The sequence below is a fragment of the Podarcis gaigeae genome (assembly GCF_964106915.1).
Source record: "Podarcis gaigeae genome assembly, chromosome: Z".
Lineage (NCBI taxonomy): Eukaryota > Metazoa > Chordata > Lepidosauria > Squamata > Lacertidae > Podarcis > Podarcis gaigeae.
This window is the reverse complement of record NC_139691.1, coordinates 19,289,344-19,350,252: the sequence shown is the minus strand read 5'-3', so window position 1 is coordinate 19,350,252 and position 60,909 is coordinate 19,289,344. Positions and strand designations below refer to the sequence as shown.

Here is a 60,909-nt window from a genome sequence, read left to right as displayed (position 1 = left end):
TATAAACTCTTCTCCTTTCTGTCGTTCTCTTTCTCACTCACTCTCTCTCACTCTCTCTCTCTTCTTCAAGCTGCAACGAATGCACACATGGCTATGCTTGATCTAGCTCAGGCAGAATCCTGATAGTGGTTATGCTATAAATATAAGTATTTTACCTGCATAGTTTTACTGCTACCTTTGCTGTGAACCAATGCAAGACTGTTAAGTAAGTAAACAATATTTTTAAAGCTTACTGTACTTTACAAGTCGTTGCCTGATTCTTTGTTATGTGGGGAAACCAAGGCGAAGCCAGCTTAATTCCTAAGCTGCAATTGCTCAAAACAGAAGGCTTTGCAAGCTAATTTTCCAAAGCTTCTATTTTTGCTGCCACGGATGGGATTTTAAAACACTGTATAAACCCTCAAACATGGGAGACTGGAGGAATAAATTGTAAATAATATATCCTCTCCTACCTACTAAAGCCCAACTCACGGCTCCTACACCTGAAGGTTAGTCTAAAAAGGCTCCTGCTCTTGCTCACTGAAGGGAATTACTCTTCCTGCCTTCCTGGAACAGTTAGTATAGAACTTTGGCATTGCAGAACATGACTCATGGGGAGACTGTTCCACAGCAATTCCCTCGGCATTAGCTGCAGAATGGCATCCTCTGCAATATTGCTTGGCATGGGGAAGAGATTGCTGCCACCTCCACCACAATTCTTCTCTTTTCCCATGCAGTAGAAGGGCTGTCCTGAGTCCAAAGCAAGCAGTGCTGAGCCTGCCTGTGCAGCAGGGAAGGAGCTGGGTTTTATCATGTGGCTTCTGCTCTAGTGATATTGCCCCAAGCTTTCTGGACTCACAATTCCTTTAACAAATGCAGCTCTGGCCAGGTGGCGCCCATGCCCCTTCTCCTTCCTCCCACTTCTTTCATAGCAGTGACAGCCTCAAGAAGGGAACCACTGGGAAGATTAACAGTATCTGACAAGTGGAAGACTTTGCAGCACAGCTGAGTGGGCCTGCCTTCTGTGTTTGCAAATGGACTCTGATTCCTGACCTGCCTAGTGGTGATAGCTGCCACTTGAGCCTGCCTGCTTCCCCCAGACACATGGATCCCGGCCTGCCCAGAGACTTGTAGAGGCAGGCATCATGTCAAGAACCCTCTGATTCTTCCACAACCTGACACACACTTTGTGGACTTTCTAAGGAAATGGGCTGGAAACTGACAGCCCCTGCCCCCCACAATTCTTTGCAATTGACAGCAGGCTGGAATACAGGAAGGTGGAGTCCTAGGGCACTTTTTACACAGACATGACGGCTGTGGCAATGACGCTCTATTAGTTATGCAAAGCGAAATGGCAGCCAGCCCTTTGGACCTTGTTGTAACCTGCTGGGCGAATGATGCTCCAAACTCCCAGAATTGCAGCATGGAGGGCGCCAGTCAGTTGGAACCTGGGTAGCACAATTGCCAAAGAGAGATGAGAAAAGAAGCAGCATCTTTCGTTTTAACAAAAAGTTTATTTGTTGAAATTTTCAGCAATGGACAAGAAGGGGAGGGGGGAGAACAAATATCTAAAGAATGCATCCTTAGAGGTGTTGAGTCTGGTGCCAGCTGGCAGAAGTAGCCTAAAGTGTGTGTGTGTTAATGCACCTTTGCAAACCTGATTAATGACATATCTGTATGTGGGCTGGTACAAAAACCAGCGAGGCTGCCCCAGATCCAGCAACTGAGATAATCGAGCTTCCACTTGCTGGTTCTTTTGCTGGGTTGGGAGCTGTGCAAGCAAATAACCCCCACTTCAGGCACATCCACAGTGCAGCTCATATCTCTGCCTCAAGTCACTGGCCTTCTTCTTAAGGCAGCCACAGCAGTTCCCCCTGCCTTCTCCTCCAACACTAAAACTCATGGGCATCCAGTGAAGCTAAATGATGGAAGATTCAGGACAGATCAAAGACATCACTTCTTCATGCAGTGCAGAGTGAAAGTATAGAACTCACTCATTTAGAAGGCAGTGATGCCACCAACTTGGCTTTAAAATAAATTACACAAATACATGGAGGAGGAGAGGGCTATCAGCGGCTACTAGCCTTGATGGCTATGCTCTGCTTCCACTGTCAGAAGCAGTATACCTTTGAATACCAGTTTGCTTTCACACTCATGTCCTTAACAGGCTTCCTTGGAGGGCATCTGGTTTGCCACTGTGAGAACAGGATGCTAGATTAGATGGGCCCCTTCGTCTTGTACCAGCAGGTTCTGCTTATGTTCTCATAGTCAGCTGCTCTTAATAGCACATGACATGCAACTGCCTTTAAACAGAAAGCAACAGGCACGTGTGTTATCCTACAAATAAAATTAAATAAATCTGCATTACAGCAATACCTTTATGTGAGCAACCAACCTGTCACAAGACTGTGTGCCAGCTTTCAAGTCCTCAAGACTCCCTTGGTCCATATTAGATTCAGACAGAGACAGCTTAATCAACAGGCATAGAGCTCAATGCAACTGTTGTGCTTCCGCAAGCTGAATCAGCACCTGCCAAATCACCCCCACAAACTCACCTTTCCTTTCTTTGCCATGTCTTTTTCTGACATTTTGGTTGCCTGTATAATGGTGTCACTCTAATGTGAATCTCTGGGCAGTGGCCCATAAATCTCTAAAGCCCTCCTTCCTCAATCCATCTGACCTCATGAAAGGCTCCCACAGATTTGGGAAGGGGGAGCACATAAACCCATGTGCAGTAAGTTGTTCTTCTGCCATCTTCACAGGAGATACCCACCAGTGTCCCTCCCTCCTGCAGCTGTCAAGAGGCTGATGCTGCCACCTTCAGCTCACCAGTTGTCTGCTTCAGCTCTGGAATTCATCCATTACTCACTCAGACATGCAACCAGCAGATTTCTGGCACCCTGTTTTGCCTGCAGCACATCCTTTTCCAGCCCCAGGGTGGGCGAGTTCTGTGTTGTGCTTCCCCAAGCTGAAGCAGCACCAGCCAAATCATTTTGCAGAAAAGGAGGCTGGTGTGGTCCTCCTGCCAGCAGCTGCCATCTCCTCCGCCTTGGCAGGGAAGGTCCCCTACCTGTCCAACGTTTCTACTTGAAACCAGAAGATGAATGGGTCATAGGAACATAGGAAGCTGCCTTATACTGAGTCAGACCATTGCTCTATCTAGCTCAGTATTGTCTACATTGACTGGCAGAAGCTGTTGAGGATTTCTGGCAGGGCGATCTTGTCAAGCCCTACCTAGAGATGCCAGGGATTGGACCCGGGACCTTTTGCTTGCAGGATAGATCCTCTACCTCTAAGCTATGGCCCTTCCCCTTTGTCTTCCCCACTGCACTTCTCCCGCAGAAGAGAATGGTAATGATGATTAATAGTAATAATTAATAGTAGTAGTAATAATAGTGGATGTGCCTGCTTCCAGGCCCTGGGGAAAGGAGAGAAACTGGGGCGTCTCTAATGAAGCCCTTGAGGGACAAGGAGTGTCGTGGGAAGCTCTGGGCTGGAGGGACTGTGAGGCCGACAAAAGGAACAGGGCTTTCAGGAGGAGGGAAGTGACTGGAATAGCAAGTGAGGGACGGGCGTCTTTGAAGGGGACTCTAGTGCTGCCTCCGCGACTGTGTGTCTTTGCTCTGACCTACTTAACGGTGTCATAATCTGATGCAGAAACTTCCTCTAGATGCTAAATATAAGTGGCATTTCCATTGGCTTCCCAACGTTGTTACTCACTTCTAATCCATACTCCCACCCACAAACACACACACCCTCCTACTATGGAACTGCCAACCTGTGGGAAGCAGGGAGAGCCCCCCTTACTCCCCATGGAAAAAACAAGGGATTGGATGCAAGCAGAATGGGGAAGAGGGCAGAGAATTGCTTTTACTAAAAAAAACATGTGCTAAAGAAAGCTCTTTTGGGGGTGCTCCTGCTCCTTGGTGGTGTCCTGCCTTCCCTCCTTTGCTTGCTAAGGGGATGGGGAGGGGGAATGGGCAACCTCATTCATGAAGGAGTGGTTTGCTGTCACTGAAGGATGGGAGCCCTGGAGGTCAGGGAGGGGATGTGCTGGCAGCCCAGCTGATTGGAGCAAGCAAACTGGACCATCAGGTCCCCACTAGTCCAAAGAAGGCAGCCGGGGTGGGGGTGGGGGCTAATTATCCAAGGGAAGGGCTTTTAGTGGTCAAGTCCTGACCCTGGGGCTGTTTCAAAGAACTTGCCATTTCCAGCACAGGAGGAGAAGTATAGATGAGTGAGATTAGTAAATACGTCAAAGCTATGGGGAGCCACCTTGTCTATATAATCTTACATTGTAACAGTTATTGTTCATTGCAGAAACCACTATGTTGTAAGTTCTATTATCTTGATACTTCGTATATGGTATGTACTTCTATAGCTCAATTGTTTATATAATTTTGTCAAAATATGTTGAATTACGACATTATATTCATTTATATTACTTAGAATATGTACAACAAGTGAAGACCAGGAGGGCGAGTCCTATTACTTTGATATACTACATATGAACATGTACCACTGATGAAGCACATGAGAGCAAAACAAGGCATTATTCCGGAAATCCTTGTCAACACTGTGGAACTGTAGTAGGCTCCAATTTGGACTTTATGAACATATGTGGAACAGAAACTAGCAGACATTTGGTCTTTATGAATGAACTGATTTATTTATGAATGAACTGAGACTTCCGTCTATATTATTGCACTTTATTTGTTGTTTATGCAAAAGATAAACATTTGATGTTGTGATAAGAATATATAGAAGAGTATTGTTTATGTGAATGCACAGCCGGTTACGTCTTGTGTGTTTGTCGAATGTATTTCACATAATGCAAGATTTGATGTTGTTTTGCAAGACTCCTTGAGTCTGGCATCCCCACTTTTCACTCCCCTCCAGGCTTTTCACACTCAGCCTCTTTGTGCAACATCCCTCAGCTTATAGGGTGAGAAATGCCAGGCACAAATATGTTGGCTGGCAAGGAAAAAATAGGATATGTATAAAAAGGAGAACTCCCTGGATGGCAAGATCCAGGTTTGGAGCAAGTACTCTTTGGGCAGAGCTCCCACAGATATTTAAAGTCACAAAATATGCAGCAAAGTAAAGCATTGAAATATAGGTTGTTAGACTTTAAAAATATGGCCCTGTGAGTTCCAAAAACTTCCATCTTCCCCTAGCATAGAAAAAGTCCACGTTGGGTAAGTTAAAAATGGTTTACTTACAAACTTTTCAAAGATCAGTTTCATGTGTTTTTCCATACATCAGTCAGAAAACACAGGCAGTACAACTTGCCTTAGGTACAGTGGTGAAGGTTCCTAAATTATTGTTATATGAACACCAGAATGTCTTGGAGCTTGGAGCAGCCAGCTCATACATCTTTCCACACTGAGCTTCTCAGGTTGAATGAAGGAGAACAATAGGCTTGATAATCTTCCTCCCAAGATGAGGGGGAGTGACTTAGCTAAGCCGGCAGGACAGTCTATGGCATTGACCCCTTCATAAATTAATTAGACTTAAGCATGTTGGTTATATGAGGCTGGTTATCCCGCAAAATCCTCACCTGGTCATGAAATCATGGTTGGAGGCAGCAGTTGCTGGAAGCCACTGGAGGGAAGAGTGCTCTCATGCTTTAATCCTACTTGAGGGTTTCCTAGAAGAAGCAACTGGTAGGCCACTGTGAGAACAGGATGAAACTATTGACCTACTCCAGCAGGCTCTTCTTAAGCTCTTAAATGTTCTGGGCCTCCCTCTCTGAGCAAATGGCTTGCTCTCCACCTTGCACATCTCTCCACGTGCCTGTGAGTCTGGAAGGATGCTACTCTCTGCTCCAAGGGGGAAAGGATGTTGTGGGATGCAAGCAGCACATTTATCGGAGCCTCCTGACTTGGCCTGGCCAATACATAGAGCGGCTCATCACTGCCTTGCAATTAGCAAAGTACTGGTGCCACACTGAGGTGATCAATTTGTTCCACTGTTGAGCCAGGCCTCTAGAGTGCTGGTATTTAAGGAGAGAGAAAGGCCTGGCAGGCAATTCCAGTTCTGCCCTGCCCCTGGAATAGGAACAAGCTCGTAAAGTTGGCTGCCATTCAGAAGTTTGTCTCCAACAACCGGGCTTGTGGGATGGAGGGCAGGAGAACAGAGAGATGAGGAACTTCCACATTTTCCAGAATTCCCTCTCATCTTCCCTGCAGCTTCCTAGTCAAAACAACAGCTACAGTGCTGTTGCCCCCCCCTACACCTCCCCTTTCAAGAGGCATCCTCCCCTTGCCCATCCCCTCATCCCTTCCAAATATAACACTGTCTCTGCTTCTGGGCTGACACTCCAGGAGGGTGTCATGCCATCAGTCATCCTTCAACTCCTCAAAGTGGTGTGGGTGGGTGGGTGTCTTAACCACCACCTGGGACACGAGCTCTTTGCAATCTGAAGTCTGAATTCCTGAAAGGAAACTCTCTAACGCCTAAAAGAAGTAGAAGTGACAAATTCAGCCATCTTGTGGGGGGAAACTTCCTCTTCGAGGGCTAAGGTGTGCTGTACTTAACCCCCCCAAAAAAGGTTCTTCGGTTATTTCCCCTTTTGTGTTGAATTGTCATCACTAGAGTTGCACCAAATATTTGCCCATTTTGGTTTTCAGATTTAAAAACCCCCTCATTTCCTTTGCCTATTTTATCACACTACGCATTGTAAACACCACCTCAAGAACTTGGCTTCAGTGTTGGGGTGTAAATATTCAAAATGAATAACAAAGAGAACATGCTGTACCATCTTTAAATTAACATTCAGGAATGAAAAGCGACAAAAAGCTCTTTAGTTAAGTTGCCAGCAAGGGAGTTGTTTTGTTCCGGATGTCAGGGTATTTGAAGCACACTATTGTTTGGGCTGCTGTTCATGTGGGCTGAGGAGTCCACACGGCAAGTGCCCACTTCACTCCATTTGCAGCGCTGTGAAGTGCTTTCTGGATCCCTTGAGCACAAAAATCAGATCCCACTTCCAATCTGTTCCTCCCAATAAAAGGAAGCATTTTCCTCCGCCAGAAACAGCAAAGAGGCCCTTGAAATTCTACTCATTGCGGAAGGGTGAAAGGGTGGCGTCCTTTCAGACATTGACCTGTGCTCTTCCTGTTTCACCTTCCTGCCAAGGAAGTTACCATGGCAACATACCAAGTCAGATCAAACAATGTCTAAATGACATCATCAAGTGGCTTCAGCCTAACCAAAGAACAGGCTTTGTCCCCACAGAGCTGCCATGAATAGAGCAGATGAAAGGGGCAGGTCAGGAAGATGGAGCAAGGCAAAAATCAAGCAAACAAAGAAATACGCTTAACCTCACAATATCAGAAAAGCTGTCAGTAACATTTCCCCTAAAGCTTACATGAAAATGGATTACATGTACACCTCACTTAACAGAAGATCTACACAACACACACAACACAGTGTGTTGTGGCCCGTCGCTTGCCCAATTTCTAGTAACTTCATGCATGAACTGGTTGGGGCTAGTTGGGGCTCATGGCTTCTGGGACCTCCTTGCTAGCGGGAAGAAGTTCCTGGAGTGGGGTGCGAGTGGGTGGTTTAACTGCCTCGCAATGACTGCATTTGCAAAACGTTAGGCACTCTGTTGGGCTTCGATCCCCCAAATCCGGGTCTCACTCACCTGAATTTCACTGCTGAGACTGAATAAGCTGGCTTTGTCTTCCAAAATTTGCATTTTCAGAAAATTTTAAGCTGCATGTGTGTGAATTTAAGTGTTCCATTTCATAGGCACGACTGCCTGGTTAGTTTTCATGCATTGCACCTGCCACTCTCATTAATGAATAACCTCAGGCGCCCACTCTTGCCTTTTGTGAACTGATTCATTTATACTCTTGGCAAGGATGACATCTGAAGGTGATGAGTTCCAAAGTATAAGGTAAAGGACAGGAAGCTGTGTGTGATCTGCAACATAAAAATATGTCTGATGCCTTATAGGAAAAGTCCTTGATTTTTATATCATTTTTAATGATGTTAAAAGTTTTGTGTTAACCTACTTGGTTGGTTATATAAAGCAACACTTGACAAAAGAGTAAATGCCAGGCATTTTGGTGTTGTGTACAACCCAGCCAGCTGCCGGGATAAATGGGACAGCATTGAGCCCATCACCCAAAGGGCAGTTCACAAGAGCAGGAGAGCAGCATCAGCAGCAACTTCAGGGCTGGGGGGAGGCAGCTTGGGTTTGTAGTTTGGTAAAGAAGACCCATGATTTCCCCCCATCTGCTCAGCAGTTCAGCCCATAGCTCCTACCTTGCTATAAAAGCTATTGAAATCCCACTGAGTACAAAGGTGATACAACACTATCTTCTGCATGGATCCACCCGTTTGAACCACTTGCTGATGTGCCAATTTAGTTGTGTCAAAAGTCATGTTCAGGTGGCTAATTGCAGGTTAAATAAACAGAGATACTACCCATTCTCCATAAAAAGAGCTTCCTGGGTCAGGTCAAAGGGTGCCCACCCTGTATTCCCAATGTCCCAATGGGAAACCAGCAACTAGGACCTGAGCACAAGAGCAACACTCTTTCCTCCTTTGGTTTCCAGCAACTGGTATTCAGAAGCATGACTACTGCCAATTGCGGAAGTAGAGCATAGCCCATAGCCATCATGACTAGTGGCCACAGATAGCTTTATCCTCCATGCAGCTCTGCTATCATAGACAGAATAGTGTGTGTGTGTGTGTGTGTGTGTGTGTGTGTGTGTGTGTGTGTGTGGTTTATAAGAGAATTGTCCTTCTGTATGTAGTACATGCTCCCAATTTTATTAAACTGGATACAAAAGAAGGAGCAAGTAATTTCTCCAAAGTGCTGTTCCCCCAAACCCCACATATTTATTTAACTGCTTGGGAAATATAGGAAGCTGACTTGTATTCAGCCAGACCATTGATTCATCAAGTATTGTCTATTTTACAATGAACAGCACCATCTCTCCAGGGACAAGAATCTTCCTCAATTCTACCTGGAGCATAGCTGTCAACGTTTCCCTTTTTTTTAAAGGAAAGTTCCCTTATTCCGAATAGGATTCCTCACAAGAAAAGGGAAAAGTTGACAGCTATGACCTAGCAATGTCAGGGATTGAACCCAAGATCCATTACTTGCAAAGTCATACGATCTACCGCTGAGCTATGGAACTTTCCTAATTATAAGATCTCTTTAAAAGTTTCAATGACATGAATAAGCAAGACGTTGAAGGTGGGGAAATATCTCCCTTAAACCATATATTTCTTTTTATTTCTTATTGCTGTCTAATGAGGTACCTCTGTGTTTTTCCCTTAAGATTGGAGACTATTCTAGGAAAAGCTGCACTTAATGTTCTCAAAAATGGGGATCAGATATGACTTCTGTGCCCCAGAATCTTAGCTGTGACCTGACACCTCCAGCAGCTAGCAGAGACTAATTCAATTTGTCTGCAGTAATCTCCATGGAAAGGAATGGTGCCATGGCTCAGGTGGCAGCACACCTGCTTTACATGCAGAAAGTCAACCCCTAGAATCTCCTGGCAGGGGTGAGAGAAACCCTGCCTGCAACTCTGGAGAGCCACTGCTGGTAATTGTGTTTACCAAACTTGGGTCTCCGGGTGTGTTTTTTGGACTACAGTTCCCATCATCCCTGACCACTGGTCCTATTAGCTAGGGATAATGGGAGTTACAGTCCAAAAACAGCTGGAGACCCAAGTTTGGGAAACACTGGTGTAGACAGTACTGAGCTAGATGGACCTGTGGTCTGACTGAGGCAGCTTCCTCTGTTCCACCTCGAGACTGAGATTCACAGGGGAATTGTCCCTGACGCTGGCTGTCCTTGATGGAGCTCATTCCTCAAGCCAAACAACCAAGGAATGTTGTGGGCAGATAAGAAGCAGGAATGCAAGTAGAGACCTGAACATCAACACATTGATGCAGAAGGAGACACCACTGAGCTGTTCTCATCAAGGAGCAGGGGGTGTTCCCATCCTCCCCACCCCCACCCAGAGTTGCCATTGGGGATTGAGCCTGGCCCTTTATCCTTGCCAAGCAAATGGGCCACCACCCTTCCCCCAAGCAGCCAGAGAGGTAAGCTATGCTCGTTTAAAAATGCTGTTCCCACTTCTCAGTGCCACAATGGCTGGAGAAAAAAACCACAAGGGTTTCAGCTGGCTTTCATTTCTTCGGGGGGCATTAATTTGCAAACATAAATTGTTTGCTACTGCCCGCTGGGAATGGCAATATTTACTTCCTGCTAAGGATTAGGTCCTTCCAGCTCAGGCTGCCTTGTCCAACCCCAATTCCCTACCAGGCGAAATCACTCTTCAATTCAGTACTGTACAGTCCAAGAAAGAAAATAACAGGCTGGTTTCTGTTAAAATATGAATTTTATTTGTTTGCTTCAGTTGGGTTTTGAGTGTGTGTGGAGTGAGTGCCAGAGTGATGTTTTTGGGCAAAGGAGGGGCTGCACGATCATCTGAAGTCACGTGTTCTTTGGGAAGCAGAGGATGAGGAGGAGAAGGCTCCAGTTGGAAAGAACTTCATCCACCTTTTCTGATTCACCTCAAGCATTCCATTGGGTTGTCATCATTAGTAGCAGTAGTATTTCATCCGCTCCTGCATATATTTTTTTTAACATTTTAATTGCTTTAACTTATTGAAAAAGCTAGTAGCTGGTGGGGAGGGGGGATGCAAGACTGCAAATCCTGCCAGTTAAAACCAACTGTACAAGTCAACAGCAAATGCTGAAAAATACAATTCATAAATACAAACAGGCATTTAAATGTGGGCACCAAAAGTGCTCAGAACACCAATCTCAGACAGGAGAGAAAGAAATCACAGTTTTCATGAGTACATCCCTTAAGACGGCAGCTAACAGCCAGTTCAGTAAAGAAAATACAACAAAATTAAGGAAATGTATCTTTTTTTCCCCCCTAGTCACAAATTATTTACAGATGTGGTCTGAGGAGTAGTCAGAGGATTGTCATGCATTCAGCTGCTGCTGGCTCGCTTCTCTCTCTTAGCTGAGGAAAGACAGTCCCATAAGATGAGAGAGGAAACAAGAGGATGCCAGAAGGGAGCAGGTGCAACATAAGGCAGAGTTGGATCGGGACCTCCAGGATGTCCTGGCTGCCATGTTGATATGGATTGCCTTGGTGTTTCCTTGCTGGGCACCTTCAAAACTGCAGCTCATCGCTGGCAAAAGGCTGCACTGTGCATTGCCTCTGATGAGCCTGCAATGGCTGCTCCTCTTTCCCCAATAATTCCTCCTCTGAAGGCTGTGCTAAAGGACTGCCAACACCAGTATACTACACTGGATACAAGGGTGGGGTGGGAGTTGCTTAAGGCCCATGGGTTGCATTCAGCATGCCAAGATCTCAGCGCCATATTTAGGCTGGCGGTGCAGGCAGTTTTCCCTGCACAGGGTGTCGAGCTGAGGAGGTTAATAATAATAATAATAATAATGCCTATATTTATACAGGGACCTACTGAGAAGATCCATAAAAAAGCAACTGCACCAAAAGGAATTATTGTGAAAATAAGTAATGGGGTGTGTGTGTCCTTGCTCAAGGTGCCATATTACTAATGTCCACCCCACAATACCTTTTCGTTCCCTTGGACTCTACCCCCTTTTCTTGAAATATTTTAGTCACACTAAAATATTTTTTAGAAATATTTTAGTCACACTAAAATATATTTTAGTCACAGTGCACCCACAGTGCACTGACTGTGGGTTATATCCAGCATAACTCCTTCTTAGTGAAGGTGTATTCAAATCAATGGACTTTATTTAGCTATTCCCATCTACAGAGTAGTGGGTCTACTCTGAGTAGGAGTTAGTTGGATTCTCACAGTGTACTACCTTTTTTCTTTTATATGGAAGATGGATGGTGTAACCTTGGACGATGCCAGCTTAAAAATAAAATAAATCCCTAAGTGAGCATGGAAGGTTACAAATTCAAAGTGCAGAGTCTGATCTTGTGAAAACCAATTTTTAAAAAGAATATGTTAAGCGTCAGAAACAGATCAGGCCTTGGTGGTTGTGCCCAAGGTTACACCATCCATCTTCCATATAAAAGAAAAAAGGTAGTACACTGTGAGAATCCAACTAACTCCTACTCAGAGTAGACCCACTACTCTGTAGATGGGAATAGCTAAATAAAGTCCATTGATTTGAATACACCTTCACTAAGAAGGAGTTATGCTGGATATAACCCACAGTCAGTGCACTGCAATTTTCTACTACTACTACTACTACTACTACTACTACTACTACTACTAGTGTGAGAAAGAGGTGGAAAGAGTGACAAAGGCAAGGTCCAAAAGCAGATTCTTATTGAGGGAGAATACTGATTTCAAGGTGGCAGGGTACTGAAGATCAAACACTCCCTAGGAAGAATAACAGAGCTTGCTCTATCCAGGGATACATTCCACCATCAGTTTTATGGATTCCATAAATTACTGGCTGGGTCAGAATAATGGGAGCAGAACATGATAAAAGGGAGGAAGCTGGATGTTGCAAGCAGAGCCTTCCAAGGATCCTTAGAATATAAAAACATAAGGTAAGCCTGTTGGATCAGGCTGAAGGCGGCCCATCTAGTCCAGCATCCTGTTCTCACAATGAGCAGCCAATAGGAAATCTGAAATCAGGACATGAGCACAGAGCCAGCCAGCCAGCCCGTGAGGTATGGGTGAAGCAGCCACTTTGGGCAGCAGAAGCTGAATAAATGGTGTCCCTCCCACCAGTGGAGAAGCAGCACTGGTAGCTACACTGGTTTCTGGCAAGATCTCACCAAAATCTTGTGAGATCTTGCAACAACTCTAGGATAGCTGAGACTCTTAATCTCAGGGTTGTGGATTTGAGCCCCATGTTGGGCAAAAGGTTCCTGTATTGCAGGGGGTTGGGCTAGATGACACTTGTGGGTCCTCTACAATATGATTCTAAGAGCACACCAGAAACTTCTGCTGCTGCTAGTACCACATCTCTGACAGTGGTTGGGTGGGAAGTTCTTCTGCTTCCCAGGTAAGGGCAGTGGGGTGGCATGGCCAAACATTATCATTTCACCCCAAGGGGTGAAATACAATGCCCCTGCCTGATTGCAACACAACTCTCCCCTTCTGGAGTTTCCAGCAACTGGTAGTAAGAAGGATTACTGCCTCAGACTGGAAAGGCAGCGCACAGCTAGTAACCACTAATAGCCTCATCCTCCATGAATAATTCTTATCTTCTTTTACAGCCATCCAAGTTGGTGGCCATTCCTGCCTCCTGTGGGAGGGCATTCCATAGCACACAACCAGGGCTGTCTTAAGCATATGCGGCACCGGGGTGCAAAGATCTGCCTGGTCCCGGTCCCCCCCCCGGTTGCCCAGTCCCAGGTGCACAGGAGGGCGGAGCCAGCTGGCTGCCTCAGTGTCTCGCAGGCTAGGTCACCCCTGAACTTGCGGTGCAGAGCCACCCACAGCATAAGAGCCCACTGCAGCACTCCGACCGATGAGCAGGCTCTTCCCTGGACTCAACTCTTGGGCCCTGGACTCTTGGCCTGGCACCCCTGAGAGCCTGCGCCTGGGTGCCTCACACCCCTAGCACCTATGGGTAAGACGGCCCTCCATACAACCAAAGAGGAAGGATATGAACCTCGGCCCATGATGAGAAGAAACTTGACATGGATTTTGGGGCGTGAGAAGCTGATCCTCTGAGAATCCTAGCATGAAACGCTTCTGATCAGAGAAAGAAAGGAACACAGAAACAAGGCTACATTTGAACAAGGTTGTCTAGCCCAGCACACTGCCTCCCCCCATGAGACATGATCTTTATGAACTGCCCCATGAACTCACCACACTTGGACCTGGATCAGAGGGTGCCACAAGTATGGGATGAACACAGGCTGGGGTAAGAATAATTCAGAAATCAAACAGACTGGTTTCCAGAATTTTCTTGTAATGTAGCACTTTATGGGAAGAGTTTGCTAAGTTTGTATACCACCCTTCATCCAACGATCACAGAGTGGTTCACGACATAAAAATACAAGACAAGAACACAAAACACAGAAATGGAATTGAAACCAAAACAAATCAATAACTCTCCTCTGACAAACACATTTAAAAGGCCATAAGTTGTTAATCAGCTGAAGAGCTGGTTATAGAGAAACATTTTTTTATCCTGTGTCTAATGATAGGCAATGAGGATGCCTGGCAAGCCTCCCTGGGGAGAGCATTCCCCAAACAGGGAGCCACTGCAGAAAAGGCCCTCTCTCATCTTGCTGCTCTCCGGATATCTTGTGGAGGGGGCACACAAAGAAGGACCTCAGATGATGGTCACAGGGTTTGTGTTGGTTCATATAGGGCAGGGGTCAGCAAACTTTTTCAGCAGGGGGCTGGTCCACTGTCTCTCAGATCTTGTGGGGGGCCGGACTATATTTTGAAGGGAAAAAATGAATGAATTCCTATGACCCGCAAATAACCTAGAGATGCATTTTAAATAAAAGGACACATTCAACTCATGTAAAAACACACTGATTCCCAGACCTTCCGCAGGCTGGATTAAGAAGGCGATTGGGCTGGATCCGGCCCCTGGGCCTTAGTTTGCCTACCCATGACATAGGGAGAGACGGTCCTGGAGGTATTGTGGTCCTGAGCCATTTAAGGCTTTATAGATCAAAACCAGCACTTTGCATTGAGCCTGGAAACTAATTGGCAGCCAGTGCAGTCGACGGGCCAGGATTGGCGTTATATGCTCAAACTGCCTTGCCCCAGTGAGCAACCTGACTGCTGAATTCTGCACCAGCTGAAGTTTCTGAACCTCCAGCCCAGGTAAGATTTTGAAGGCTTGGGGAATGAGAAACTACCCTTTTTATGGCCAAACAACCACTTCCTACCCTTCTTAGATGTGAAGCGTAGAATACTTAGCCAGCAATTTTCACCTGCTAGGATTTCTGCTGTGCCTTGAGGGTTTTTGAAAGTCACGTTGTGTTCCCAGCTAGGACTACCAGAGAGCAGCATCAGTGGAAAGGGTGACCCTCCCAGGCACCAGATTTTATTGACAGGTGCCAGCTGCTCCACCCAACCCTACCCCACCGTGTCATTGGCCCAGGAAGCAAACCGCTATTGAACCATGACTGCAAATATGGTTCTTTTCTCCTCTGCTTTTCCTGCTGCCAAAAGTAGGGCCCTGTGTTTTCATTGCTCCATTCTAATTTCAGATTTTGTAGATTTACTACACAAACATTCCAAAAAGCCTGACATTTCCCCAGCCACAAAGACAAAGCACTTTCTTTCCCCCTGCCTGCACCACCCCCAAGCCAGCTGGTAGCGTTTGGCTGCCTGAGAAATAACAAGGTCAAACATTAAATATTTATACCTTGCAGTTATCAATATCATACCAAGTCATGGCCTCCTTCCAGAACACCACCTGTCACCATTTAGCTTCACATTCACAGAGTGGGTGTATAAGCTTTCATGAATGTTGCTGCTGCCGTTGCCAGCACCCCAGGCCAGAGGCAAAAATTAAGACATCTTTGTTACCTTAGAGGCAGCAGCCACTAGAAAGGCCACCTCAGCATGGACTCTTAGTCTTTATGCTGAATGGGTATAGGTGGCTTGGTGCTATGACTGATGCTCCCAGCAAAAATTAACTTGCTTTGGAAGGTGGGCTACTCTTTACTGTAGGGTAACCAGCTTCATATAACCAGTCAAATTAGTGCATGAAGGGGTTAAAACCATAGAGGAAGCTGTCCTGCCAGGCTTAACCAATGACATTTCCATACATCCTGGGAAGAAATCGTTAACCAAGTCCTTTGTGCGCTCTCTCTCTTTCTCTCTGGAATTCAGTTCTAGAGGTCATAGAACCATAGAATCACAGAACCTTAGAGTTGGAAGGCATCCCAAGGATCATCTAGTCCAACCCCCTGCAATGCAGGAATCTCAGCTAAAGCATCCATGGCAGGTGGCCATTCAAGCTAAGTATGCTCCCTCCTCCATGTGACAGCCCCTAAGATATTTGAAGATGGCTATCATATCTCCTCTCAGTCTCCTCTTTTCTAGGCTAAACATACCCAGCTCCTTCAAGCACTCCTCATAAGGCTTGGTTTCTGGATCATCTTGGTTGCCCTCCTCTGCACACATTCCAGCTTGTCAACATCCTTCTTAAATTGTAGTGCCCAGAATTGAACACAGTATTCCAAGTGTGGTCTGACTAAGGCAAAATAGAGTGATACTATTATTTTCCTTGATCTGGACACTGTACTTATGATGATGCAGCCTAGAATAGCATTAGGTTTGTTTGTTTTTTGCCGCTACATCACACTGTTGACTCATGTTAAGCTTGTGGTCCATCAAGACCCTGAGATCTTTTTAACATGTACTGCTAGTAAGCCAGGTGTCCCCCATCCTATATTTGTGCATCTTGTTCTTTCTGCCTAAGGGTATAACCTTACCTTTGTCCTTATTGAAATTCATTTTCTTAGCTTGCACCCAGTTCTCCAATCTGTTAAGGTCATTTTGAATTCTGATTCTGTCTTCTATGGTATTAGACACCTCCCAGCTTGGTGTCATTTGTGAATTTGATGAGCATCCCCTCAATTATTTCATCCAATTTGTTTATACAGACATTGAACAACAACGGGCCCAGGACAGAACCCTGCAGCACCCCACTTGTCCCTTTTTTCCAGGATGGCGAGGAACCATGAATAGTACTCTATGGGTTCAGTTAGTCAACAGCTACAAATCCACCTAACCTACCTTGTTCCAGTGGCGTAGCATGGGGGGTGCAGGGGGGGCCGTCCGCACCGGGCGCAACATCTGGGGGTTAGGGTTAGGGGGCGCAAATCCACGGGTTAGGGGGCACAAATCCATGGGTTAGGGGGCACAAATTACTTGCCTTGCCCCGGGTGCTGACAACCCACGCTACGCCACTGCCTTGTTCAACACACATTTTACCTCACAAGGATATCAGACCTGTTCGTGAGGTCTGGTCACAAGTTCCCAGGATCTGCTCTGAGCTACGTTTGACTACTGCTGGTTGCTAACTCCTCCCTCAGCCCGGCTTTCTCTCACCTGTAACTCCTCCCCATCAGATCCTGTGTCCCCACAGAGCAATCAACCACACACACCCTCAGGCTCCAAAAGACACACCCTCACTCTCTTCAGTCTCCCCCAGCAAACCTTGTCCTTGATTGCAAGGTCTGGTCGCAAGCTCCCAGGTCTGAGCTGGTCTTTTACCAGCCTCTTTTGCTTCAGACCAGTCCGCCCATGCAATGTTTTACAGCCCGTGAATCTTTTCCTGACTGCTGTATGGAAAAGCACATAAAACTAACTTTTGAAACTTTTAAAAGGGGACAATTTGTGGGTTCACTGGATTAGCACATTTAATCATATTTCCATGATTTTCTCTGCTGCATGTTTTGCAATGCTAAATCTCTGCTGGAGTTCTCTCACCAAAGAGTACTTGCCTCAAACTTGAGTCTTAGCTGCCAGGATTCCAACATTTACATATTCCTTTCTTTAAGCTTCCTTGTTTTTGTCTTTTTCATTTGATCTACAGTCTATTCCTGGCCCTCTTTCTTGCCCCTTGCCCCTTCCTCACCACTCTGTTGCTTCCTCACCACTCTGTTGCCCTTCTGTTGCTTCCATATCACAATAGAGCCTCACTTCTAATTCTTGCAATCTTATAAATAAGCTGTCCTCCCTCCCTCTCTTTAACTTTGATTTTAGCTGTTTTTATGAAGAAGTGGTTTGGAATTTATGGCACATTCTACACTCAGAGCTCTCTTTCATGGGCCTCTTACATATACACTCCATCTTCATGTGAGTGTGTGTAAACCAGAGTTGCCTTAATGATTTGACATCTTCATAACAGGAATAAGGAATAAGGAATGAGAGGAGAGGTCCTCTTGTGGATCAGGAATTGGTTAAGTAGCAAGAAGCAGAGAACCTCCTCCTTGCTCTGCACACCAACTCATGGCTCCTCCTTAGGGTTGGCTTGCTTTATGTTGGAGTAACCCAAATGTTGTGGTGGTACCCCAGCTTCCTTTTTGTCTTTCTTCACTCTGTGTCCTCCTCATAACCCTCTCTGCTCTTCTAAGTCTTCTTGTTTTTCGGACCATGCCATATCATCAATCATACCCCTCCCTGTCATTCCATTCCATTCACTCTTATGCTTCATGCAAAGATAGGCTGATCCCCTTCATCAGCCCAATAACTGATTGGGCAGCAGGCATAAGGAAGTCAAGTGGGTTACTGAAGTAATCTCTTTGCAAAAATAGAAGTCAGGCTGGAGCATTCCATCTCTTCCCACTTCTCTCTCTTTCATGATAGGCAAAGAAACTGCTCCAAGAAAGCCAGGCCAGGCAGCAGCTGCCTGAGCTGCTGTCTTTGCTGGATCGCTCTCAAAAAGCCAGAACTCCAAAGAGCATTTGCCAACTCTACCCAACTGGCTCATCTGAGCTGCTGCCCCCCCCAAAAAAAAAACCCAAGCACAACCCAGGAACTGCTGTTACAGAAGAAGACATGCAAGGCTTTAGGGGGCACCACAGGCTTAGCATTCTCAGTGACTCCAACCTCTCCATGTGACTCTCAGGAGCTTCCCCAAAAATGTACCCTGGGGTGCTGCATCAAAGAGACAGAAGAGACTGGGGCTTTTCCTTCCCCCTGCCACGCTTTAAGCTCTACACTGGATGCAGAGCAGCTGACTCACTGGGCCTCTGAAGCAAAGCAAAACTCCAACCTGAGGATCACATTTGCCATTTCAGCTTATGCACTGTGATGCCTAATGAGATTTCCTGAATGCCTTTGGTTGTTTATCTCATATGTTTGCACAATAATTTAGAATGGTGATACATTAAGCAGACATCAAAGGAAATGTATGGCAGTCAGATCTGTAGGTGGCAGTTACATGGCTAAGAGAGTGAAGAGGCTCAGGAATTCACATATCCTGCCTCAGAATGGATCACAAGGATGTCCATCTGCATCCAAGCAGAACCTGTTGCTTATCAACCCTCCAGGCAGGTTGCTGGTGATCTAAGACTCCTTTATGTAATGCCTTCTCCCCAGAGATTACATTTTGCATTACAGTTTCTTTGTTCCCATGAGGTTTCTGAAAGTGGGTTGCTTTTATGGGATGATATTTATTGGGTTTTGTATATGCAAACCAGCCTTGCTGGGCTGGACAGCCCTTTTCCACTGAGGAAGACTTCCCCCCAAGGACTGGGTCTCTATTTCCCCTGTATTTTCATGAAATGGGCTTTTTACCAGGACTTAGTTGGAAGCCAGTGGCCTCCTTTGGGGGTGGGGAGCAATATCCATCTAGATCAGGGTGGTCCAACTTTCCATACTAAGTGGGCCACAAAAATACTTCAACACAAAACCTGCAGGCCACACACTGCCTTGTGTGGGAAGGGGGAATGAAGCCAAAATTTGACACCCACAAACCTGCCTTCCCAAAACTGGCTAAGTGAGGTGCTGGGCTTTGGGGAGGAGGCATGAGGCTCTAGCAGGGTACCAGATCCTGCCCATCTTCTTCCCAAAGCTGGGAAGGTGCTAAGTAGGCTCTGGGAAGGAAGGAGGAGGACTCTGTCAGAGCCCTCATACCTTTTCCCCAAAGCCCAGCACCTCACCTTGCTTACCTGACTTTGGGAGGGCTGAGGGGGAAGGGCTCAAATGTTGCTGAGGGCCACACAAAAAAAAAAGACCTCAGGGGCCACATTTTGGACTACCCTGATCTAGATGGTCTATTAAAATAGAATGCATATCCCATGTGCCTCCCTCCAAATGAATCATCCTACAATCAGAGAGAGAGGGAGAGGGAGAATAAGGATGCTGGAGAATAAGGATGCTGGAGAATAAGGATGCTGGCATTCTAATCTATTCTATTTTGTGCCAGATTGTGGATGCACATTTCAGGGTGAAAATAATGATTGTAGTGTGGATGAGAAGCAGGACTCTCACCTGAAAGAACGTGCCAATGTGTCTCTGATTAACACCTGTGCTTCCTAATCCAGCAAGCACTGCAGGTGTAGAGAACACCTTTCCTCTATGGAGCTTTCTGCACAGGATGAAGGAGACTCTGGTCTATCTGCAAGCCACCAGTCTGAGTTTGTGGCAAACATTATTTCCAGATATTTTAAGACCCAAAACTTCCCATGAGAGGTCCAGGTGAGGTCTCTCAAGCTTTTGTCCTACTCAGTCATTGCCTTGGGCAGGCGCACACCCTGCCTGCATCAACTGTGCAGTTTTGAAAATAAATCAGTTACGAATTTATGCCATTCCCAAGGACAACTTCTTTCAGGCTCTTTTAACTCTGCTAAACCTGCTGCCTCAAGATCCTCTTCCTTGACATTCTTTTTTGCTCTCTACATCAGATTAAGTTTGGCACATCGAGAGGTGTGGGTTCAAGATTAGAGTTTCTTTAAAAACACAGGTCAAGCATGCAGTTCTGGCAGGACAATGTGAACCCAAAAGGAAAGTGCCTTGGAAGAAAAGAGAAGTGTAGCAAAGAGAGGGTGAGTTTAGTCACTGTCACACCAGTAAATTATGCAAAATGCAAGCCTTTCTTTGTGCTTGTCCTATGAGACAGGCCATGGTTATTATGGCCATTCTGCAGTTGGGTAAAGGGAGGCTGATTATAGAATCGGGCTTACCCAGCTTTGATGCTCCAGTACAAGCCCTTGGCTGGTGTTAAGCCAAGGCTTGACAGGGCTGCACAAAGCTCTGTGGCTGCTCTGAGTAGCAGGAAAAAATGGGGGAAAGTGACACGGGATGGGGGGAGAAAATAGCATCCTTCTCTGATATTTAGATTTATAAGTAGTGGCTTCAAAAACAATTCTCCCCCTACTATTCTCAAGGATTTTCACAGTGATACGATTTTGTAAAGACTTGATATTATTTTGTATAAAAAAGAAAATAATAATAAAATAAAATGGCTTTTCAAATTTTCAAAAAAAACCTTCAATAGTTGCACCACAATACATCACACAAGACGTGACAAGCTGAACATTTTAAGCCCCAACAAAAGGGAAATTGAAAAGCACCAGGATTTCCCTGAGAGTTGCTTGATGCATATTGATTCAAAACAAAAACAAAACCCTTTTCAAGATCAACATTCTTCTTATAAGGGGAGAAATTCCTCATTCTACTCTAAATTGGGCTGGGGCTTCCAGGGGAAGCGAGAGATTCTGGTTGCCTTGGACAGCTCCTCTCAGAGACGGTAAAAAAGGTGATGGTAGCATTTGAGAATTTGCCATGTGCAGCTCTCTTCTGTCCATTCCCATTTTTTTCTCTCTTTAAGGAATCCCACCTACATCGGCACACAGGTCCAGGCGGGGAGAGAAGGCTTGCTTCCATGAATGCCACAAAGGACACCCAGCAGCAGATACCCATCATGGCAAGGATGTGAATGAGTGAGTGAGTGAGTGAGTAAGTGAGTGAGTGAGTGGCTGCTCTCTTCCTGAGATATATGAAGTCTTGTGGAGGCCAATGGTATGTGCATATGTGTGTGTGCAATGTGAGATAACCAGCCTCATATACCCAACATGATTAAGTCTAATTATTGCATGAAGGGGTTAAGAACATAGAGTAAACTGTCTATCAGGAAGCTCAACATGTGAGGAGATCTGAGCTGGTTGTTGCAGCTCAGACTGCATGGCTCTTACAAGCCACTCTTGATTAATTTAGGAACTTTGACCACTTAGTAACTAAGCCAAGTCTCCTGGCCCTTGTGGAAAAGCACATGAATGTGACCTTTAGAGAGTGTGTAAGTAAACCATTTTTAGCTTCTCAAATGTGTGAGAAGGTAGGGAAAGAGAGAAGTTTTGGAACTCACAAGGGCATATGTTAAAGGTCTACAACCCTTATGTTTTTTAAATCTCTGCTGGGGGTCCCTCACCAAAGAGTACTAGCCCCAAACTTGGATCATGGCATCCAGGAATTCTATTTTTCCTACGTATATCTTCCCCCCCCCTGAATGAACATGCAAATGAACACAACACCCCCAGTGTCTTTGCCCACTGCTGCCAAGCAAAGACCAGCACCCCGACTTCCTATTTCTCCTCTTTGTCCAACAGTTCAGTTCCTTAGAGGGACAAGCAGCTGAGAAATTTCCCTCCCCCCCCCCAAACCTCGGCCTGCCAATACAGAAGAGGCTGACTAGCCTTCTGGCTTCCTCCAAACTAGGCCCATTTTCATGAGGTGGTTGAAGTAATATCCCAACACAACATTTTAAAAGAAGCATTTCTCATGCTCCCAAATGTCAAGATATTGTAACAATCCACAGGGAGCATTATATTCACAAAGAATGAAAGTAGAAATGCAGATGATAATCCACTCCTTCACACAAACCATTGAGGGGGCTAGAAACCCTTTGGGGCACAGTGTGCACATTTGTCCCAGCACCTCACCCCGAACACAACCAAAGAGGGAAGGGGGGGGGATGATGATGAAAGAATGAGAACTGCAGGAAGGGTCAACTCTGCCCCACCTCCCTTTAAAAAAAAAATCTAGAAATCCAAGTCCAGCAAAATGGCAGATAACTAACACACCGGTGCCTCTGAATCAGGCAGTGCAGAACTACAAAATCCATTGTTTGGAAAGAGAGGTTTTGAAAGCATCTCCAAGGAAACCAAGGGATGCCAAGACAGTGCAGAGAGTGGGATAAACCTATTCCTACTGCTGTCAGCACCTGTAGCTCAGGCTCACTCTTAAACAAGGTTATTTAAACTTGCCAGTTTCTGAGAACAGAACCTGCACAAACTCCATGGCTGTCCTGACTGTTTGCAGGCCAAATTTGCATCACCTTACATCTATCCCTTCTGCTGCCCATGGTGGCCATCACCACCCCATGGCATTGTTCTCCAGAACAGGAACATCTTTCTCCTTGAGCAGGTATGAGGAGTCTGTGGTAAATAGCATTGCAGCCAAAATAAAAATTCATGTGTTGCTAGACAAATAAAGGGTTAAGACACATGGAGACGGGGCATTCTGTGAAGTCATATCCCCTGCTTTCCTAGGTGGGGGAAAGTAACAAAAGGAAAATAATCCTTACTACTTACTCCCTCCCAAAAGTTCAGGTTGCTGTTTTCCTTTACCAGGTAACTAAAGAGAGGAATGCTTCTCTGTGCTTTCCTGGACAGATTCCATTATTTATCTCAACCATTTATTTTGTAATTGAAAAAATATATTCTGCCTGTCTTATTTCACTGCTGCTTACTGCTGAATCGAGTCTGAGACATTATGAAAGTAAACAATATTTTTATTCTTACATGACAGACTTCTTTGTTATTCTTTTGTTTATACGGATAAAAGGGGGAAGGCCCAGTCAGCTAGAACACCCTGGACAATTATTAAGGTTAAGCAACCTTGTCCCAGAAGTTTCCACATTTTATACCACAAAGGGATGGTAATTTTAAACTCGTCTAACCAGACGATAAACTCACACAAGTGAGCACGAGCAAGGATAAATAATGAAGAATATCTCATCCTATGCTCCAAACCCATCTGACATCCCACAGGCTTACTTTTGTTCAGGGGTTATAAAGTTTGACTCAGCAAACTAGCCACCCATAATTTGTGGTTGCCACCAGTCCCCTCCCCACTGGTAGGCACGGAGAACAAGGTCATCTCTCATTTGTGTGGGGTGTGGAAAAGGAAAGAGGGTCTGGTTGCTTTTCCCTACTTAAAAACTGCAGAGGGAAGGAGACACCCAGGGCAGGAGGGATCTGTGTGGTTCTGGGAGGCCTCATCATCAGAGGATGGGGTGCACTGTCCCCTATGCCCCAAATCCACCCAGTATTTCCAAACTACGACTCCCAACATCACTGCTTGCTGGAGCTGATAGGAGTTGCAGTTCAGCAACATCTGAAGGGCCACAATTTCCCACCCCCATCATTGGAGGAAAGAAGCACAGCAGAAGAGGAACCACCAAGACAAACTCACCAAGGGATGAGAAAGGTGACCACTGGAGACACCAGGGCAGACCATCAGAGGTCACTAGAAGGGAAAAAGAAGCTGCCCTGCATTCCTCAGCAGAATTTAGCATGAAATGAACTGGGAATGAAGCCAGCTCCCATTGGCGTAGGGCAAGCAGGGGACTCTGGGGAGAAGGATGTCAGACTCACCACGCGGGAGGCACCACTTTTCTATTATACGTCCTCTCAACACATACCTCCACACACCTCCACAACAACAACGAAATAGAAGAGACCAAACAAGTAACAAATGAAAAGTTCTTGGGGTTATCCTTGTAAAAAATCACAGTTTGATTTGCATGGGGAGAAGGAATAAGTCAGCTGATAAAATTAATAAGAAGATAAAATTAATATAGAACCAGCCGGGGGACAAAGGAGCCCCCACAGAGACTCCTCTGCCTGGGCCACATGGACAGATGGAAGAGGGGTGAGGGGCTTGCTTCATTCCTTGGGGATCATGCCCTTGATAGCCGACTCCCGGTTGACGTACGTCGCCCAGTACACCATGTTGAAAATGGTGAACAAGACCGGAAAGACGATGCGGGACATTTTGTCTACCTTGCTGACACTGTTGTAGGTCTTCTTGTTCTCAGGGGGCTTCTCTTCCAACCGGGCCACCTTTGGGGGCACAGCAGCCACAGCAGCAGCAGCAGCTGTGACAGGTGTGGCTGTAGTTGCTGATGCGCTCTTGGCAATGGTGGGCAGGCCTGGCTCCTTGGTGATGTTGAGGGCATACGTTGTGCCAACAATGTTGTAGGTGTTATTGGTCTTCTTTGCCAGCATGACGGGCTCTTTTTTCTGAGGAGGAATGAAAAAGTCTTTGGAAACCAGCCCAGAAACAGCTCCCAGAAACACTTGCTACTGCAGAAATAAAAGGCTTGCAAAAAAAAACAACCAGATGAACTTGGTGCAATTCAAAAATGCACCACGTCAAACCTGGATCAGAGGGAAGGGGAGCATCTGCTTTGCATGCAGAAGGTATCAGGTTCAATCCCCAATGGCATCTCCAGGCAGGGATGGGAGAGATCCCCAGCCTGATACCCTGAAGGGTATTGTCAGTGTATACAATGCTGAGTCAGATGAACCAACTGTCTGACTCAGTATAAAGCAGCTTCCAATGTTCCTAGAGTAAACCACATTGTGAGCTGCAAATGCTACAAGTCCTTGCCAAACATGGCATCTCCAACAGGAAATTTATGGCCAGTGAAATCTCAAACCATGTACGTGTGCTGCCTCACACCACAGGGAATCTGCAGGTAGGGCTCTTCTCTTCTCTCCCCCTCCCCCTTTTTAGAACAGGAGCAGTATCTATGTGATTTCTCAACCCCTTTATACAGCAGGTCATCTGTGTAATTCCAGGTGACATTTAACACATTGCAGGGCTTGAGATCATCTCCACTGATGTGGGAAGCCAACTGGCCTTTCACAGGTGAAAAAATGCTTCTGGGTTATAGTTATTCTCAGAGCTCCTTTGGTGATGCGTAAAAGCCACACAGGATAAGCAAAGGGGGGATTAGGGGCAGCAGCAGCAATGGACTCCCTCTTTCTTTCTTTCTTTCTTTCTTTCTTTCTTTCTTTCTTTCTTTCTTTCCCTCCCTCCCTCCCTCCCTCCCTCCCTCCCTCCCTCCCTCCCTCCCTCCCTCTCTGCGCTGCAAAACATTGATGTTTAGCTCTGTTTGGAGTAAGGCAGAGGTTCTCAAACTTTTGGGGGCCAATCCCCCCTTCGTTCCATGAACCTACCCCCAGTGCCCCCTACCCTACAAAAACTATTCAGAATAGCAGTTTGCCTAACGCACTAAGGAAGATAACAACACCATATAAGTCAAAACAGTGACAATTAATTGCACATTTATTCAAAATCCAATTAAAACCCTTTCATTTAATTAATTCAACAAAACTGATGAACTTGATCTAGTGATAGCAGCTTTCCAAAATCTGATAGTCATTTACTCCTCCTGCACCCCCTGCTACCCCCTAGGGAATCCCACCCCCCAGGGTGTGCTACCACCCACTTTGGGATCAACCAAAGTAAGGTTTCAATGCCTCTTCTTGGACGTCAGGTTCTGATTGCTCTCCCTCTTTGCTTCTCTCCTGCTCCCTCCAATGACTCCCTCTCTCACCTTCAATTCCTGGGCTTCCAGAACCTTCTTGCCATCCCAAGACCAGCTGCGTTTAGTGAAGTAGTTGACGGCAGCAAACTCAATCAGTGCAGAGAACACAAAGGCATAACAGACAGCCATGAACCAGTCCATGGCCGTTGCGTATGCCACTTTGGGCAAGGAGTTTCTTGCACTGATGCTCAGGGTGGTCATGGTCAGGACCGTGGTGACTCCTGTGGGAACAAAACCAGAAGAGGCGCTGCTGAAATGGGGCCACAGGAGGTTTTCTCCCTCTTGAGGGCAGTGGGGGATCCATTGAGCCTCCTTGGGCTGCTTTGTCACAGCAGCCACTGCCCTAGGTGCGCCAAGAAAAGGTGGAAGGATCCAGTGCCGCACCTGAGCACAATCCCATTGTCAACACCAGGTGAGCTGTGTCTAATTATACAATTATGTTGCAGAATTAAATTAGCAAGACATTAAAATAGGGCGATGGGGAACCTGTAAGGGCCCTCCAGGTTTTATTGGACTACAAATCCCATCATCATCACTATCCCTGACCATTAGCCACCATAGCTGGGAGTTGTAGTGCAGCAGCATCTAAATGGAACCCACCAGTTAGCCACCCCTGATTTAAAGAAGAGCTGGTTCAGCATCTTGTTGTCACAGCAGCCAACTGGATCCCTGCCTGCAGTTCACAGCAACTGATAATCAGAAGCACTACTGCCTCTGACAGTGGAGGTAGGACATAGCCATCATGGCTAGCAGATATTCCTGGGGGAAACCTCAGAGTTTAAGACTTATGCAAATGTCTGTCATCAACATGAAGGGAGTGTGGCTGACAGGCAAGAAGGTCCCTGCTGCTGCTTCTCTCCAGCACCAGTCTTGATGCTCTCCCCGTCTCCCTGTTTCCTCCAGTCAGCCCTCAGACCATCCTCCATCAGAAGCTCACCAAACACTGTCCGTGCTGGAACACTCTCTCTGTTGAGCCAGAAAGAGACTTGGGAGAGGATGACTGTCATGATGCAGGGTAAGTAGGTCTGGATCACAAAATACCCAATCTTACGCTTAAGGTGGAAGTAAGTGGTCATCACAATGTAGGTTCCTGCAGTGATATGGAGGGGTGGGGGGTAGAGAGGGATACAAGGGGTTTTTTATTTGCCTTTTTTATTTTCTTTTTTTGCATCCTTGCCAGTAAACATGATTGTTGAGATACAGCCTGCAATGAAAAGCAATCGTTTTTGTTTATATTTATTAAATTTGTCAAGGCAACTTACAACCAACCAACCAACCAACCAACCAAACAAACAAACAAACAAGCACTCCATATAGATTAAACCCCACATACATTAAAAGCAAGGGGAGGGAATACATTTAAAGCATCCCACCCACTTCTTAAAGGTCACAGATAGTTAAAGGCCAAAGGCCTGATTGAAGAGGAAAGTTTTTGCCTGGCGCCTGAAGATATGTAAGGAAGGAGGAAGGTGAGCCTCCCTGGGGAGAGTACTGCACAAGCAGGGAACCACCACTGAAAAGGCCCGTTCTTGCACTGCCACCCTCCTCAGGGTTGGCCCACCCAGGAAGCAAGGTAAGGGGACCACCTTGAGGGGATCTACAGATCCGACCTCCAAGGAATGCATCACCAACTGCTGCCACCACTACTGCCTTTGCCACTGTGGCACCAATGGCTGTGGCATGCTCCTTGGAAGCTGGATCTGCTTCCTCCTCGGCAGCACCTTCCCCAATGCCACCTCTATAGTGGCCTATTTGTGAAAAGGAGGGGCTGCAAAACAATGCACATAAAAACTGACCCTGCAATTTTCACCTGAGACCATTCTCTGAGTGCCCCATCTGTGGGAGGTCCAGAGAGTAGGGACAGAAGAATTGGGAGTTTTCAGTTGTAGCCCCCCGCCCCCCACTTGTGCAATGCTATCCCCAGGGAGGATTACCTGATGCCATCATTACATAGCTTTAGGTGCTAGGCAAAAAAGCCCTGATTCCTCTTTTACCAGGGCTTGGGCTTTTTAGTATTGTAAGCCTTGTTAAACAAGTGAGATGTTTAGTCCTGCCTTTGCGGTTGCTGCTCATCATGGAGAATCATAGAATTGTAGAGTTGGAAGGGATGCCCAAGGGTCATGTAGTCTGACACCCTGCAGGAAACCATCCAAGGAGGCTCTCCATTACCTGTGCTGGATTCAATGGAGTCTCTCCCCACATTGTGGCCAAGGAGGTCGTACTGATTCAGGCGGGAGCCTTCTTCGGCCACCTCCACTTTCCCATGGGTCCAGGTATAGATCACCTCTGTCTTGGTGTAAGCATCTGTGGAGAAAGCAGAAAGGATGGGATGGAAGAGGTTTAGCTACACCCTGGCAGCTCCTGCCCAATGAGGAACATCTCCAAAATGGTGCCCAGAATGGCTTCCAAAGGTCACCCCAACTCCAGGAAAAGAGACACCCATTAGAAAGCTGTATCTGGCACAGAGACGCCTGACTGAAACCCTGCACTCCCTCAAGGTGTGGGAGGGAAGGAGGCTGCCACTAGGATCTTCCATGCCCTAGGTGGTTCCATGCCCTAGGTGGTGGTTCCAGTGGCTTCCATTGGCCTCTCCGATAACCAGGCTACTGGACCACTGGAGATATTTCTGGACTGCATCCCATGCTGAAGCATCAGTGGGCACTCAAGTTAGCCAAAGCAGGTGGAAAATATTAAGCCCACACTCAGAGGCTTGTCCCAGAAGGCAACCTCAGTGGGGACCTGCAGGCACTGTGACAGCACCTCCTTCCCATGGGGCTCTGAAGCAGCAGAAGCAGCAATTGGATAGGACCTGCTGACTTGGGAGGTTCAGTTGTGCTGCTCATGTGTTGCTCCAATTAGACCTGGCTGCTCATCGCAGACAAACAGAGGCCACAAAAGCAGCCGTCTGTGGCCAAATGGAGACCCAAGGAGAGGCATCTAAGGCACCATGTCAAAGAGATACCAGATGTTTGCCAGACACTTGGCTCGACACACCACACAGTGAAGCTGGCAGTGGGGTACCTCTGTCTACTAAATATACTTCCACTGGTTGAGCAGAGGGGAGCAGGGGGCGTGTCATAGGGCCACCAGGTCCAGGAGCTCTCAGATCCAGTATGGCAAAGCAACATTGATCCCATTTCCATATCATGTGCCAAGGAAATCTTCCCCTAGCTGGTTGATCAAATATTGATTTGGGTTCAATTTATTATTATCATTATCATTATCATTATCATTATCATTATCATTATCATTATCATTATTAAACAAAGCACAACATTTGCAGTTATTTGATGCTTTCCTTTAGACTGGTCTGTATGCATGTGAGCTTGTGATTTCTTATACTTCAGGGCATAGAGAGACATGTGAAATAATAGGGAGTGGGAGGCACTGTGGTCTAAACCACTGAGCGTCTTGGGCTTGCCAATCGGAAGGTCAGTGACTCGAATCCATGTGATGGGGTGAGCTCCCAATGCTCTGTCCCAGCTCCTGCCCACCTAGCAGTTCAAAAGCACACCAGTGCAAGTAGATAAATAGGTACCGCTGCAGCGGGAAGGTAAATGGTTTTCTGTGCGCTCTGGTTTCCATCACGGTGTACCATAGTACCAGAAGTGGTTTATCATGCTGGCCACATGACCCGGAAAACTGTCTGTGGACAAACGCCGGCTCCCTCAGCCTGAAGCAAGATGAGCACCGCACTTCATAGTCGCCTTTGACTGGACTTAACCGTCGAGGGGTCCTTTACCTTTACCTTACCTTACATGTGAAATAATTGTTTTAGATGATGATGAGTGGATTACAATAATTCAAAAATACAATATTAGAAAGAATTAAGACAATTAAGGGGAGCATGGTATTCTACAGGAAGGGGTTTTTCAAGAGACTGCTGTCCTACAATCAATTTTCACCCAATTCTGTATAAGGTGGAGATGTAAACCTCAAAGTTCATTTATCTGTGAGGAAAAAATTACCTTAAAATGACAGCTTCACTTTGGAAGGCCACTTTGAAAATAGAGGTTCATAGCAACGCAGGATGTCGCATAAGCTCACACTCTCAGGGATGTTTGCTCACCTGATAACTAGCCTGCCAAGGACTCGTACCTGCTGCCTTCAAGCCAAGAATGCAAGGACACTTTGCTTGTGCTGTCAGGAAAGTACTTACAGCTCCCAAACTTCAGTGGACAGGCATGCACATCCATTGGGAAGTCCTCCAGGTGCATCGGACACTCCGCATGAATGGTCAATCTACAAGAAACAATGACCACTGCCAATGGAATATCCAGGTGTTAAACCAACCCTGTTCTCCCACAGCAAGCAAGGAGTTTCCTAGGCAAACTCTTGGCCAAATGGACATTTCCTGAGAGCGAGTTGTGCTCCTGTAGCCCACTGCTTTCTGAAATGATCACTGTAATCCAAATGCTCACATCCACACATTTCCATGGGGGATTGCAATGCATACTCTTAAAGCTGCATAAGCAGCACATGCTTCTCCCAGCACAAAGGGACACAAAGGCATTGCAGGATTGGGAGTCATTAAACTGCAAAAAAAATACCAAGAACATTCTGCTGAAGCTTTATTCCTTGTGAGTTGGAGTGGCAAGTCTTCTACAAGACTAAGGGAGGAGGAGATGGACTGAACTAGGGATTTTGAACAACATCCTGCAAATCATTAAGACCGTCAGTAAAATGAGAAAGTGCCTACTAAGTCAGGCCAACGGCTCATGTGATATGATTATGCTGACAGCTCAGATAGGGAAAGGCAGAGATCCCCACCCCCACCCCATTCTGCACTTCAGGTTCCTCTAAGCTGTCGGGATTGATCCAGTGGCTGCATACTTTATCATATCCTCCTACTACCCCTGAGCTATGGTCTCCAGAAAAGTTGCATGGCAGCTGACTCTTCCCAGTGGAGCCTAACCTGCAGTGTCTGTGACACACTCAGGTTGGTTGTAGGGCTGTGAAGATGCTTGGGCAGCAGGAGATGCTAGTCAAGCTGCAGGAAGGCCAGAGGAAGATGCCCAAGGTGAACCCTCTGGTGCCCATTTCAGCTGAGAGGCTCAATCCCTTCCAGGAGGTGATGGCGGGTGCTGAGTAAGGAAGACATGCCTTTGGGAAGCAAAACCACCACCTACCTCATGGTGTAGAGGAGGGTACCATTGTCCACCAGTCGAAGAAGCTTGTTGGGTGTGGTCATGTTGTGAGCCACCGATTTCTTGCCATTGTGGAAAAAGGTGTCAGGTGTCCAGATCTTGCTGGCCAGCAGGTTGTTGAGGGGGAGGATCTTCATGGGGCCATCAAACTTTAGCCTCTCATCTCGCCAGGACTGCCGGAAGAATACATCAATTGTGTACTCCTGCCAGAAGAGAAGATGCAGGTTTAGATTTTAAATAGTTATTTTGCAGATGGTTCACTACATATGCAGAAATATTTCTAAAAAAATAAAATAAATCCTTGGTCCAGTGGACTTCACAAAGTTAAAATACTTTGGTCTTGAATGTTTTCAGCCAGGCAGATTCTTGTTCCATCTATCTATGGGGCAGGGGAGTTCCCTATCTTGTATACTTACCTACAGCAGAGTTAGATCCACAGGTGAAAGATATAAGAACATAAGGACATGAAAATATGAGAACTCTGCTGGATCAGGCCAAAGGGGGTCCCACCTAGTCCAGCATCCTGTTCTCACAGTGACCAACCAGATGCTGATTATGCAAGTGGGATCCAAGCACAAGAGCCCTCTCCCTTCCTGGGGTTTCCAGGGAGAGGGGGAGAGGGAGAGAGACAGAGAGATTCCTTTCCAGCATAATTGTTGTGGGGCTACTTTCTGCCAGAGAGCCTGGGGGGGGGGGACTGGGATAGTCCTTGGCATTCTGAGCCCACCAATGTGCTCACATCCTTCTCTTCCCACCGACATGGGAACCAGATGTGTGGTGAGGTCTGCCCTCAGCATTTCCACTACTTCTTCCATTTGCCCCATAGTCTTCTCCTCTCTATACCTCTCCTCCAACATGCACTCATTCCAATCCTGCCAAGCTCTGCCTGCCTGCCTGCCTGCCTGCCTGCTGCTGCTGTGTCTGTCTCTAATCTGCTCCTGGCAGCCACCTTTCCTCCCTGCTGCTAATCTTGGCTCTTTTTTTTTGCCTTCTCAGCAATGCCCTAGCCTGCCTCCAGGAGGATGACATAGATCTGCTAGTAGAATTTAGTCAGATCTACAGATTAAGCTGCTTTCACAGCCTTCCCCTCTACCCAGGAGCCTGGAATGCAGATGAGGGAAGGGGGTGCCACAGATCTCCAAAAAGACAATTCTCCTCTGAAGGAAATAGTGGCAGTTAAAAGTGACACAACACAGTACTGTAGAAGGATCATTTACTAAGAGAAGGTGTGGACTCAGGAATAACTTAAGAAGAGCCTGCTGGATCAGGCCCATGGCCCATCAAGACCAGCATCCTGTTCTCACAGTGGCCACCCAGATGCCATGCACAAGGGCAACACACTTCCCCTATGTGGTTTCCAGCCACTGGTATTCAGAAGCATTACTGCCTCTGACCATGAAAGCACAGCCATCCTGGCTAGTAGCCACTGATAGCTCTCTCCACCTTCATGAAAGTGTCTAATCTTCTTTTTAAAGCCATCCAGGTTAGTGACCACCACTGTCTCCTGTGAGAGTGAGTTTCATAGTTATGTGAAGGACTTTCTTTTAACCATCCTAAATCTTCTAATTTTCAGTTTCATTGGATGTCCAGGAGTTCTAGAGTTATGAGAGAGAGAAATTTTTCTCTGTGTACTTTCTCCATGCCATCATTTTATAAACTCCCATCATGTTGCCTCTTACTTGCCTTTTCCCTAAACTAAAAAGTCTTCTTTCTTCTTAGAGGAATTGCACCATCCTCTTGACCATTCTGGTGGCCCTTTTCTGAACCTTTTCCAACTCCATAATATCCTTTTAGTGGTAAAGCAACCAGATCTGTGCAAATGTGGCCACACCATAGATATGCAAAATGGAGTTATGGTATTTGCAGTTTTATTTCCAGTTCCTTTTCTAATGAACCATAGCAAGGAATCTGCCTTTTACACAGCTTCATATAGAGGAGGAAGGGTGATTGCAATTCCTCTTTTCAAGTCAGGCTGATCCTCACTTGCCTGTGCTCTTCAATTTAAGCACATATCTGTGCTTTAAAACTCCCTTTCCTACTGCTTTCTCTCTCTTTTGGGTCATGGTGCTTTCCCCAAGAAAACCCACGCTTTACCGCTGAATCAGACCAAACAGCAATCTGTGGGGAACCCGAATTGACATTTGATCTGGTTCAGCATTAAAGAGTGGGTTTTCCTGAGGGAAGTGGTGCAGCAAAAAACCCAAGCACTCGGACACAGACCAGGAAGGTGTGGACCTGTGCCTAGAAAGCGTGGGCAAGAAGGTAAGAGTAGATGAGCTCTTTAGTTAGAACTAAGGTGTTTGATACTATGGTCCAGAGCACCTTCTATAAAGATTGGAGTTGTTTCTGCAGACAGGGCACCACTGATTAATAGGCAAATATGTCTGACAAACCAGATACGGCTGAAAGTGGAAAACACAGCTTAAACACACTCACACACACTTGAACAGGAGAAGTAAGTGGATGAATCATAATAAAAATTGGCCCTGAAACTGGAACTGTACATTCCACAAGCATTGCTTTCTTGAGCTGCAACCCAAAATAGGAGGTAAGGGAACACCCAGCTACTTAAAAGGAATTTGAATCTCCAGGGCCTGATGAGCTTGCAGATGTACTGTAATCTCAGAGCCTCTGTCTATAATATTTGAGAATTATTGGAGAACAAGTGAGGTCATTGCAAACTGGAGGCAAGCAAATGTTGTCTCCATCTTGAAAGCGGAGGGAGAGGACCCAGATAACTGCTGACAGGTCAGCTTAACATCAGTTCCAGGAAAGGTCCAAGAACAGATAATTCAACCGTCAGTCTGTGACCACTTAGAAAAGGATGTTGTGATTACTAAGACTCAGCATGGGTTTGTCAAAAAGGAATCATGCCAGATGAATTTCATTCTTTCTTTGATAGAGTTACGAGTTTAGTAGATCAGTGGAATGTGGTGGACATAGGGTATCTCAGTTTCGGTAAGGCTTTTGATGAAGCCCCCCATGATATTCTTGTGCAGAAGCTGATAAAATGTGGGCTGGATGAGGTAACTGTTAGGTAGATTTGTAAAAGGCTGACTGACAGAACCCTAAGCGTCCAGTATACCTGAAGGAGCGTCTCCACCTCCACCGTTCGGCCTGGACACTGAGGTCCAGCGCCAAGGGCCTTCTGGCGGTTCCCTCACTGCGAGAAGCCAAGTTACAGGGAACCAGGCAGAGGGCCTTTTTGGTAGTGGCACCCGCCCGGTGGAACGCCCTCCCACTAGATGTCAAAGAGAAAAATAACCACCAAACTTTTAGAAGACATCCAGCCAGATGGGTGGGGTATAAATAAATTATTATTATTATTATTATTATTATTATTATTATTACTACTACTACTACTAAGTGTTCATTATTGGTTCCTCATCATCCTGGAAAAAAGTGACAAGAGGGGTATCGTAGGGTTCTGACCCGGGTCCGCAGTAGTACAATGTTTTTATAAATGTCTTGGACAAAGGAATTGAAGGGAAGCTCATCAACTTTGCAGATGACACCAAATGGGAGGGCTAGCTAATGCCATAGGAGAAAGAAATGGGATTCAATATGACCTTAACAGATTTGAGAACTGGGCCCAAACTAACAAAATGAATTTCAGTTAGGACAAATGTCCGCTTCTACATTTAGGCAGAAAGAACGAGCTGCATAAATATAAGATGCAAGACACCAGGCTTGCCAGTTGTACATGTGAAAAGGACCTAGAGGTCTCAGCAGACCCCAAGGGTAACATGAGTCAATAGTGTGATGCAGCAGGGTGGGGTGGGTAACTAATGCTATTCTGGGCTATATCAACAGAAGTGTGGATCAAGGTACGAAATAGTACCAGTCTATTCTGCCTTGGTTGGACCAGACCTGAAATACTGAGTCCAGTTCTGAGTGCCACAATTTAAGAAAGATATGGATAAGCTAGTAAGTGTGCAGAGAAGGGTGACCAAGATGATCAATGGTCTGGAAATCAAGTCTCATGAGGAATGGTTGAGGGAGCTGGGCATGTTTAGCCTGGAAAAGAGGAGTCTGAGAGAAAATAAGATAGCGCTCTTCAAATATCTAAAGGGCTTTCCTATGGAAGATGCAGCAAACTTGTTTTCTCCTGCTCTGAAGGGTTCAAACCAATGGCTTCAAGTTACAAGAAAGGAGATTCAGCATAAACATCAGGAAGAACTTTCTGACAGTAAGAGCTGTTCAACAGTTGACTGGACTCCATTGGGAGATTGTGGATTCTCCTTCTACTGAGGTTTTTAAGCAGAGGTTGGATGGCCATCAGTCATGGATACTTCAGTTGAGATTGCTGCATTGCAGGGGGTTGGATTAGATGACCCTCAAGGTCCCTTCCAACTCTACAGTTGTATGATTCTATGATTTTACTTATTTTAGGTGTTTTTACTTTACAATGGCACCTCTGGTTGCGAACCGGATCCATTCTGGAGGCCCGTTCACAACATGAATAGAACGCAACCCGCAGCGGCACATCTGCACACGCGTGGGTTGCGATTCGCTGCTTCTGCTTCTGCGCATGATGTCATTTTGCACTTCTGCATATGCGCAAGCAGCGAAACCCAGAAGTAACCCTTTCTGGTACTTCTGGGTCGCTGCGGGATGCAACCTGAAAAAACGTATCATGAAGCAGACGTAACATGAGGTATGACTGTATATGAATTAAAGAGGTTGGATAAAGTTTAAATGATCGTATTTTCCCTTTCAAGTCTCCTCAAATCAAAACGAATATAGAGAACTACTGTAAACAAAGGCCTGTTCAAGCCCTGTGTTGAGCAAAAGATTCCTGCATTGCAAGGGGTTGGACTAGATGGCCCTCGTGGGTCCTTGCAACTCTGCAGTTCTATGATTCTTTGTGTGAGCGTGAGAGAGCTGATCCCAACTCTCCTCTGAATTTCATACTCTTGCCCTACCCCTCCTCTCAGTTACACAAACACTGAAACTGAATAGGAAGGGCAGCAAAGTTCTTTCCAAGCACTCCAAGCACTCCCCCCCCCAATGATTCATCAGTGGTATCAAGGACCCAGAAACAAGTTCAGGCAAACAAAACCTTCAGCAGCAGTTTCTGTGGCAACGCTGGTGCAGCTGGTAAGTGCAGATGGTGCCCAAGACATGACCAGTTGTTGCTGCTGCTGCTGCTTCCTCCTCCTCCCGATCCAGGCTGCCCTACTCTTCCTCTTGACAGATACTGGGCATTCTGCCCCCCCCCCCCAGTTCCTTCCCCTTTGGAAGAATAGAAACACCCCAACGAGCAACAAGTCAGTACTTCTTCATCTCTGATGCCCCCTGCTATGGTGAGCCTTGAACCAGTACAGCTGCTTTTGAAGCCTCCTTCCTGTAACTAAAACCTGCTGACCCCAAATGGAGCATTCAGGACCAAGGCTATCCCAGCAAGCAGCTTCATGTGAGGAGTCATGGACAGACTGACTCCCTGTTCTCCAGCCAAGGAAGACAGCGTGACTTCTGGATCTGAGCCTTCTTGCTCCAGTGCTCCAGCCACCCACTCACCCACCCACTCATCCACTCAAAGTCTCTGTCACACCAATATCCAGCAGTTCTTCTCCCTCCCCTCTCCTCCTAAACAGGAGGTGATGGACCAGGACAAGAGCCTAGGGCTATAGTAGATAGCTTGATGAAGATATCAGCCAGTGTGTGGCAGACATGAATAAGGCAAATTCCATGCTGGGGATTGTTAGGAAAGGGGTTTAAAATAAAACTGCCATTATCATAATGTCCTTATACAAATCATAGAATCATAGAATCTTAGAACTGGAAGGGACCCAAGGGTCATCTAATCCAACCCCTTGCAATGCAGGAATCTCAGCTAAAGCATCCATGACAGATGGCCATCCAACCTCTGATTCAAAACCTCCAAGGAAGAGGAGTCCACAACCTCCCAACGGAGTCCATTCCACTGTTGAACAGCTCTTACTGTCAAAACGTTTTTTCGAATGCTTAGTCAGAATTTCAATTCTTGTAACTTGAAGCCATGGGTTTGAGTCCACCTTCCATAGCAGGAGAAAACAAGCATGTTCCCTCTACCATGTGACAGCCTTTGAGATATTTGAAGATTGCTATCATATCTCCTCTCACTCTTATCGGTTCCAGGCTAAACACACCCAGCTCCTTCAAGCACTCCTCATACGGGTTAGTTTCCAGACCCTTAATCATCTTGGTTGCCTTCAAATGCACACGTTCCAGTTTGTCAACATCCTTCTTAAAAGAGGTAAATTTAGTGTTACTGGAGCTGCTACTTTTCCACTTGCTCTGGCTTATGATTCTTTCTTTCTCTGTCACAATCTCTTTTCTCTCTTCACACCAAAGCAAAGAGCCATAATATATTCAGTCACCCAAGTCTAATTGAAAATAATAATAGTAATGACATGTCCAGTTCAACCAAAACAACAAAGCACAAACAAAGTTTCCTCATGGCTTGGCCAGGGTAGCTGATCAATAATCCCTGTACTAAAGGAGTGTGTGAGTGGGTGTTTGTGTGTGCAGGAGGGAGACCAGCCATGCCATTGGATGGAGTGATGTGACTGGCTCACGTAGCTGATTTGGGTTGTCATCAAAAGGTATCACATTCTTATCCCTCTTTTTACTATTGGGTGTTGACTGCCAGGGAAGCGAAAATGCATTTGTCGGATCTCAGGTGGCAAAATAACTTGACTGGCCTTGCAAGGTACTACCTCTGCGCATCTTGGTTGGGGAAGGGGCATTTGCTGCCCCTCCCCAGGCAACAACATGCCTTGAGTCAGCCCTGTGCCCTTCTATCTAGAGAGGGAATAGTGTCGGCAGCATTTCTTCAGTTCGGATGCCAATCCCCACAAAAAATAAAATACCCAAAGGGGCATCACATTTCCCATGCATGGATGACATCTGTGGAACCAAAACAAGCTTGTGTGGATGTGACCATATTATTCTTTACCAGCCCACCTTGTTCTGAGCCCCTTTTTCAAAATCACACAGCAGAGGGGGGGGGGACCCCGTTCTTCAATACCTCCCATTTCCCTGTTCTCCACAGTTCATTATACAAGCTTCCTTATTCAAATATGCTCCACCTTAGAAGTAATTATGAGAGACTCCCTGAGGCTTGGATGACTGAATATATTATGGCTCTTTGCTTTGGTGTGAAGAGAGAAAAGCGAGTGTGACAGAGAAAGAGTCAGAAGCCGGACCAAGTGGGAAAGTAGCAGCTCCAGTAACACTGAATTAACTCCTTGCCCCAGAGGAAGAGGGCCTTGTAAAGCCAGAAAAAGCCCATTGATGGGGAACTCCTCAAAATGGGATATTATAATACATTATTTCCCAGCCCTGCTGGGCCAGTCACTCCAATTTCTGCCTGATCCTTTGGAGTCCAGCTCCCATGACTGAGCAGCTTCACAGTCTATATCCATGGAAGGTCATAAGAAGAGCTTGCTGTATTAGGTCAAAGTAGGCCCATCTCACACAGAATCCTGTTCTCAGAGTCACCAAAACAGTTGCCTATTGAGCACAAAAACACTCTCCCCTCCTGCAGTTTCCAGCAACTGGTATTCAGAAGCATAACTGTCTCCAAATCTGAAGATGCAGCATAGTCATCATGGCTAGTACCATTGGTAGTCTTATCCTCCATTAATTTGCCTAATCCTCTTCTAAAGCCACCCAAATTGGGGGGAAATCATTGCCTCCTGGGGGGAAGGAGTTTCTGTGCTATATGTAGGAGGACTTCCTTTATTCTATCCTGAACCTTCCAACATTCAACTTCATGGGATATCTAAGAGTTCCAGTGTTATGAAAGAGGGAGAAAAACTTCTCTATCCACTCTCTCCATGCAATCCCTGATTTCATAAACTTCCATCATGTAACATCCTTACTTGCCTTTTCTCTAAGCTAAAAAGTTTGTTGTTGTTGCTAGTTTCTATACCACCTTTTACCCAAGGATCACGGAGTGGTTTGTAATATAAAAACACAAAATACAAACAAAAACAATATCCCCATCTAAAAGCCCATAGTTTGTTTAAGTAGCCTAAGGCCTGGGAGAAGAGGAATGTTTTTACCTGGCACCTAAAGGTATGTAAGCAGGGCACCAGATGAGCCTCCCTGGGGAGAACATTCCACAAGCAGGGATCTACTGCAGAAAAAACCTGTCCTTATCTTGCCAACCTCCCATGGAGGGGGCACGCAATGAAGGGCTACAAATGATGAACACAGGGTCCAGGTTGGTTCATATGGGGCAAAGTGGTCCTTGAAGTATTGCGTTTAGCGTTTTATAGGTCAAAACCAGCACATTGAATTGGGCCTGGAAACTAATTGGCAGCCAGTGCAGTTGGGCCAGGAATGGCATTATATGCTCAACCCATCTTGCCCTGGTGAGCAACCTGGCTGCTGAAGCAGCTGAATTTTCCAAACTGTCTTCAGAGGTAGCCCCACATATAACACATTGCCAAAACATAGACCACATAAGTTAGACTATCCCTGTCCAAGTAGGGGTGCAGATGGGCCACCAGCTGATACTGATGGAAGGCACTTCATGCCACTGAGGTCACCTGAGCCTCAAGGGACAGCAAAGGATCCAGGAATACCCACAGCTGTAGAAAAAATGAATGAATCTCTCTCAAAGAGATTTTTACTGCTTACATCTTACATGATCCTTTTGTAAGGAAACCAAGTTCTTTATTTTTAAGTCATGGGGGTATTCTTCTTTATTTTACTGCCAAAGGATGGAAGCTTATTTGCTTTAACTCCTGAAACTCTGTGCATAAAACACTTCACTTATTTGCAAAGCCAAGTATCTTTATTCTAGCCATAAATATTTTCATGGGGAACATTTGTTTAAAGGTGGTTGAGGGCAGAAGCAAATCTAATCAAGTTTTAATATGTTTGGAGCAATTGCCATTCTGCTGTCTCTGTTACAAGAGATTAAGAATCTCTCTTCCCAAACTCTCTCTCCAACATCACCCCTGTGGTATGTGGCTGTCCTGTGACTGGCTGGTCTTAGTGACCTGTCACTTAAAGTCATCTGGGCACAAAAGACCTCTTATTGATAAGAGCCCTGGTATTTTGTTGTCCCTCCTGCAGCTGACGTCGGAAGCCAAAGGTGACTTAGTATAGGCCCAGTTTTAAAATTCTGATTTAGCATTTTATATTCAATTTGATTGTGCACACTCATTTTCACTCTCCTTTCCCTATTTTATATAGTCTTAAATCAGTAGCTGGGACTTGGAATTCTGCTGCTTGTCTTCCTCTTCCTGAGCAGCCCACCAGAAGGGCTGTGGAAATGGCATCCCTTGTCCTAAATGGCAATATGCATGGGTTGTGGAGAGCACAAGCAGAATAGGACACTCAATTCTACCGGGCTACCATAATAATGGTCTAGACTGACTCCATCATGCACAAGTCTCACCAGCATAGACTGGTGGCTCTGTTTTGATCTTCCTGTGGAAGACAAATCCAGTTGCCAAGGAAGGAACAGCCACTCCCTATAGTGTCTCTCCCCTCCCCCTCCCCTGGTTCAATGTGCTTGGAGACCTCCAGACTAGCATGGTCACATTCAGAACACAAAAGGAAAACAGGGCATGGAGCCCATAAAAAGCACCTCTCCTGGCGGGGAGGGTCCCCACCCACAAAGCTTGCATCATCCTTTATTAATTGGGGAATCCCAGGAAGAACTAATTCCTCACCAGCATTTTCTGTGGTTTGGGGTTTTTGGGCACAGAAGCAACTCTGTGTGCTGCTTTCTGACAATGATTTAGGCTATTTCATTTAGGCATGCAGTTGTGGGAAGAGAGGCCTCAATTCAGTCCTTAGGACTTCTGCCAGCTGTGTCCCCTCAACCTTCCAGCCATCCCTCCCTTCACATTTTCCTTGTGATAGCGAACACTTTGAATCTCCTTCTGCCCTTTTCTTCTTTGCTGCCAATGGAATAAGGATCAGCTGCAAACAGGTGGCTCTTCTAGTGGGCATGCCTGGTAGAGAAAGCGAGAGCTGCCTACCTGCCCAAGCATAAAAAGGTGCTTAGCTCCCATGACAGCTTGTCCTTCATTTCCCTTGCTACCCACTTTGGGAGGGAACAGGGGTGAGGATGGCTATTTGGAGAGGCTGAGAGGACACACCAGCCGCACTGACCTGGGAAGAGCTGATACTTACACTTTGCCATCAGTAGCTGGTACATGTCCATTCACCCCCACAAAGGGACCTTGCCTGCCACGACCAGATGCAAAGGTCTGGAAGGATAAGGATTCATGCAGGATAAGGCTATCAATGACTACTAGCCATGATCGCTATGTTCTACCTCCACAAATGTGGGAAAATGATGCTCCAGTCAAAATATAAAATTCCATGTTTGCTAGGTGACCAAAAGGCTAAGGCACATAGAGTTCCCTGTAAACTCCTAGAGATCAGTCTGTGAGGTCACATCCTCTGCTTGGAGAGGCAGGAAAGGTAGTGGTAGCAATATGATTCTTATTCCTTCCTTCCTGCTCGGAGAACGTTCTTTTTCTCATCATGCAACTGTAGGGATAGGATGCAGGGTCTGTGTGCTCCTAAAATCATGTATTTTGCAATCTAGGAGTATATTTTTCTGGACTTATTTCACTGCTATTTTCTGCATGAATCAAATCTGCAACTTTTTTGTAACCAAACAATATTTTTATATTCTAAAATAACAGATTTTTATGTTGTTATTTTGTTCAGAAGGATAAATAAAGGGGAAGATGCAGTCTGCCCAAGACATCCTGGATAATGATAGAAAGCTACACAGTCTTTTTTCCCTAGTTTCCGTGTTAATACTGCAAAGGATGGGATTTTTAACTCTACTAAACTAGATGCTAGTATTATTAAAGCATGTAAGAGGAAGGATAATTAATAAATAATCAATCCTATCCTACCTTCCAAATCCATCCCAACAGCACCTACCATGTCTGTGTCCGAGACGGGCCCAAAACTTGTTACATAAATGTTGGTCTTGACTTCAGTTACTGTATCTGGAAGAAGCAAAAAGGAAGAAAGTAATTAGGGGTTATTCGCATGGTGAATGTTTCTCTGTGTAATTTCTGCCTTAGCTTTTTTTGAAATCTCCAGGCTTGCTGCTTCCCTGGATTACAGTCGAATGATCCACTTTTGTGCTTAGTTGTGGTGGACACTGAACAATGACCAATTCCATAAACAAACACAAATGGGGTGTGTGGGTCTCTAATCAGGGCCCTCTGGCATTCATCAGGGATGACTTCCTACAAGTGCCTTTAAACAGCACAGAATGCCTTCTGCAAAAATAGAGTCATTTTGAGCTTAGACTCCAGGAGCTCCACAGTGCCTTTGGAGAAGCATTTAAATGAAACACTCACTCAATTCACAAAACAGTGATTTTATTAATGCTTTGGATTTGTTTGTAAATGCAAGTAGTGGCTCTCTTCACAGGCTTCTCTCTCAGGCGAGGTCACATATTTGCAAATCCTGATGCAATGGGCAGGTCCTCCCAACAGATGCCTCCCTCCCTCCCTTCTCCTCTCCTCTCCTCTGGTTGCTCTCATTCACAGAAAAGGACACCTCTAGCCCCATGATATCTCAAGATGCTACTGCGTTTTAAAGTCTCCCGAACATCCACCCCTACAGTGAGAAATGAAGTTAGCACCACTTGATTTAAAGGCTTAGAGCTGTTTGTTGACATGGGCTAATCTGTTGCCAAGCCATAGTTCAATTGAAATAACCAAAGCCGCACAACCCTGTCAGGGCTGCATGCCTGTCTGGAGCTGAGAGGGCTCAGACTGGGAACATCTGAGTCTGTGTGGGCTCCTTCCTGGACAAGGATGACCAGCCTGCATGGTGGGTGGGGTGAGAATACTGAGCTGCCTGGACAGGTGCACATGAAGATCATGAAGAAAAGAGGTCTCCAGGTGCACATCCCACATAGAGCTGAGAAGGGGCCCACTGCACCACCCTTCTCTGCTCAGGGTAGACACTGATGCTTTTATGATGTCAGGGGCCATTATATCAGTGCCTAGTCTTCTCTCAAAGCTACTTGCCTGCCTAGGAATTAACTTACCCCATGCTAAGGAAAGGACAAATCAAGGCTAGGTGCAGAGGATCAAGAAGGATCAAGGCATGCAGAGCTGAAGAGCAACAACTGAATGTCAGTGCACATAGTGAGGAGGGCAGAGGAGAGCATAGAATCCTAGAACTGTAGAGCTAGAAGGAACCAAAGCAACATATAGTCCAATTCACTGAAATGCAGGAATTGCAGCACTATCAAAATTGTAGCACTGTCATAATCAGGTGCTTTGGAAGACCTCTGGGGACAGAGAGAGGTGGGGAACTAGTTCTGCATAGAGATCTTATGGACCCCAGGAAGCAAATTAATGTGAACTGCAACCTCAAGTATAAGTGGAAGAAGCAACACTAGACAACCAGGGACCAAATCTAAAGGAAGACTTTTTTAAAAATGTCATAGATGATTTACATATAATATGCTGTACTACCATGAGGTCAACAGTGAACATGGTTTTCTTACTGCACCAGCTGCAGGAGAAATGCCAAGGGCAGAGGTGCCCCTTCTACATTGCCTTCATAGACCTGATTAAGGCCCTTAGCTTCATCAGCTGAAAAGGACTCTTCACAGAAATCAGTAAGATAGGATCCCCACCTAATCTTTGCAGTGTGATCATGTCCTTCCACAAGAAAATACACAGCAGTATCCAGCATGAGGGTTCATCCTTGGATGCCTTCCCTATAAAGAGTGGTGTGAAACAGGGCTTTCTAACAGTAGTTGTGAATTGAGGACCCCCCACCCGCATAGGATTATAATAAGACACACAGACACTTTATTTTAGGTTAATGGGCAAAATTAGGCCACAACTTTTATTGGTTACAGCAAGGTCAATATGCAAAAAGAAGCTGACCTAAGAGGTAAGGAGGGTGGAGATCCAAAGAAAGCAGGAACAGACTGGGAGCAGAGCGCTGCCGCGGCTGTTTAAAGGTGTTTAGCACCGCCCACCAGCCATCCCTATTGGTTGGCTGGAAGGCTTGGCCATGGCAGCAGAAGCAATCAGGAGCAGGGAGCCAAATACACCTCCCCCCCTGCTCAAAACCCCTCCCCTCTGGGAGGAGGAGAGGCCCTGTCCAACAATGGAATGGACTCCCTTAGGAGGTTGTGGACTCTCCCTCCTTGGAGGTGTTTAAGCAGAGGTTGGATGGCCATCTGCCATGGATGCTTTAATTGAGATTCCTGTATTGCTGGGGGTTAGACTAGATGGCCCTCGGTGTCCCTTCCAACTCTACAACTTTATAAGGTGTGTGTGTGTGTGAGAGAGAGAGAGAGAGAGAGAAAGAGAGAGAGAGAGAGAGAGAGAGAGAGAGAGAGAGAGAGAGAGAGAGAACAGTGCTTTTTTCTAGAAAAATATGTGCTGGTACTCATGAAGTTGTTAAAGAAAAATGTCACACTTTTTAACCCTAAAAAACAAAGAGGTGCCAGTGCTGCGTACCCTTGAGTACCTCCTTGGGGGGGGGGTTAGTTTGTTAGATTGATCCAAAAAAGAAATTGTGGAAGATCCTTCCAAATCTACACTACTGTGATTTTGTGATAGGTTCCCACGAGGCCCTGGGTGCTCCTCTGGCCACAGTTCTGTAATGTCCTAGTGTGTCTCATGTATTGTCATTTGGTGGATTTGCATTTTGTCTTCTGGGAGCTCTGAGTGCTCATTTCATGAGTTCAGGGACCAGCATCACACTCCGAGCCATTTATTCCCAGTCTAGCTGCTGCTGCTGTGGCACAGAATGCAAAGAACACATGGGACAGACACTCTTGCCCGTAGCTGGTTTTACATCCTCATTGATCACCATTTCAGTACAAACCAGATAGGAAGTACCTAACCCACACGGATGCTAGATGTGGCAATGAGATGCTGACAGGTCAGTTGTAGCAGGTGGCACCATGCTTCCAAGTTCCCGGAAGGACCCACCAGTGGCGGAGCTTCACTCGGAGAGCAGGTGGGGCAGGGCTGGCATGCGTCTTGGGGGTGTGGCACAGTGCCTGCAGGAGCGTGGCATGCATTCTGAGGGTGTGACACGCTGCCTGCAGGGGCATGGCACCCAGCACAGGCGGGGGAGCAGCCACAATGGCACCCCACCGGGATCATGCTGCCAGGGGTGGTTCGCTCCCCCCGCACTCCTCTTCCTCTGCCAGTGGGACCCACACCTTACTGCCACCTGCTACTGGAGGTGGGGAGACAGAAACATCTTCCTGGTCTGCCTAAGCAAGTGAGCATGTGCTACAATTAAAGCTCAGTGGCGGAGCATCTGGTTTGCATGCAGAAGGTCCCAGGTTCATTCCGCAATGGCATCTCCTGGTAGGGCAGAAGGCACCCTGTCTGAAACCACAGATGTACTGGCAATCATTTTAGACAATACTGAGCTAGATGGACCAATTGTCTGTCTTGGTTCAAGGCAGCTTCCTATGACCCTGTGAGCAGGAAGCAAAATGTGAATGACTGAACTGAAACATCTGGTCTTGCTGCAGGAGGGCTGATCATCTCTCTCTTCTTTCATACCTTTATCTCCTTCCCCCATTCAGAGGCAGATTTAGAGCAGTGTGAATGCTTGCACTGCACTGGGTGCCAAGCCTAGGGGGATGTTGCAGGGTGTTGCAAATATGACATACCAAATTGAGCAGAACGGAAGGCAAGGGGCAGGGGTGCTGAATTTTGGCCTCACACAGGGCACTGCTGAAATTTGAAAAGTCAACCCCTACCCCATTCAAGGGCTCTGTAGGGAGAGCAAGCCAGCAGAGAATGTGCATGAATGTAAGTGTAAGGATGAGGCAGCCACATGAAGCAGCCTCTGTTGGATCAGAAACCGACATTTCATTATCTTAACTGTTGGGCCGAAGGACTTCAAGTAATCGGCTGGAGAGGATCCCAAGAAACCACAAATCCCCAGCAAGAGACTCCAGGGAGCCCTAGGATTAATAACCCCTCCCAAGGAGGAGTTGCTTTTGCCAAACTGGGGGGGGGGGGCCTTCCCTTATGCAAGCAGTCCAAGGAGGCTGTGGGGCAGACAGCTTTAAGTGGAAATGCAGTTAGATTGGAGGGATGGTCCATTTATTGTTTGTTTGTTTGTTTGTTTGTTTGTTTGTTTGTTTGTTTGTTTGCACCCCCACACCTTCCCCCCTGCTGTGACATCAGGAAATGCCATCAAACTTGCACAGACAATTAGCTGAAGTAGACTGACCTCCAAGCCCAGGTCTCAGTCGGTTGTCATATCCATCCAGGAGCCGGTCCAGGATGCGTGTGAAGATGGTGATGTTGTCTTTGTTGTCATCATCGATAATATCTGGGCCATGCTTTTGAGCGAGTCTGCCATATCAAGGGAGAACAGGACGGTTAAGGTCTGTCACTTCTCCAATGATTCTCTGTGTGTGCTCACATACAAAAACACACACAAAAAATCCCATCGCTGGCCTGCACTGATTTTAGGCCTTCTCTAGATTTTTCTGCTTTTTTACCTTTAATGGACAAGGCCCTGCCTCCACATGTCCTTATGTTAACTCCAACTGGACACAGAGTAGCTGTTAGTCACGAGAGGCCCCTCCAGGCATCCTTTTTAATTGCACATTCACACTGCTTCACATTCCAGTCAGTGCCTTTCCCATAACTGAAACCTTATAACTTTTTTTACACCACAAATTCTCTGGTTTATTTCCCTCTCGCTTTTCTTGCTCTATAGCTCCTCTGGACACCAATAATGTGTTAGCACCAAGCAAGCATTGCAGAGCAACTGATAAGGCGGAATAAATTTGCCACTAATGTGCCAAGAGCATGTGGCAGAGACCATACCTATGGCAACAAGACAGTAGCCTTGAGGGGCCCAAGGTTAGAGGTTGCTTTGGGAAGGCATAGTGAATCAGTCTAAGTCCACCTCACAAGATGGGGCAGCTGTTACTCCTTCCTCCACCCCTTCCATTTTTCTCTAGGTTGGCAATTTGGAGGGAGGGAAGCACATGGGTAACCATAACCACCACCACCACTTTTCATTAATTCACTTGGATCAGGGGTCAGCAACCTTTTTCAGCTGTGGGCCAGTCCACCGTCCCTCAGACCATGTGGTGGACCGGACTATATTTTGAAGAAAAAAATTGAGTGAATTCCTATGCCCCACAAATAACCCAGAGATGCATTTTAAATAAAAGGACACATTCTACTCATGTAAAAACACGCTGGTTCCCGGAATGTCCAATGACCAGATTGAGAAGGCTATTGGGGCACATCCAGCCCACGGGCCTGAGGTTGCCTACCCCGATTTCGATGTTAGATCTGTCAACCAACCACTTTGTCATATGATTGCCTTCAACTATTTTCTGACTGTTATTTACTTAGTGTAGACCCATTGAAATGAATGAGCATAACTGAGTTGGGTCCATTGATTTTAGCAGGTCAATCCTGAATAAAACTTAGTTGAATACCACCCTGTGTTTACACCTGATTGGTGGCTAATCTATCATTTGCAATAAATGGCAGTGGCAATTGCCTATCCTGCATGGAATGGCAAAGAACAACTGAGCCTTCCAAGGGCAAACTGTGCCTTTAATCAAAAGCTTCCTATTTCCAGAATTTTATTGCTTGCTGCTCAGTGTTACTAGGAGATTTGTGATAAATGGGAAGGAAAAGCAGATGAAATCATTGCTACCAGGCTATGAGATGTAGCTGCCAAGTCTTTGCTATGCTGGGCCAGCTGGGAAGAGGATTGGGTTTCCTACAAAAGTGCTGACATAACCATAACTCTTGCAGTTGTGTCTTGAGCAATGCTAATGTGTCCCATCACTCTTGGATGCCTCTGCTTGCTCCAAGCGTGCAGGTAGAGAGAGGCAGGAAGGTGCAGAGTGTTGCATTTATGCTGGAATCTTCTCTAGGCAGATGAGGATGCCCAAACCTGTTTGTTCACATAGGAGAAGAGTGCTTGTCACACTCATTTCTTGCCTTGGCCTGCAGCCTCCTCACATGCTCATCTTTCTGTCTTGTCCCCCACCCCCATCCAGGCATGTGGATTTTCATTTATTTATTTGTCATACTTGCTCTTCCCCAGAGATAGGAGTGGCACCCTTTTTACATGTTTACATTACAGAAGTCTCACTGAGAATTGTTAAGTTGCATTTCTTACTGTGTTAAAATGCCATCATCACACAAACTGATTACAAATTAGCAAACCATCAAATCAACAAACAGGTGGGAAATAATAACTAAATAATTCTGTGTACATTGCCTACCAATGACAGTAGAAAGGACTATGCCTCCCAAGAGCAGCTGCCAGACAAAACTAGCTCACCTGAGCTCATGGGCAAGTACAACTTGTACTCTCTATTTGTATTTGGGTGTATGTGTGCGTGTGTGTTTGAAGGAGTTCTGTTCCAGCACATCATGAGCTGGTTTTATTATTTGCAGCCCAACTTGGATCTGTTCTCTTAGACAAAAGTATCAAAGAAATGTACTCAAGAAATAACGTTTGTGCTACCATCTTCATGAAGGCACCAGTAGCATGGGAACACTGTTTAATCGTTTTATTTAATATATAAGTGGTTTACTAGAAAAATGAAAAGCAGCAATAGAAACAGTTTAAAACATTTAAAGATATTTAAAATTAGCAGTAAAAAAAGATTTTAAAAGGTCAACATCTACATGCTTTAAGCAGATGCTGAAGAGAGCACAGAGAAGGTGTCCAATGTGTTGAGTTGGAGATGCTGGTGTGTGTGTGTGTATGTGTGCTTTTTTTGTTTTTTGTTTTTTGTTTTTTTTTTTTTTTTTTTTTGCTGAATGAGATACAAAGCTAAAATTCTTGTGAATGAGGTACCATACAGTCTTCTCTGACCTGGCACCATCCAGGGGTCCACGATGGCTGGGGCTGTTGGCAGCTGGAAGACATCAGTTTGGGGATGGGGAAGACTGTTGTCCTAGGCACTCTAGGCCAGAACTACCACTCCTCAAAGGGTCTCCCAATGTCATCACTTAGACAGGAATAGAAAGCTTAAAAGGAGGGGGGAGGGGAGGGAAGTCAGGCAAACACTCTCTGGGGAGGTCTCCCAAAATGGAAGGAAAGGGGCACTTGCAACTCCAGGTGATTCAAACCACTGCTCTCTGTCTCTATGGTTGCCAGCTGCTTTTTGTTTGCTCCTTGGAGTTTTCCAGATACCTGGTTAGTCAGTTGCCTGCAGCTGCCTGCTGTGTATGCAGGATTCCATTTTGGACCCTGGCACTTCAACTGCCTCTGGAAAAGTCCTTACCATTCTGGCATGGGGAAGATCGCCTTGGCAAATTACTCAGATCAACCATTCTCTAGCACAGTCAGGAGAAAAGCTGGCATGGAGAGTGGCTGTGTGGGGCAAAATGGGATTATTGTTAGATGCCTTTGCTGCAGAATCAAGCTGGGGATTTTCCTGGTTCCAAAGAGCCATGACCAAGTCTTAGAGAGACAGAAGGTGAAACTTAACCCAAAGCCTCCCTTACAGCCTTCCTCACTGCAATTGGGTGTTGCAGGTACAGTGAGGGAGAAGGAGTGCCCCAGACCCTTCCTCACTCCCTCTGTGCTATATAATAAAATCCCAGCCTCTTGCCACCTTACCCTTCTGCAGGGAGAGCATAAACCAGCAGCAGAATGCCAAGGCTAGTCACACAGAGTGGAGGTATGGCCCAGACCCTTGTCAATGCCATCACTTCAGGGTGCAGCAGTGCTAGCCAGCAGAACGTCCACACCTGCCAAGGAGGAAGAGAAAAGAAAATGGTCAAGGGGACCAGCCACTCTCTTTGATGATGGAGGCATTGGGTGCACAAAGGTCAGTTTGTGGTGAAAGTCCCTGAGGTGCTTTATGGGCCTCTGACTAAACAGCTGATAGCTGCAGCAGGCTCAGAATATCAAGGGGAAAGGAAAGCACCAAGAGATGATGGACCCAACTGGGGCTTAGCCTAGCCAAGCTAGTTTCACCATGGCCACCTGTGGGAGGAAGTGTGGCTTACTAATCTCAGCCAACTGGAGCCTCTGTAGAAAACGTGCCTGCCTTTTTTGGTCTAGATCAGGAAATGAAAGAGGTCTTTCCTTAAACAATATCTGTGACATCTCATCCTACAAAATGACATGACTCAGGCATCTCAGTAACCACAGTGGTTTTGAAATGCCATACAAGCAAATGCATGTATTTATAAGAGCAAAGGCCACATCTCATCAGGACGATGATCCCAATACTTCTAGCACACTGTCACTGCATTCTCCCGGTAGGAGTCTGCATAACATGCACAGCCCAAGTGGTGACTGTACACTGAAGCTCCTCACAACCAGGCAAATTCTGGCCCTTCTTTTCCTTTTGAGATCATTTCAGTCAAGGGCTCACAGTCAGTGGCTCTAGTCCAGTTCATTCCTGCTATTGCTCTCCTGGTCAGTGAAAATAGTCAGCATGCCATATGAGAAGGTATGTGGTTTTCCTGGTAGTAGTGACAGCAACCACTATGAGGAAGGAACAAAGGTGAGAGAGGGAGGGATCTGGGCTGCCATGGTAGATGGTCACAGTTTGGTTTTGGTAAGAAGTATTGGGTTTGGGTGGCGCTGTGGGTTAAACCACAGAGCCTAGGACTTGCTGATCAGAAGGTCAGCAGTTTGAAACCCTGCGACGGGGTGAGCTCCCATTGCTCGGTCCCTGCTCCTGCCAACCTAGCAGTTCGAAAGCATGTCAAAGTGCAAGTAGATAAATAGGTACTGCTCCGGCAGGAAGGTAAACGGCATTTCTGTGCGCTGCTCTGGTTCGCCAGAAGCGGCTTAGTCATGCTGGCCACATGACCTGGAAGCTGTATGCCGGCTCCCTCGGCCAATAAAGCGAGATGAGCACAGCAACCCCAAAGTTGGCCACGACTGGACCTAATGGTCAGGGGTCCCTTTACCTTTACCTGTTGGGTTTGGAGATTTTTATTTTCTGTGTGTGAAAATGCAGCTGGTGAAAAGGCCACAATTCATATTGTGCTGGTAAACATTTTGCTACTGGGCTGCACCAGGCCATGTGGCATGACTTTGCCATTTACTGCAGCATTTGCAAGACTGTTTTGCCCAGGGGTCGGGGGGGGTGCACTTGTCCATTTCCCCCCAAAAGAGGAAATGCACCACCACCACCATCATAAAAAGAGGACATAAATGTGCAGATGCAAATTTAGAAATATTTCATTACTGTAATTTAAATAGAAATTCAATACATCCAGGGAACTGTGCGACTGCTTAGTCTGTGGTCTAGGTGTTCCCAATCAACTGGCACTATGGAATCAATCTGCAGTTTCTGCCTGCATCTGTCTATGGTGATGAATGAGGGCAGTGGGATGTGCAGTTGCTGTGTGGAATAGGGCAGGTGGGGAGGAAAGTGAGGGAGAAGCTGCTGGCTGAGGTGCGAAGTGGAAGACAAGTTGTGAAGGTTTTTATGGACTGAACCAACTGAAATAGGGGAGCAGAAGTAGGATAATGTGACTAGTATATTATCGATGCAACCTACCAATAACAAATTAACCAGCTAAAGTATTTGATGGGGATGAGTATTAATGGATAGAAGCACACTGGTAAAACTGAGACTAAACATCAACACTTACTTTATTTTTAAAAACCATTTTGGCTCATTTGAATTTCTCCTTTAGGAAATGTTGAGGAAGAATTTTCCTTCTACTAATGAGTAGTTCTTTTTAAAAATAAAATGAAGAGTAAGCTCTCTTTAAGTGCAGGGTGGTATTTTGGTTTGTAAAGGGGAGATCCAGCCAAGTTAAGCCTGTCTCGTGGGGTCTGCAAGCAAAATGTAGACAAGAACAGGACTAGTAAACGAATTCTTGAACTTCCTAGAGAGGATCCTTTGTGTGTGGTCACTTGCTTTGTATTTCCTTCTGCCTGTGAAGAGACTCTTTTTTTCCACCATGCCTCCGAGCTGACCATACCCCTGGTTATCACTAAAGCAAAAAATTGGTATTTTTGTGCCTCATTTTTAAAATTTGTATTTTTAAAGTAATTAAGTTAATTTAAAAAAAACAATATGTTTGGTTAAGTTTTATTTTCTTTTGTTGGATGAATTTAAATATTGCCCTTTATGATTTAATATCAGCGAGTATTCAACAAATATTCACCTTTTTAAATAAAATCCCCTGGGTACACACCATAATGAAATGTGTGTCTCAGGCTTGTGTCCAGCTAACCAACCTTGTGGGTGCCAGTGAGACATTGTCTGTGTATAAATATCTAAAAGGCCACCTGCTTCCCTACAGACCCTCTTGGGTGCTAAAACTGGCAGGGGAGTGGCCCTCTTGGTGAGAGATAGCCTTCTCTGCAGCAGCCCCTAAGTTGTGGGACTCCCTCCCCACAGAGGTGTATCTGGCACCTTCATAGTACAGCTGTAGAGAGTGCTGCAGATGCATCTCTTAAACTCTGTCCGAAGCTTTGCTGCTATTTTGTATGTTTGGGTTTTATAGTCATCCTCAATTATGCTTCCCCTATCATCATCCCTCATTATATGCCTTGGGAACTTGTTGAAATACTGGGTATAAATCAAATACAGTAAATAACTGCTTTTGTGGCATTTCAGTTGATCCCTTTGGGAATCTTTTTTTTTTCTTTTTTTGTGTGTGTGCAAAAATTTTAGTAAGCTGAACGTCAAACTATCCAAGCAGTGTCCCAAAAAAAGAGGAGGAGGATAATGCATCATATGAAACACCAGTGCATCATAAAAGCAAATTTTAGATGTATTCACAACACTGGTTGCAGACAGATTAACAACAATAAACCAGTAAAGCCTGTGTTTCACTATGCCCCCACCAGCACATGTCCCATTAGAGAGCTCTTGCAAATCTGTGGCAATACGAAAACATAGTTCTCTCTCTGCTCCACACTTCATTACTGAGATGGTTTGGGGGTCAGTTGAAAGGAGGCATTTGAGTTTGCCCAAACCAACATCAACACTGAGGTCCTAGAAGGGAAAGGACTGGGGAAATTAAATGTGGCCACTTTCTCCCACCCATCCACCCAAGCTCAATTGTTCTTAAGTGGAAGAAGTGTTGTCCCTAAGCAAGAAGGACCAGCAGCTCCTCCCAAGACAAACTGGGGAAGCCATGACTGCCTTTTGGAAGAAGGAAAAGGGACAGAGTATCTCACCCATGATTGAGTGCACCCATATCACAGATGATGCCCTTAACTGGGACAGGTATATGAAAGACAAATGCTGTTCTTGTTTTTTAAGGAAATAAGATGTGCTGCTTTTATTTTTTTTTAAAATTCCTTCTCGTTTCTGCCTTTCTTTTCTCTACCTGATTTCTCACTGTTACTCTCCTGAAGGCACTCTTTAGCGTGCCTATCTCTAAGGAGGTAATTTATACCAATTCACCATGTCTCATAACCTCACACTAAAGTAAATGAACAACAAAAAAGACAACCCCAGATTTTCACAGCAACATTTTGAAATTCTCAGAATTTGGAAGCCCAGGTGCACAGAGCTCATCTCCTGGGGAGTGGGGGGGAAGGCATCAGTTCTGGTGATGGGTTAGGTTGGGGTAGGGTGAGGGAGGGAGGGAGAGACACCACAGGAAAGGCAATTTGGGGAATACTGGCATGCAAAGCTGCAGTGTTCTTGACAGCATCAACACAGGAACATCTTCCACAAAGAATGTCACTCAGGACCGGCCTATTCAGAAGAGCATCAATAATGCAGGTCCCCAAGAACTTCAACACTTGTAGTTTATGCTGAGCCCTGAAAAGCTGTAGAACAAAATGTGGAGAATGCTGCTAAGAAATGCTAAATGCTGAGGAAGCCAAAATCATGCACCCAAGTGGATAATATTTGCACCCTATAATTTTGTGATTTCCCCACAAGTCCCAACCACTCCCCAGGGGTCGACTTTGGTAATATGGTACCTTGTACAAGGCCAACATTTAACACACACATCCAAAGCTGGGCAAACGTTAACTATGCTTTGGGAAGGATAAAGGAGGACTCTAGGACCCTGTCAGAGCCCTCACACCTCCTTCCCAAAATAAGTGCTTACAAGGCTTTGGGAAGGAGGCAAGAAGGTGCCCTCTCTGTTCGGCACCTTGTGTGTGAGGAACCAGTCATGCTGCCCTAAATCCGCCTCTGCATCCCCCCTAAATATTAAAAAACCCCACACTATTAGTGCTTTTTCTTGTCTAACAGACCCACAAATCTAGTTAGCTGAGCCAGATGCAAAGCTGTATCAAGAGGCGATGAATTGCAAAGGCTCATCATCACACTTCAAGGAAATCTGTAAGGTGAGCTGGGGAGGAGCGGAGCTTTCCTCCAAGCCCACCAAGGTCCAGCTTTCCTTCAGCTGGAGCACCTGTAGTGGGAAGATTATGAGGCTGCCCTCTTTATTCCTTTCTCAGCCTCTCTAGTAGGAAATGAGATTTGGAGGGAGTAGCATTACCTGGAATTTGTGACAAGTGAATGCAAAAGAGCACAGAAAGAGCCCTCCTGCACAAGACCACCTAGTACAGCATCCTGTTCTCACAGTGGACACCCATGAGAAACCCTCAAACAGGACCCAAGCCCAGAAGCATGACTGCCTCTGATGGTGGAGGCAGAGCAGAGCCATCATGGCTAGCAGCCAATGACAGCCTTATGTTCCAAGAAAAGTGAGTTTTGGTACTCATGGTAATTAGTCTTAATAGCCACCTGATCAGGGGAAGGAGGGCTTTGTCTGACTCAGGAATCCAGCTGAGTGAGGTCCCCCAGATTATTCCCATTACGTGCTACCTTGGCAAACACAATTAGATGAATGAGTTTACTTCTGTTTGGGGATAATGCAGACCTCTGACTATGTGGGTGCATTTAGCAGATGCTGTTTATCATACAACCAAGTAAGAAATATGACAACAGTTCTTTTTTCCTCTGCTTCCTCACTCTTACATATTTCAGTTTGTTTTAGTTTTGGAACAAGAAGAAGCAAGCAGAACAAGAAGAACCAGATATTGGAGCATCATGCTATCCTTAAAGTCTTTGAGATGATGTGCCTATTAACTCTATACGTAGGAAGTGGTGGCTGGTATGGTGGAAGGCAAGGAGACCAACCACAGGTGCAGCCAGAGCCAATGGCAGGCAGAGTCAACTAAGGGTTTGCCCACACTTCATCTTGTCCTGCTGCTTTCTCCCCAAGGAAAACTGCTCTGGAGCAAAGAGAAATCTGGGTTTCCCCATGATTGCCATTTGTTGTATCACTAAAGAGTGGGTTTTCCCTTGGAAAGCAGTGGGGTAAAGGGGAAAACAGTTCATACTCATGCCTTCTGGGCATGGGAAAAGCAGAAGTGTAGACAAGTCCTAAATCTAGTTTTGTTCCCATTTTCCTCCTCCCTGCTGAGTTCTACAAGGGTAACGCTGAGACAGAGGAGAAGGTGGAAGAGGAGGTGTCATCCTCTGGACTGGAGGGTTAACTGAGACTAGTGAGCCAGTGCCCTATCTGCCCTAATGGAGCCACCCCCACTGCAGTTGCTGGTGGTGACCAAGCAGTCTGCAGCTTCCCTTGCCTTGCCACAGATCCCAAGGGATGTTCCACACAAGAATTAAAGAGCATCCAGCAACTGGATATATCCCTGGCCTTTTGGCACTTAAAGTCACCCATGAGCAGAAATGGAAATAGATCAGAACCATCTGGCTTTGTTACATCTTGCATCCAGCTCAAAAACATATCTTGAAAGGTAGCAACTGTATCTATGCTGAAGCCACCATGCACATTGAAATCTTTTCATCGCATCAAGCATAGAATCCGGTCCCAAAAATAAAAGCAGGCAAGGCGCATTGTGATTCTAATGCCTTTAGTGGGAATTGGATGCCCAAACAGAGCCTTTATCTGGTGACACATGCCTGAAGGTGAGGCCGATGTGCAAGCCAGAGGCTGAGCAAACAGCATTTTCACCAAACAAAAATAAGACACCAGTGTGTGTCCTTTTCTTCCTCCAGGAGAGGACATTGATTCCCAGCCAAGTCAGTGGATCAATCTCCACCTGGGCCCACTGACAGCAAAGCAACAGCAACTCTGCACAGGTCCCAGAGTGCAACTGCTAGTCCAGGACACCAGGGCATTGGGTGGGGGAGCAAACACAGGCCAGCCAGACTCACAACCCCTGCCATTGAAGATAAGCAGCTCTGGCCAAAAACCACCCCTCTCACCACCATGCTGCTGCACACATAGCAGTCATAGTTCATGCTCACAGATAGTGCTGAGCTACCAGATGTTTTGCCCATCCCACCAGCCCCTCCATTTCTGCTCTTGACCGTCCTTCCTTAGGAAGGATGCTTAATGGAAGGGAAAAGGCACATTGTGGACTTGTGGGTAGTCCTGCCCCTCTTGCGGTTGGAACAGTAAAATAAGCAGGTGAGTTGGGAGGGGTGGTGGGGAGGGGAGGGGGAGCCATAGCCTCCAACTCCCCCACCTCTCCAACTCCAGGGGTCCTCTGCCAGCTCTGTGGGGGGCAGGGGGGGTGAAGCGCCGTCCCTGAAGCGGAGCCAGGCAAGTGGGTGCTTGACAAGACAAGAAGCACCCCTTTGAACTGGGGCTCTGCTTCTGGCTCTGATTCATTTCCCAGATGTGGGGGTTGTCCAGGAGCTCTTTTCCAGAAGAGCATTCACTGATGCCTTGGAAATGGGGTTTGGCAGAGAGGCAAAAGAGGTGAGAGTGGCAGCGGTGGCAGCAACAGCTCTAATAAGAAAGCAAGCGAGGAGGAAAGTGGGCGTCTTCAGCAGCTGGCTTATTTACTATGCGGTCTCCGTCTGTGTGTATAATTATGCCAGGATTCAGTCTGTACATCGAACTACTTGTTGTAAACATTTGGCAGGGATATACCCACAGAGAGAGTAGGACGGGTTTTCTTGCTGGAGACACAGCAAAAGGATGAGGTTGAGGGGATTCAAGAGGACAGCCAGGGGCATGCAGGGTGGAATGGAGAGAGAGAGAGAAGCTGGCTCGGGAGGAAAAGAGCTGTGTGTGTGTGTGTGTGTGTGTGTGTGTGTGTTTATGTGTGTGTGTGAGAGTGAGTTGGATAAATGACTGAATGGGAAGGTAGGCAAAGGGAGCCAACACACAGCAATGGGAAGGTGAATAAAGGCAGCAGAAAGAGCAGCTTCAGGGAAGAAATGCATCAGCAGACAAAAAGCAGAAAGCACTGGATGCAGCAAGAGCAGCCCACCCCCACCCCCGTGGCCAGGCCAGCCACAGTCCTCCAAGGCAGGTTGCTATTTTGTGTGCTCCTCAGTTGTAAGGAACAATCCTATGTATGCTACCCTCTGCAGGGAGGGGAAAGGTCATATCCTCCAGATGGATGGGCAGGCATTCTGGGTGGCCTGATGTGCCTGTGGTGGTCAATGGCAAGAGGGGAAGAGAAGAATGTGTCCTCTGAAAAGAACAGCAGCCTCATGCAAAGGCACAAAGTGAGAAGCAGTATGTTAGTGAGTGTATGTGAGAGAGAGCATAGGCAGTCACACATGGGGGACTATCCTATTTGTGAATACTATCCTATTTGTGATGATAAATCAAAGTCATTGTACAAAATGATCACTTTCTGGCTAACCCCTTGCTTATTTCATCACCAAATAACACACCAGCAAGCCCCTGCTTTCTGAATCAGGTACTTCCTGGTACTATCTAAGGGCTAGCAGCCGCACCAGCCCCACCACCCAGTGCCCATCTCTCCAAAGTCTGGACTCTCAGTAGACACACCACTGCTCTTGCTGTTCATTTGGCCCTAGAGCTGCCAGAGGACAGGGCAACTGAATCCTGGGTTGCTGGCTCATTTACCACACTGCCCATGGCAAAGCCAGAAGGGGCCTGGGACTTCCTGAGATTTGCACCTGCTTTGGAACTTCCATTGTGAAGGATGCCCAAGCATCCATGCAGAACCGCTTGAAGTCACTAGGCTCTTCTGTGTTTGCTGCTGAATGCAAAGCCTCCAGAATCCTGATAAGAAAACTGAATGGAGCAAAATGCTGCTGGAAAGTTCATCTGTTTCTGCTCAGCCTTTTTCAGTTTGCTACTGGGGCAGCAGGAGCAACCTCAGCTGGCACACTTGAGAGCCCAGCCATCCAACTCTCTCATCAGTCACCTGTGTGAAGCTGTGAAGTCTGGGCTGCTGCTGGTGCTGTTCTCTACTCCATCCTGGGTGACCCAGAGCTATTTTTAATTCCCTTGGAACCTGTCTGTGCTAAAGCTTAAGGTCATGGGCACATTCATCCCTGGACTTTCACACACACCCCTTCCCGTCTCTCCCGCCCCCGCCCCCAAATGCAGCCTCCAGAGGCCTGGCTCTCTTGTCCCCCCCTCCCCCCACCTGCAGAGCTGCTGCTCCTTTCCTCTCCCACCCACTCTGCCTGTATCCTAACCAGCCTCGCCCACCCACCATCCCCTGCCCTTCAGCCTCTGCTCACCACAGCTCCCACCTAAGGCTAAGCCGTTCCTTCTCTGGCAGGGCGCAATGGTCCGGGGAGCCTGCGGCCCTCACAGTTCTCACCCCAAATCTCAGCGGTCTCCAAATCCCAAGACAGGGAACGTTTCTGGACTGGGGAGGGGGCGGAAAGCGCCACGACAGGCGGTGGGCTCAGTGGCGTCATCCACTTCCTGCCTTTGCCTGTTCGGCGTAGCCCTCCAGAGTCGTCCTCCCTGCGAGGCGGCTCCTTCCTCCATGCAGCCCGGGGCTATACTGACTGAGAAGAACCGAGAAACACTCCCTCCCCGTCCTTTGCAGCAACACATTAATCAGCCGTACCCAGAGGGCTGTCCGGCTGGGGAGACGCAGAGCGTCCTGGAAGCTGCGGGCGGACAGGCGAGGGGGTGGGCTCCACTCCTGGGCAATCCAGACAGTCCCCCTCACCAGCCAGCGGGCCTGCCTTTGGAATGAGGGGCGGGCAAGCCCCACTGCATGCGTTCATCTCCTCCCTGGATAAGCCGCTGCCGCCACAGTCAGCTTCCCGCCACCTGAGACAGAAGCGCCAGACGCTCGGGGGCGCAAAGGCAGGTCCACCGGGCCCTTGGAAAAAGCGTCAGCCAGGAAGATAAAGACGCGCCTCCCATTCAGGACCGTGGACAGCGCCGCGCCACACGCGCAGAGACCCTCCCAGTCTCCCTTGCAGAACTGGCGGGGCCCCTGCTTTTTGCTAGAAACCCTCAGCAGCTCGACCCCCAGACTAGCCGACGCGCGTAAATCCAAGGCTTGTAGCGCTACGCCTCATATGCCAACCAAGGAAAGGAACGGATAAAGCGGCTGCCGCGCGCCTTTGTCCTCTGGGCTAACTCGTTTTAGCAAGAGGCCGGCAATGTGCGTTTTGCAGGCTGAGCTGGGGCCACGACAAGCTCCAGAATATTTGCAGGGCCGCCCGCAGGGGCGGGAGAAGAGCCGGCCTTTGTGTGTCCCCCCGCGCCCCTGCCACACACAACCTCTCTTTCCCCGACCCCTCCCCAGTTCCTAGATTGATCTCCTCCTTTGCAACTTTGCTGGGCGTTTGCTGCTTGCGCTGCACAGCGGGAGAGCAGAGAGGGGCCGCAAGCCAGGATTCTGCTCGCCTTTTGGCTTCGGGACCGGGAGAGCCAGATAGTCACCGCACTCGATCGCTTCTCTCAGGGCCACCCCTTAGCTCTGCCGAGGAACCCACGAGCCCACTCCCACGCAGAGGAGGAGCAAATAAAGGCTCTCCCGCTCGGTGGCGAGGCTAGGAAGAGCTCCGACGGCTGCTCGCAAGCGGGTGGCTTATCCCCCGCGACCCTCGACGCCAGCCCCATCCCAACCCCGTAGAACAAACAGCCGAGGGCCAGGTCCTTACCTCCTGCGGAGCTGCTGCTGGATCCAGAAACCTACTGGGGCGGCACTCGCGGCTGCTCTCTCTCAGTCCTGCCTTTGCGCCCCCGAGAGTCTGGCGCTTCTGTCTCGGGTGACGAGGAGCAGACTGTGGCAGCGGCTGATCCAGCGGTGGACAGATCCAGAGGAGGAGATGAACGCATTTAAACCTTGGGTGTTTCGGCTGACGCGCGAACCTCGTGGTCTCTCCGTCTTCCAGAGGGTTGCAAGATCAGCCTTCTATCGCCACTCTCTGCTCGCTGTTACCCTGAGACTGACAACATGAAGGAAAGCAAGGCAGCCTCCTCCCTCCCCTCCTCCTCCTTGGAGGAGGGTTTAGCAATACTGTATCTCCCTCCCGTCTTCCCCAAAAGCAACAAACAGAAAAGGCGCATCAATGGCGCACCATCTACTGACTAGAAGCAAAGACTGGGGAGGGTCTTCTTTCCAACCGCTCTCTTTTCTGCCCACACCGCTAGAGGCAGGCGGCTAGCCTCATGGTGGGTACTGCATGGCCCACCTGTGACCTCCGTAGACGAGAGAGATCAGCAGGGGTGTCTGAGCCAGTCCTTCCAACAGGTCCCTTCACCGTTTCACAATGCCCACTGGTAGACCCTGAAGTGTCAGCCAGACCCCACAGACCACCTTATCTTCTATAAAGGAGAAGCCACTTGTTGCCCAAAGGCCTGGTGGATAGGGAAAATCTGCCTTGAACATGAGTGTGTATGCAGAAGCAGGACAAATAGAAAAGCCAGATAGAGGCAGGGTGTGGACTGAGCAATCAGTGGTGCAGGGAGGAGGGAAACTGCTGGAGGAGACTGTGGACTGCCCTGGTGGGCAGGATCAGGGTGGCTGTGGCTGCAGTCTGTGAGAACATAAGAAGAGCCTGGCTGATGGATGAGGCTAAAGTTCTCACAGTGGTTGACC

The 60,909-nt window shown here is 46.8% G+C and overlaps 1 protein-coding gene across 3 annotated transcripts; it reads right to left on the bottom strand.

The window, feature by feature from the left end:
* Positions 1 to 18,004: 18,004 nt before the first annotated feature.
* Positions 18,005 to 60,361, bottom strand: LOC310836677 (gamma-aminobutyric acid receptor subunit alpha-3-like). 3 transcript variants are annotated; one of them, XM_083722354.1, is made up of 10 exons: positions 59,969 to 60,361; positions 49,768 to 49,898; positions 46,387 to 46,511; positions 42,082 to 42,149; positions 31,156 to 31,376; positions 30,186 to 30,268; positions 28,196 to 28,330; positions 26,964 to 27,116; positions 26,036 to 26,247; positions 18,005 to 24,713 (listed from the first exon to the last, which is right to left on the bottom strand). In XM_083722354.1, exons 2-10 carry the CDS (start codon positions 49,854 to 49,856, stop codon positions 24,357 to 24,359), a joined length of 1,443 nt encoding a protein of 480 aa, XP_083578480.1. In that variant the 5' UTR covers positions 49,857 to 49,898; positions 59,969 to 60,361; the 3' UTR covers positions 18,005 to 24,356. The 3 variants fall into 3 exon arrangements, with proteins under 3 accessions (XP_083578480.1, XP_083578481.1, XP_083578482.1); XM_083722355.1 differs by lacking the exon at positions 59,969 to 60,361 and adding an exon at positions 58,918 to 59,183; XM_083722356.1 differs by lacking the exon at positions 59,969 to 60,361 and adding an exon at positions 58,663 to 58,874.
* Between the last annotated feature and the right edge of the window lie 548 nt (positions 60,362 to 60,909).

What these genes read in the sequence shown, in the direction of transcription:
- LOC310836677 (XM_083722354.1), bottom strand. Translation starts at nt 49,856, where the DNA reads ATGGCATTGACAAGGGTCTGGGCCATACCTCCACTCTGTGTGACTAGC. An exon ending in CCGTCTCGGACACAGACATG is followed by an intron (nt 31,377 to 42,081) that starts GTAGGTGCTGTT and finishes CTCTTCTGGCAG; the next exon opens with GAGTACACAATTGATGTATT. An exon ending in TCCACTGAAGTTTGGGAGCT is followed by an intron (nt 28,331 to 30,185) that starts GTAAGTACTTTC and finishes CTTTCTCCACAG; the next exon opens with ATGCTTACACCAAGACAGAG.